At 54.7% G+C, this 70728-nt stretch overlaps 1 protein-coding gene across 2 annotated transcripts; it reads left to right on the top strand.

Annotated features, from left to right (window-relative positions):
• The first annotated feature begins 21145 nt into the window (after positions 1–21145).
• On the top strand, positions 21146–57738 carry Mxra5 (matrix remodeling associated 5). 2 transcript variants are annotated; one of them, XR_007106466.1, is made up of 8 exons: positions 21146–21346; positions 23490–23705; positions 35624–35753; positions 36632–37022; positions 40606–45417; positions 48043–48943; positions 54806–56778; positions 56937–57738. XR_007106466.1 is itself a non-coding variant. In XM_047536893.1 (7 exons), the coding sequence occupies exons 1-7, from the start codon at positions 21300–21302 to the stop codon at positions 56712–56714; spliced, it is 8406 nt and encodes a 2801-aa protein (XP_047392849.1). In that variant the 5' UTR covers positions 21146–21299; the 3' UTR covers positions 56715–57738. The 2 variants fall into 2 exon arrangements, 1 of the variants encoding a protein (XP_047392849.1); XM_047536893.1 differs by having other exon boundaries at positions 54806–57738.
• The last annotated feature ends 12990 nt before the right edge of the window (positions 57739–70728 follow it).

The following is a 70728-nucleotide window of genomic DNA, read 5'->3' as shown; positions in this document are numbered from 1 at the left end:
GGCCTCCAGATCCGGCCTCCAGACCCGGCTCCTCCACGTTCTGTACTCTGTCACCTACGGCCTTGGGGCACCTTCGCTGGGACGTCAGGAGGGAAAGAAAGAGTCGGGTGTGTGAGGAGCTCGACCTGAAAGGACTCGACCCTTCCCTGGTGAAGAACAGAAAGTGCAAGTGTGAGTGTGAGTGTGAGTGTGTGAGAATGTGTGTGTGATTGAGTGTGAGTGAGTTGAGTGTGAGTGTGTGAGATTGAGCGTGAGTGAGTGTGAGTGTGAGTGTGTGAGACTGTGTGTGTGATTGAGTGTGAGTGTGTGTGATTGTGTGTGATTGTGCATGTGTGTGTGATTGAGTGTGTGTGTGATTCAGTGTGTGAGTGTGTGTGATTGTGTGTGATTGTGATTGTGCGTGTGTGTGATTGAGTGTGTGTGTGAGTGTGTGTGATTGAGTGTGATTGTGCATGTGTGTGAGTGTGTGTGAGTGTGAGTGTGTGTGATTGAGTGTGATTGTGCATGTGTGTGAGTGTGTGTGAGTGTGAGTGTGTGTGACTGAGTGTGATTGTGCATGTGTGTGTGTGAGTGTGTGTGAGTGTGAGTGTGTGTGATTGAGTGGGTGTGTGATTCAGTGTGTGAGTGAGTGTGTGTGAGTGTGTGTGTGTGATTGTGATTTGCGTGTGTGTGTGATTGAGTGTGATTGTGCATGTGTGTGAGTGTGTGTGAGTGTGAGTGTGTGACTGAGTGTGATTGTGCATGTGAGTGTGTGAGTGTGTGTGTGTGTGAGTGTATGTGAGTGTGTGTGTGAGTGTGTGTGTGAGTGTGAGTGTGTGTGATTGTGATTGTGCATGTGTGTGTGAGTGTGTGTGTGAGTGTGTGTGTGAGTGTGTGTGTGTGATTGTGATTGTGCGTGTGTGTGTGATTGAGTGTGTGTGTGAGGGTGTGTGATTGAGTGTGATTGTGCATGTGTGTGTGATTGATTGTGTGAGTGTGTGAGTGTGTGTGATTGAGTGTGTTTTGTGTGTGTGTGTGATTGAGTGTGTGAGAGTGTGTGTGTGTGGAGTGTGTGTGATTGAGTGTGTGTTTGTGTGTGTGAGAGAGATAGTGTGTGTGTGAGAGAGTGTGTGTGAGTGTGATTGTGCATGTGTGTGTGATTTAGTGTGTGAGTGTGTGAGTGTGTGTGATTGTGTGAGTGTGTGTGTTGGTGGCACGTTCATCTCTGTAATGAGTCCTGGATGGGCTCTGTGTGCTGGGCCCCCAGCTAATTACTGTCACCCCAGAGTCAGAACCTTCGTCACCACCATCATCACCACGGGGCAGCGAGCGGCCCTGGAACCCGGGAATCCGGTTCTGGGCTCGGGTTCCTGAACCTCACCCTGCACAGCACTGCTTTCAGGCCGGGTGTGAGCATGGCATGTGGGCGGCTTTTATTGTCTTTTCTTCTTCTTCTTCTCCTGATTAGGATCCTGGAGTCCCTGTTAAGTGTGAAGGGATGCGGAGCTTTGTTTCTGGGACTGGGATCGACCCCAGAGTGCCCTCCCGCTGAGCTCACCCTCGCGCTGAGCTGCGCCCTCGCTCTCCCCGTTTATGCATTTAGAGGCCGGGTCTCTGAAGGCTGCCCGGCTTGGCTTCTCAGTTGGCGATCCTCCTTGCCCCCCCAGCCTCCCAAGCCTCAGGTGCGCAGGGCAAACGCAGGAAGGAAGATCGCGATCCCCCGATAGTCGTCGCCGTGGTGACAGACACTTCCCACTAGCGGAGAGCTTCCCTTTCGCCCTTTTATTCAGGGTCCCTTGCGGCTGAAGAACCTGAGTAATGGCAGCAGAGCGCCCTTTGCAAGTCTGAGGCCCTCCGGAGGCACAGGGGGGCCCAGTGCGGAAACGCACTCAGGAACCTGGCGACGTCCGGCCACATGAAAGACCGGGACCCGGGGACGGAGCAGTCACCTCCTCAGAGGGACCCTGAGCGCACGTGCTGCACAGGCAGGAGCGTCCAGCGGGGAAATGGCTGGGTCCCCAGGACTCTGACCAAGTCCAGCTGCCACCAGCAGCCGAGCTCCTGCACAGGCCCTCCCTCGTGACGTCCCCGTGGGGGGCCCCGGGCCTCCACTCGATTAGCTGGAGCCGCGAGTCAGGTGGAATCCATTCCCCGGCCAGCGATTCTCAGGAAGGTGGCTTGGGTCCTCGGCATGGGCCATGCCGGCCACACCTTCCATGGAGAACTAAATTCATCTTACTGCAGTGACACCATGCCCACCCGGGCCAATAGGCCCCATTCCCAATAACCAAACTAAGGGAACCAGGCTAGGTGTCCATCAATGCTGAACGGATACAGAAAATACGGTGTGGATGCACATGGAGTATTACTCAGCCATGAAGAGGAGCGAAGTTGTCATCGGCAAAAGGAAAGACAGAATTTAGGACCTCACCCCAGACCTGCTCAAACCAGAATCTGCATTTTAATAAGATTTCATATGCACATTCAAGTGTCCGGAACCCTGGTTTAGGGTGATTTTTTCTGATCTGTATACTATGCTTTTTAAATTAACTTTAATTTTGTCCAGTGAGTTGCCCTGACAGCAGAAGGCATGGATGCATTTTGACAGGTCAGACATAAATGGAGGGGTCATCTCTCATTTTTCTGACTGTCCAGGTTGCAGGATCACATGGGTCATGCAGTCACACATGCACATGAGTCATCACGTCTGTTCACATCTGACTGTCCTTCCTACCCCACACCCTTCCCTCCCTTCACTCCCTCTACCTAATCTAAGTACCTCTATTCTTCCCTATCCACCCTTATTGTGAATTAGCATCTGCTATAAGAGAAAACATTCAGCCTTTGGTTTTTTGAGATTGGCTTATTCACTGAGCACGATAGTCTCCAGCTCCATCCATTTACCAGCAAATGCCATCATCCATTCATCTTTAGGGCTGAGTAATATTCCATTGTGTAGATGTACCACATTTTCCTTATCCATCTCTCTGTTGAAGGGCACCTAGGTTGGTTCCATAGTTTAGCTATTGTGAGTGAGTTGCTATAAACATGGATGTGGCTGCATCACTGTAGGGTGCTGATTTTAAGTCCTTTGGGTATAAACCGAGGAGTGGGATAGCTGAGTCAGATGGTGGGTCCATTCCAAGTTTCCTGAGGAATCTCCACACTGCTTTCCAGAGTGGCTGCACCATCTTGCATTCCCACCAGTCACGTGTGGGTGGACTTTTGCTCTTGTTTTTAATTGAAGAGCACCGTCCATCCTGGCAGTGCACTGAATTTACCAAGCACCCCGTTTTGCCGCCGTTGGCCGCTCCCCAAACAGCCCGTCCCTGCCCCTGAGCTCAGCTCGCCCTTCTGCTGACTAAATATTCCATATGCACTTAAAAATTTTTTTTCTGGCTTAATGGGTACTTGCTTGTATAACCCTTTAATTTAAGGCTGGATCAATTTGGTCTCCCAAAGAAATCTCAAACCCCTTCAAAGGAAACGTTGTTGGGAAACAGTCCTTTGCCTGTTCATCATTTTTTGTTGTTGTTGGTTCCTAACCAAAGTGAGACCTCAAAAGAACATCGGCTCCAACCCGGCTCGTGTGGGATCCTAGAAATGATACGTTCGCCCTGTGCTGTCGCGAGTTCCCCTAGAGCCAAACTGGAAGAGTGGGCAGAGTATTCAAAGAATAATTTTTTTTTAAAAAAGGAGATGCTATTTCTGCAAATGCTTGACTTATTTTTTTTTTAAATGTGAAAACTGGCTTCTTTTTATTTGGCATCTGCTTTCCAAGAGGTGGAGCCGGGATCCCTGGCCTGGACTCCAAGTTCCCGGAAGCTCCTGGGATCTCCCTCTTTCTTTTCCGACTTGCCCTGCCTTTAATCTACCAGCTTCCCGACAGTTAAAATGCGCGCTGGTGATTTGCACGGCCGTGGCCAGAATCACAGACGCAGAGGCAACTGCTGTTCTTTGTCCAGACGCTTGAAAGCATCTGCCTTTAATGCGGGGTCTGCTGACAGGTCAGTTTGTTCTGCTTCCTGCCCTTAAAAGGACCACTGGTCATTTGCACAATCCGTGTATTCATTTTGCCTTTGCAGAAGGTTCCAGGAGAGTAAAACGCTGACTTTTAAAAAAATTTCCTGTGATATTCTCCAATTTCATCCATTTGCCTGCAAATGCCATGATTGTATTACTCTTTATGGCTGAGTAATATTCCATTGCATGGCGTGCCTTTACTTCATGTAGAAACTGAGAAACAACCCATATCCCATTTGTGTACAATAAAAAAATAATAAAAAAAAGTTTCCTGTGCTCTCCTGTCTTAAGATTCCTCCACACGAAAACCTCTAAAAATGCTCTTTGACGTTCCTTCTGGATAAGGCTGGAGGGTTTACAGATCATCACAGGGTCTGTGACTCCAAACAGAAAAGGAAGACGCTGGAATCTTTTGGACCGATGCTGTTTTCAGTTCCCACGTCAGACTTTGCAGGTGCAAAATAATAATAATAATAATAATATAATAACCGGTTTTAAGAGCACCGGCCAGCGTGTCCTAATGCGATCAAGAAGGAGAAGGTGGCTCCTTGCGCTTCCGGGCTGCGGATGAATTCTCTAGGACTCAGGTTCCGGCTGCACCTGCTCTTTCAAAGGCCAGCTCCATTTCCTGTGCATCCCTCTCTGCTTTTGAGCGTCGCTCCTGGGAGAAGACAGAAGCCGCGTCTGAGGATCGAGACCCTTTCCAGACCTGCTTTCCGTGTGCGGTAGGCAGATGCCTGGTCTGCAGTGATCGGGGACAAAGGGGACATGTCCCCCCCCAAATCAAACCAAAGCCAACCGCACCAAACAGCTTGAGCAGACCTCGCCTGAAAGCCCCAACCTCAAAACCCTCCAAGACGGGAAACTCTGAGCGGCCCACGATACCCCGGGTGGAAACATCTCCTCTAACTTTCGGGAAACTTCACCGGGCACCGTGAAATTCCTTAAGGTCTGGTAGAAAACAGTGCGTCGCAGCCGATGCATGATCGGCCAGCGGCCCCGCTGTTCAGAACTGCGAGGAGACGCCCGAGAAAATCCTCTGAAGGTGGAGAAGGTTCTTTCTGGCTCCGGGTGGGCTGACTGTGTGGCTCTGGGCCCTGGGGCGAGGCCGAGCATGGAGGCTGGAGGGAACGGTCAGGAGGACAGTGCTCAGGACGCGGCCGTCTGGAACAGAGAGGGCGAGAAAGGGACCTGGGGAACACAGGACAGGGTGCCCGAGGCCGAGCACACGCCCGCACACCTTCCCAGCTCAGCCGTTTCCAGAGTCCTGAGGGGACGCGTCGGGACAGGTCCCCGAAACGAGGCGCTTTTGCTGACCGTTGCTGATCTGAGCTGGCCTGCGTTCGCCATCCTGACCCGACACTACAAAGCCCCGGCACGGGGACACGAGCGTCAGTAGGTGCATAGTGCACCGTGTGTGCAGAGGTGCTAGGACATGACGTGCCAGCTAGCACGAGAGGCACGGTGACAGGTACCACCTGTGATCCACCCTGGGTGGCAGGTGGCACCTACATGACCGTGCAGCCGGGAAATAGCCCCGTAATGTCAGAACACTTCTTATGTAATAAGCATAAGTCCCAAATTACATGTAGCAAATATGTAGCAGAGAGCGTGCACTGTATCACATTCTCCAATGTGTGACTCATAACTGACGGGACAGCTTGCACATGCACATATGATACACCTTAATGTGGGACAGCTTGCACATGCACATATGATACACACAGCTTGCACATGCACATATGATACACACAGCTTGCACATGCACATATGATACACCTTAATGTGGGACAGCTTGCACATGCACATATTATACCACAGCTTGCACATGCACATATTATACACACAGCTTGCACATGCACATATTATACACACAGCTTGCACATGCACATATTATACACACAGCTTGCACATGCACATATTATATACACAGCTTGCACATGCACATATGATACACCTTAATGTGGGACAGCTTGCACATGCACATATGATACACACAGCTTGCACATGCCATATGATTACCCTTAATGTGTGGTCTGCACACACAGTATCTCACAGACACAAGAGAGGAGTTATCACGGATTATGGAGCATTCGGATGGAGAGAACTGCATTTAAGAGTCGTTGTACAGAGAAGACGTATCGCAGGTAGTAAATGATACAGCTGTGTCCCTCGCCCCGCCAATCACCCACGCTGGGCCATCAGACACACCTCTAAGACCCCTAGACAACAGACACCAGTTGGCAACCCTGACTCGGGACCCCTCCCCTTAGGGAGGGGACGCAAAGTGACTTTTATGTGCCAACCGGGCTGGGCCATCGAACTCAGATCTTGGGTCAAGTACCAGTCCCTTGAGGGAATAGAACATGGCGGCAGTAAATGGATGGCACCTCATGGGGAAGGGTCAGAAGTGGCTCCTCTCCAACCTGCTGGGTGGCCTGCGCTGATGGAAGGCAGATGCCATGGTGTCACGTGCCCGGTGGACTCTGACGCGGAGGCGTCACACCACCGCCAGTGAGGGACGCAGCCCGCCATCTTCCTGGGACTAATCTTGGGAGTAAACCCGCCCCCATGGAAGCCAAGGGAGGTCGCAGCCCCGGATGCAGCTGATGGATCCACGGGGCGGTCCTCAGCCACCAAGTCCAGGCGGGGCAGACTCGGGGCTGCTGAGGCTGCTTCCTGCTCACAGATGGCGCTGCTCCTGGTCCTCACAGGGTGGACGGGCAGGGGGCTCTCTGGTCTCTGTAGAAGGACCCTGGTCCCCTTCCTGGGCTGCACCCATGAGCTCAGCCCCTCCCAGAGCCCCACCTCCCACACCAGCACCTGGTGAGGACTCAGCACAGGAACCTGGGGACACACACTCAGGTCCCTGCCCTGCTCAGAGGGCTGGTGTGTCCCTGTGTGAGTCTCCTGGGCTGCTGTGACCAGACCCCCAGCCCGGGGCTGAGGGACCCCAGACCTGACCGCTCTCAGCTCCGCGGGCTGCAGCCCAGGTCCAGCGTCTTGCATGGCCCCTGACAGTTGCTCAGGGATAGATTTTTCTCTCAGGAAGGAAAACCCACCCCAGAGAGCTGGCTGAGGACCCAGCGTGCCTACCCCTGAAAGAACTGGGTGTCCTCGGCTGTCCCTGGGGCTGGGCAGGACTCGACTAGACGTGGGGTGAGCTTAGTGGTGCAGGAGGATCAAGCCAGGGGTACTTCCCTGCCTTTGGAGCCACATCACAGCTGTGGGCACCCTGTTCCTAAGCTTTGGTGACGTCCCTGGCCGTGGTCTCCAGCTCCTGGTGAGGGGGCTGGACACAGATGCAGCTCCCTGGGCACCTTCTGCCTTGGCTGCTGGTCCCTGTGCGGCCTCGGTCCTTTTCCTGCTACTACGTCTTCATTTGCAACGAAGCGAGCGTCTCATTTGTATACGCAGATGATTGTCTCCATTCGGGGAGAATTTGCAGAGTGCATCTGCCTGCCTTTCACAATAACAGGCAGATCTGTTCCAGGTGTTCCGTGGGTGCCGCCGCCCGGGAGGGCAGGTCTGCGGGAACTTGTCCTTGCACATCGCCGGCTGGCCTGCAGCTGATGGAATGTTCAGTCTCTCCTGGAAACTCTTACATAACAGCAGCGCGGACGCCGCTTAAAGAGACAGGGCTCGCTGTGAACAAAGAGCTATTCTCAGGCACCTCTGCACGGCCCTGGGCGGCTCTCGGAAAACCGCAGGGTCTCACTCTTGAACGTTGCGTGGAGATGCACGAGGCCCTTTCCCACCCCAGCCCCCCACCCAGGATGGCCAGGCACTGGGGTCTCAAGTTCTTGCATTTCTTCTCCTGCAGGTTAAATTCACGCCTGTCTTTGTTTTTTTTTTTTTTTTTTAAAATGGATCCAGTTCTGCAAGCTAATCTGCAAAGAGCGAGCTTCACAAAGCCCTTTTATGTGGTTGAACGTGCAATTGTCCCTTTTGTAAAGAAAAGAAGCCAAGTTCAGGATGGAGCGGAGGTCAGGAAACGACAGGTGGGAAGAGGTCCTTCCGCGAGGTAGGGGAATCACAAGAGCGGCGGCGGCAAGACAGAAGGACAGGCCTGCCTGAGACGCAGGTCCCACCAGAGAGAAGACAGATGCTTCAGAGGCTCCCAGTCTCCTGAGACGAGGAGTTCCAGCCCCCCCCCCAAATCCACAGGAAACAGGGTCCTTGTAGGTTTGCAGGGTCCTGAGAGGAGCTCCTCCTGGGCAGGGTGGCCCTGAGGCCATGGCCGTGTCCTCACAAGAGCAGAAGAGGAGACACAGACACAGAGGAGGAGCCACGTGGAGACGGAGGCAGAGGCTGGAGGGCTGGGGCCACCAGCCCAGGGCCGCCTGGAGCCCAGGAGCTGGAGAGGCAGGAAGGAGCCTCCCTGAGCCTGTGGAGGCAGCTGGACACCATGGGAAGAGGCTGGTCCTGTCCACATCTTGACCCAGAACCTGTGCAGGGGACCTGGTGTGGACACAGGGTCTCTGCAGAGGCAGTGAGTGCAGGACCCTGAGAGGAGCCCCTCCTGGTCAGGTGGCCCTGAGGCCATGGCCGTGTCCTCACAAGAGACAGAAGAGGAGACACAGACACAGAGGAGAGCCCCGTGGAGACGGAGGCAGAGGCTGGAGGGCTGGGGCCACCAGCCCAGGGCCGCCTGGAGCCCAGGAGCTGGAGAGGCAGGAAGGAGCCTCCTGGAGCCTGTGGAGGCAGCTGGACACCATGGGAAGAGGCTGGTCCTGTCCACATCTGGACCCAGAACCTGTGCAGGGGACCCTATGAGGACACGGGGTCCCTGCAGAGGCAGTGAGTGCAGGACCCTGAGAGGAGCTCCTCCTGGTCAGGTGGCCCTGAGGCCATGGCCGTGTCCTCACGAGACAGAAGAGGAGACACGGACACAGAGGAGGAGCCACGTGGAGACAGAGGCAGAGGCTGGAGGGCTGGAGGGCTGTTTGCCAGCAGAGCCCCGAATGCCGGGAGAGAGACATGAAGGATCTTCACTCGGATCCTGCGGAAGATTTGGATCCACTCACACCTTGATGCTGGGCCTCAAGCTCTCAGTATTGTTGCTCCCAGGCCCCTGGTGAGTTGGTGATTCGTTACGGCCTCCGTTGCAAACGTATCCACTGTGAGCTAGTGACAGGCACCTAGCCTGTGACCCAAGTCAATCAGGTCACACAACCATTGAGTCAGCCTGAACCCAGCCCTCTGGACCCGGCTCAGACCCTGGCGGGTGGAGCTGTGGTATAGACCGAGGCACTTTGGATTCTCTTTCTCTAAGCACTTCCGCAAGGTTGTGGCCAAGGTCCATCGGGTCCCCAGGAGACGGAGAGCTCTGATCCACCTGTGTCACCGCCGGCTCACACTTTGGGCCACCACACAGAGGCCACGCTGGCCAGCGGACATGAGCCAGATTTGGGGAAAACAGGGTCTAGGAGGTCAGATGGGATCCTCCCAAAGATGCCCCCCGGAATCTCAGGAGATGCAGATAGAGTGTCCCGCGACTTCAAAGATGAAGGCGGCGGATGGGACCTCGGTCGCTCCACCAACCGCCCTGCAGACGGAGAGAGTCCTGCGTTCTCCAGGCGGGTGGGGCTTGATCCCAGGGCTCCGTTCAGGAACCTGACCTCCTGATGCGAATCCTACCGGCACCCCGGAAGGCCAGGCAGTGCATTTTCCCGGGAATCCCGGGAACAGAACCTGTCCTGCCGACGTCGAGACTGGAGCCCCGGGAGCCGCACCTGATTCGCGGGCAGCGCGCTGTGTGAATCCCGGATCCGCGGAGAGGCCCCCGCGAGTCCCGAGTGGCGGAGGGACTTTCTCCCGCTCCTTCGTCCAGGCCAGCATTTGTCTCCCTGTTAAACACGGGGGGCCATCGTGACCCAGTGGCAGATTTGGGGGAAGAAGCAAGTCCTGGGACTGCTTCCTCCAGGGGAAATGCACCGACCGTGGCTCTTCTGGCTGCACAGGAAGCTGACCGCACCAGTCAGCATCTTGGCGGCGATGTGTGCGCAGGAGTCCGCGGGCTTCAGAGTGACCTCGGTGTAGGAGGACCGCCTGGAGCCCCAGCGGAGCCCGTGGGGTCCCTTCCCGTCCTCGCCCTCTCCTCTGCTCCTCTCCTGGTCCTTCCCGGAATCGCCTCTGCCCAGCACCCTGACCCCAAATCTCTGACTCTGCTTTCCTTCTCAGTCTAATTTCTCAGTCGAATTTCGACTCCTGAGAAAGCCGGCCAGGTGGTGCACGCCTGTCATGCCGGCAACTGGGAGGCCGAGGCAGGAGGATGGCAAGTTGGAGGCCAGCCTCAGCAACTTAGCGAGGCCCCAAGCAACTGAGTGCGACCCTGTCTCTAATAAAGTATTTTTAAAAGGCTGGGGATGTGGCTCAGTGGTTAAGCGCCCCTGGGTTCAATCTCAGTACCAAAAAATTAAAAAAGTCCAATTTAACTCATGCATATTTAAATGATCAGACTCTCTTTGATGGTCATATGCAAATATGGTAGGAAATACATTAATATTCATATCTGTATTTGCATGCATCTGTATTTAAATGTTCATTCGGCCCCGTGGATCCTTGTGTTCTGCATCTGTGGACTGAACTGACCGTGAGTGGGAAATATTTGGAGAAAACCAACCCTGCATTCGTACTGAGCTCATACTGACTATTTTTTCTTGCTGTTCTTTCCTAAATACAAAATAACAATGAACGGAAGGACTGTGTAGGTTCTATGCAAGCAGGTGGTATGTGGCACCTGAGCAGCCTCAGCTGGGGTCCCTGAACCGCAGAGACCAAGGGAAGATGTGCATGTGTATTTATATCACAAGAAATCTACTGTTACATACGGCGTTATTGATATTGTACATAAATATAGCACAATATAAATACAACACTTTATTTTTGTTACCAGGATTGAACTCAGGGGCTCTCCACCCCCTGAGCCCCCCCCAGCCCTATTTTGCATTTTATTTAGAGACGGGCTCTCACCAAGTTGCTTAGGGCCTCGCTTTTGCTGAGGCTGGCTTTGAACTCTCCATCCTCCTGTCTCAGCCTCCCAAGCTGCTGGGATGACAGGCATGAGCTACTACTCCCAGCTTAAATATTAAATTTATATGTATATTTTTATGTAACATAATATATAATCATATATGTATCTTTTATTATATTATATAAACATATGAATATATTTCTATATCCTATATATATAAATATATTTATACACTAATAAACGTATAGTCATATAAGATAATATGATGTAATACAATATATTTTATAATATAGTATACACATATTACAGTATAATTGACATAAGTATGATAATTACTATAATACATTCATGTTACTATATAATACATATATATTTTTGCATATAAACAATATAATGTGATGTGTTTTTATATATTAAATAAAATATATTTGCATGATATGATATATAGACATATAAATATATTATATAATATAAATACATATATTTTTATATGTTATTTTAAGTGACTCATAACTACAGACTCTTTTCCTAGACTCAAGTTTCCCCCATTGGTGGGAACACAGTTTGCTCAAATCATTATATCATTCAAGAATAAAAATGGCATATAACCACCAGTTGCGTGATATACGCCCATCCTCCAGCAGCTGGGGAGGCTGAGGCAGGAGGATCGTGAGTTCAAAGCCAGCCTCAGCCAAACCGAGGCCCTCAGCAACTCAGTGAGACCCTGTCTCTAAATAAAATACAAAATAGGACTGGGGAGGGGGCTCAGGTGGAGAGCCCCTGAGTTCAATCCCTGGTACCTTCCAAAAAAAAAAATAAAGATAAAAATGGCATATAACCTGCTTGGTGTTTGCATATGGCTCTGTGTTCTGGTTTACTTCAGAGCACTTGCAAAGCAAATCTATCATTGCTTCAGGAAAGAAAATGTTATCAAGCTTTTTTAGCCAAAAAGAAAATCTCTTAGGTCATGTGAAATGTTGAGGACAGATTTTTTCCATGTTATTTAGAATTTTTTTTAATTTTGACTTTCTTTTTGGTGCTTGGGATTGAACAAGAAAGAAGAAAAGAAAAAAAGAAGAGAGAAAGAAAAAAAGAAAGAAAAAAGAAAGAAGAAAAAGAAGAAAGAAAGAAAGAAGGAAGGAAGGAAGGAAGAAAGGAAGGTAGGTCACAGTGGGCCAAGTGAAGCTCACAGCCAAACGGTGACATGGGACTCGTCATTTCGAGCTGGACTCTGAAGAGGGCTATTTGTTACCAAGTTAATAATCAACACTGCTCTTCCCTGATCCCCCGTGTAGGTGGGTAGGTTCCCAAATAGCAGAGAGACAGACACTGCAGAGCTGATCGGCGGATGCACTAAGTAAGCAGCACCTAGGTACTAAGTAAACGGGTGATAGGTCGACGGTGGATGGATGGACATGACAGGCGGAGACAGACAGGAAGGAGGCAGAGCTAGAGATAGGGACAGAAAGAGGAGCAGCCACAGTTAACAACCGGACCTGGGTGGTCAAGGTTCACAGCTCTGCAGCCTCCTGAGGCGTATCTCTGACCAGAAACCCCAGCGGACATGGCTTGTCCACCTGTCCTTCCCCTCAGCAATTGCTCTACACGGTCACAGGATCCATGTATATTTTTTATGCCAAACCTGCAAAGCGAGCTTTTCTTAAATATGGTTCTTTTTCCATGCAAATAGCAAGTGCAGACAAACAACACCCGGCGAGGAAATTCCGCGTCCAGGGCCTCGCACCAGAATCCACCGAGCAGGGTGGACCCCACGCCGTGGCCACAGGTCGATGCTGCAGAACGATTTCATCGCAATTCTATCGCTCGAAGCTCTGCCTGGATCCCAGAGGCTTCTTAAAAATTTGATTTCCCTTTCCATGCACTTATTTCCTCCCCACGGAGAACAGACGGCTTGCAAACTGCTGACCCGTCGCTGGGAGAGTTGATTCCCGGTGGCAAAGGACCCGGGCCAATCAGGGAAGGGGAACGGATGGCTTCGTGCGTGTCCTGGGGTCTCCTTGGGGGAACCCGCCTGTCAAAGAAAATCCAAGCCTGTGGTTCCCAAGCCACAGACTCGTGGCCATTGGTCTCGGCGACCGAGGGAATTCACACCACTCACGTGGCGCCCGAAGGCTGATTAGAAATCACCACCCAGCCTCTCGGTGTCTAATTAGTTCTTTTTTATTTTTAACTCTTCTTTTTTTGTGACCCGGCCAAAGCAATGCAGTTCAGGTCCTCCGTTTTCTCATCTAGGCTTTGCAAACATGCTCCGTTGTTCCCGAGCGGCTTTATTTACATCTGGAGAGGTGACCGTCCGGCTTGTTTGGACAGTTCTGCGAAGCGCTTGGCCGAGCCCCGGAGTCTCCTTTGGGTTTTGCAGAATGTCTGACCTCATCTGCTTACGAACACGCACCTGTATTTACAACCAGGGGACCTCAGATGAGTCACTCGGGGGCAGGCGGAGTCACTAAAGGCCTCGAGGATCGATGTGTCCGTCTTCGCTTGGGGATGGATGTCAACTCGATCCCCAGGGCACCTTGCGCCTGCTCACCCAGGCGGCTGCTCCCAATTCCTACGAGAGACATCTTACCCAGGAGCATGACGTCACCACCTCCCTGGCGTCTCCTGAAGGCATCCGGGAGTCAGAAGAATCGAGCCTCAGGGTGAAGCTTGTCATGAAAGGGCAGGTGTCCAGCCCTTCTGAACACACGCTTACCTCAAGTCCTTCTGTGTGGAGTCCCCTGGACGGCTCTGTTCCAGGGTCAGCCGGGCTGCAGGAAGGAGAACGGACCCAAATGCATGGAGAGAGAGAGAAGAGAAAGACAGAGAGAGAGAGAGAGAGAGAGAGAGAGAGAAAGGAAGGAAAAAGAAAGAGTCTGAATACTGCAGTTGCATACTTGTGAACACTTTAACGCCGTTTTAGGCTCACAGCAAAGCTGAACACACATGCACAAATTTTCACATGGGTTTAGCCCTCGCTTTCCGTGGATTCCACCAACCACTGATTGAAATGCAAAAGTAAAAGTTGCATGTGTACGAAACAGAGTCTTTCTCCTTTTTTGTTCTTGGATAGTTACTTCCTCAAAAGCACAGTGTGCCAACATTTACCCTGCATGAAGTATGATCAGCCACCTAGAGGGGATTTGACGCACGTAGGAGGATGTGCATGTGAAAATTTTGCATCCATTTTGGGGATCCTGGGAGTTGAACTCAGTCGTGTTTGCTTTGGGTTTCCCCCAATTCCAGAGCCACATCTGAGCCCTTTTTTTTTTATTATTTATTTTTTTTTTAAATTTTGAGACAGGGTCTTGCTAAGTTCTTCAGGGCCTGGCTACATGGCTGAGGCTGGCCTCCAACTTCCTATCCTCTTGCCTCAGCCTCCGGAGCCGCTGGGCCCTGCTTTGCACCATTTTATATAAGGACTGGAACAGCTGCAGATTCTGGTGTCGGCGGGGGTCCTGGAACGAATGCCCTGCAGACTCCGAGGGGAGACCCCATCCCTTCCCTTTCCAAGGGCGCCCACGCCCCATCCATCATCCACTTTCACCCAGGGGAAATCTGCAGGTGAATCTGCGCGGACACCTCCCGACCCACCCGGGTCCGCACATGCGCGCAGGCTCCAGGTGCGGGTGGCGTCGCTAGAGAACTTCCAGCAGGCCCCCCCGGACGGGACCTCTCTCTGCGCTGACGGCGCGGGCGGGTGTGAGTTCGCAGGCGAGGCCGGTCTGAGCTTGCGTGGAGGTCTTCGCAGGGCCGCCTCCGTACTGGCTGGCTTCCCCTTCCCTGTCCCCGTCTGCAATTCCCCAGCTTGTGTGGCGCACAAAGGGAGGATCTGAGGGGAAGCAAAGTTCCATGACCTCACCCTCCCGAATCCTCTACCAAGACGGAGTCTGGAGACCCAGAGGGGAGGAGAAGCCCGTTCCAGGGCCGGACAAAGGGCCCGCGCCTCTGTCTCCCCCGCGAGCTGCCCGAACCAGCCGGGCACCCTCCCCTCCAAACTCCATGCCAAAGACAGGACGGCCTCCCGGGCCTCGGACACCTCGGCCGTTTCCCGGCAGGCGTCTCTTATTTATTCACAATCCCCTGGACTCGTTGAACAAAGGCCGTGGGCAGAAAAAAAAAAAGAATCTGGAAGCATTTCGGTAAAGGCAGCAGAAGAGGGTCGCTGCGTCCCCACACGGCCCAGGAAAGCCCTCTGCTCTGGCCAGCCGGCTGCATGGCTCCGTGTTGCTGTTCAAGTTTCACCCCAAGAGGCCGGGGCCAAGTTTCCCAGGGAAAATTCCTGAAAGTCTGTTTCTGCTCTTGGGACTTCCGAGCTCTGGAAGTCGGTGAACTCTGAACCACACGCTTCCTGGCAGACGTTTTATTTTAGTCTCTCTCTCTCTCTCTCACGCTGGTATCCTGGTGAACTCAGGGTGAGACGGATCCTGCGGGCTGGGAGGCCCCCCTGAGTGTCAAAGTGACTTTGAGGATCCCGGATAAGCAAACGACAGGGTGATCCCCAGAGTCTTCTAGAATATTAAACTCTCCAGCGGAGGTCAGGGCCCGTCTAGGGATTTTGCTCCGGCAGGAAGCAGCCAGCCAAGCTGCAGGAGACCCTGCCCGCCAGCAAAAGTTTGGTAGGAGGCGAAAAGATGTTACCACGCCGTAAAAAGGATGCGGCACCCTGAGTTCTTCAGCTGCAAGCAGACAGCATCTTCCTTTCCCCCGAGGGAAGCTGGTTCCGGAGAGAATGTAAACAGTGTGCGGTTCGAGCCCTGATCTCTGTCTGCCTGGCTTAGACTGGACCCAGTGGCTACGTCCCCAGACCCAATGGGTGCTCACCCTCACCTGGCACCAGACCCATACACACTGTGGATGTTGTCTCTGCCTGCTTACCTACGGTAGCCTCAGTGTGACTCGGGTACACGGAGAGATTGTTTTAGTCAGCATTTTGTTACTGTGATGAAAAGACCGGACAAGGAGAACTTATAGAGTCAGAGGCTCAGTCCATGGTGGGCGACTCCATGGCTCTGGCCCAAGGTGAGGCAGAACAAAATGGCGGAAGGGCCTGGAGGAGGAGAGCAGCTCAGGACGTGGCACCAGGAAGCAGAGAGAGCTCTGCTCACCAGGGACCAGATCTAAACCCCATGGAGCCAGGGACAGGATATAGTCCCCAAGGAGCCAGGGACAGGATATAGTCCCCAGGGAGCCAGGGACAGGATATAGTCCCCAAGGATCCAGGGACAGGATATAGTCCCCAAGGAGCCAGGGACAGGATATAGTCCCCAAGGAGCCAGGGACAGGATATAGTCCCCAAGGCATGTCCCCAGTGACCCACCTCCTCTAGCCACACCCCACCTGTCTTGAGTTACCACCTGTTTGATTGGATCATCGTTTCAGAGGTTCAGTCCATGGTTGGCCGACTCCATGGCTCTGGTCCAAGGTGAGGCAGAACAAAATGGCAGAAGGGCCTGGAGGAGGAGAGCAGCTCAGGACATGGTGCCAGGAAGCAGAGAGAGAGCTCTGCTCACCAGGAACCAGATATAAACCCATGGAGTCAAGGACAGGATATAGTCCCCAAGGAGCCAGGGACAGGATATAGCCCCCAAGACATGTCCCAGTGACCACCTCCTCCAGCCACACCCCACCTGCCTTAAGTGACCTACCAGTTAGTCCATTCAAGTGGATTAATCCACTGATTAGTTGACACCTCTCATAACCCAATCATTCCACCTCTGAACATTATTTTGGCTCATGGTATCAGAGGCTCAGTCCATGGTGGGCTGACTCCATGGCTCTGGCCCAAGATGAGGCAGAACAAAATGGCGGAAGGGCCTGGAGGAGGAGAGCAGCTCAGGACGTGGCACCAGGAAGCAGAGAGAGCTCTGCTCACCAGGAACCAGATGTAAACCCCATGGAGCCAGGGGACAGGATATAGTCCCCAAGGAGCCAGGGACAGGATATAGTCCCCAAGGAGCCAGGGACAGGATACAGTCCCAAGGAACCAGGGACAGGATATAGTCCCCAAGGAGCCAGGACAGGACATAGTCCCCAGGAGCCAGGGACAGGATATAGTCCCCAAGGAGCCAGGGACAGGACATAGTCCCCAAGGAGCCAGGGACAGGATATATTCCCCATGGAGCCAGGGACAGGATATAGTCCCCAAGGCATGTCCCCAGTGACCCAGCTCCTCCAGCCACACTCCACCTGCCTACAGTCACCACCCAGTGAGTCCATTCAAGTGGATTAATCCACTATTACGTTAAGGCTCTCATAACCCAACCATCCCGTGTCTGAACTTTCTTGCAGGCTCCACCACATGAGCTTTTGGGGGACACCTCTTATCTGAGTCACAACAGAGATGATAATTGTAGCCAATAAAGAAATTCAACAACTGCGAGGACATCCTGCGAGAAAACTGACGTGAATGTGGTCTCGGTTTCCTCTCTCCGTCTCTCAAAACATCTCACTGGACAGGAGCCGCCCTTCTTGTATGGGTGAGATGATACGGGGTAGGGGTGGTTTCCATCATCAAAACCAAAGCAACGAGTTTAATGTTTCTGCCACGAGGTATTTCTTCTTCCTTCCTCGCTGTTTCAGGACATAAGAGTCCACGCTCCAATTCAGCACCCAATCTTTCTCTTCAGTCAGGACCTTCCGCTGAAGGTATTTTCACCTCCTCTTGGGCGGTCTGCATCGCCCTGTTCTCATGCCTCCAGGTCGTTAGGAAGTAAATATCTGGAATCCAGGTGCTGTTGGATCCCAACCGTGGATCTGATAAGCTCCATGGCTGCGGGGTGACTCACGGGCAGGCGGTGTATACAGAGTGGATACTCTGGTCGCAGAGGTGATTCTGGTCCCGGGCAGGCTGGATCGAGGTGACGCCAGATTCCGTCATGGTCCTCAGCACGGGATGCAATTTTAAAACCCAGGAATTGTCTATTTGGGGATTTTTTTTCCCAACTTCATTGTTTCAAAACACGGATGATCACAGTCAATTAAAATCCTGACACCGGACCTCACGATAGGAGGGACTACTCTGCCTACTGTTCTGGTGAAGGGCAGCTGGGCTCCCCAGGCAGGAGGGCCGGTCAGGGACTTTTCAGTGGAGTCAGGGACTCCGCGTGGACTCCTGAGCTCTGCCGGGTCACTGGACCCAGATTCCTAAACCACGATTGACGGAGATCCAGGGTGGGAGCTGGGTGGATAGCTGCTGAGCGTCCCGTCTGGGGGGTTGCATTTACATAAGGGATGCTTTGCTTTTTCTCCCTTTTTTAGAAACTAAATTCTTGCTAGATTGACATCTTTCCCCCGCCTTGGATCAAATCCAAAAGAACCAAATGGAAAGACAATGCGGACTCCTCCCTCCGCCCTCCTGAACACCACTGTGCTCCTTCCCAAGCCCCTGAGAGCATCCGTTTCTTCTGAGCGCGCTGAGATATTTCACGGGTGCGCATTTCTGCTAATTCTGTAATCGCACGCTTTGCACCTTTTGGAACATTAATAACAGCACTTAAACACATGCTTGTGCTTCTTGGTTTTTTTTTTTTTTTTTTTTGGTACAAAAGTTACACAAACTTTTTAAAGTTAAAAGGAAGATCATTGTTTTGCAGAAAACAATTTTTTGTGATTTTCAAACCTATGTATCACGAGTACGCATAATAGCGGGATACTCCTCCGGGACGCTCTTCCATGCACGGGCTGTAAACGCTGCTTGCTCTCGCCTGCTCCCTGGACCGTCCAGCTCACAGGATTGCAAAAGTCAAGGATTCCACTGAGCTGGTGAAAAAAATAATTTTTTTTTTCTGTATTCACAGATGTTTTTGTAGATGGATGAAGGGCAACAGGCATCAATCGACCTTGAGTACCTAGTGTCAAAATTCTGGCACTCAAGGGAGGAGAGCGATGTGATGGCTGGGGCCCCTGCAGCTTGTGGAGATCATGAGGTCCCTGAGGTGGGCTCCACCCTCCCCGGCTCAGCCTCGGCAGCTCCTGGGGCTGCCTCTCCTTCCTCCCCTCACCCTCCTCGCCCTCCACCCTCCACCCACCTGTAAACAGACAGACAAATCCAATTTAACTGCCATGGACTTCAAGCCTTCATTTGCAGGACTTTATTGGAACATCAAGGGATCCCACAATTAATAAGGCATGGCTCCCACCATCCCAGGGAGAAAGGTCAAAAGGAAAAGAACAAAATACACAAAAACTCCGATTTAAAAAAAAAAGACTGAGTCATGGAACGTCAGTAATGCCCTCCGAGAGGCACTGTGACTTTTCCCTAGTCTACAAATTCCTCAGTAGGCGCTAATACCACTCATTCCTGTGTCCATTCTTGCATGCGTTCATTTGCTTCCTGAGCTGGTCAGCTGAATGTCTAGTGCGTGCCCAGTTTCCTGCTGCTTTTAGCCTTTGGAAAGGTGCTATGGCATTAAAAAATAAAAGTCTGGGCACGGTGGTGCACGCCTGTAATCTCAGTGAATCAGGAGGCTGAGGCAGGAGGACGCAAGTTGGAGGCCCTCAGCGACTTGGCAAGTCCCTGTTTAGAAATAAAGAATAAAACGAGCTGTGGATGCCGCTCTGTGATAGACGGCCTTTGGGTTCCTTCCCTGGCTTGGCGAAAATCAATGAATTAATAATTAAGGGAGTGGAACAAGGTCAGGGACCGTGGGTGATTCAGGAGCATGTCCGCACGTGGGCAGGAAGACAGAAGGGAACTTTCTTGCAGCAGAGGCCTTAAAACACTAGCGAGAAGGAGCAACCGGGAGGTGATGGGTCTTTGACAAGGCAGCAGAGGCGAGACCCAGGGGGGCCTGGCTCAGAAGCACGGAGCCCTCCGTCTGCCCAGGACTTCAGGCTGCGGTTTGCGCGATGACACCTACTCTCCAGGCCTCTCAGCTGGCAGAAGGGATTGGTGGCAGCGGCAGCTGGCAGGACCCTCGGACCTGAGCGTGCTTAACCTTCTGCAGGGAGGGAAACCAAGGAAAGGCGGCCGCTCACAGATTCCGAGGGTGCAGGATCCACCAGATGGGCAGGAGCTGGGCTGCCGAGAACACGGGCTGGTGTCCAGTGCAGGGCGATGCTCAAGGCTCAGCCCATTTAAAGGCACTCTAGGGTTTTTGGGGGGCCATGGTGCAGAAGAGGATTCCCGAAGGCATTACTGGACCCCTGGACACTTGTCTCCACGTGTGGCAGAGCCGTAGAAGAAGGGGTACCTGGGAACCTGTCCACTTACCCTGTGGACGTCACCCCCCCGGGTGTGGGGATTCCTCCGCCCCGCATTTCTAGCAGCCGAGAGGGCGACCCGCCCCTTCCCCCCGCGGGACTCATTTCTAGCCTCCTTCTCCAGCCTCCAGGGCCGAGCGCTAGGTCCAGGGCGGGAATCTTCGGGGACAGCCCAGGGCCACTTCGGTTCCTTGCACACCGCCAGCTGCTCTCTGGCGTCTGGGCTCCTTCCTCTCCCCCCAGGTGGTCTCTGCGCACTGCGAGTCGCGGCCGGACCGCCCCCCGCCTCTCTCTTTCTCAGGTGGCACCGCCTCGTCTGCGCCCCGGGCTCCGCGTCCCTTCCGCTCGCTCCAGAGTGGACGCCCCTCCCCGATGCTCCGCAGCCCGGCCCGGCCGCGCCCGGGTTTCTCTCGCGCTCGCTCGGGCACGCACCTCGGGTCCCCACGCGCCCTGCCCTGGTCTCCCCAGGCGGGAGCGGAGCCATTCCCGGGCTTTGGCAGGAGGGCTCCGGCATGGGGAGGGCGGCGGGCGGCCGGAGGGCGTGGCGGCGGGTCTCACGTTGCAGCCCGGCCTGCGGCCCGCGGGATGCCGGCGGGGGCTGCCGGCTGCTGCCAGCACGCGGGCCGGAGGCGCGGCCAGAGCGGACGGGTCTCGCCCGGAGAAGCGCTCGCTCGCTCGCTCGCGCGGATCCCTCTTTTTCCCCTTGAAAGGAGGGAACCCGCTTCCCGCTCCCCGCTCCGGCTCCGGGCTGCGCAGACGTCCCCGCGCTCCCCAAACCCGCGACGAGGACCGCGGCTCCCGGAGCCGTTCGCGGGTGGCCCGGCCGAGGGCGCGAGGCATGCCCACCCGGGACCTGGCGCCATGAAGAGGCCAGGCGAGGGCTGAGCGCGCAGCGGCGCGGCCAGGGTCCCTTGGCTCAGGCCGGCGCGCCGTCTCCCCGGGGTGGGGCAGGGTGGGGGTGGGCCGAGGCGTGGACTCGGGAAGCCTCGGCGTCGGGGATAAAAGGGCGCTGGCTGGCTCTGCCGCGCTGGGAAGCGGAGCAGCCTCGCCCCGGGCCCCGGGAAGGGCATGGCCCCGGCCGACTCGCGGCGGTGACTCGCGCGCCCCAGACCCGTGGATGCTCCCGGCGCACCGCTCCCGCGTACCTCGGCTTCCCAAGGGCAGGTGAGGACCCGGGGTGACCCGGCGCGCGGGGGACGCTGGCTCTGCCCGCCGAGGGTAACAGAGCTGGAGGGAGCCGGCGGAAAGACCCGGGCGCCAGGGTCAGAAGGCACAGCCAGCGGGTCCCTGGCCCTGTCCTAGGAGGGGTGTTGGGAACAGATCCGACCCACGCCGGCTCTCTGTCCCTCCCTCTCTCTGGCCAGCGCGACACCCGTCCCTCCCTCTCCCAAGCAGCCCCCCACGCCCGTCTCCGCCGGGCTGCCAAAGAGATTTCTCGGCGAGGTCGCCTCTGTTCCTGCGATCACCGGGAAACGGCCGTCAGGGGCCCCTTTCCAAGTTCCTCTGGCTCGGCTTCCCCTTCCCTCCCCCCTGCCCTCTCCCTCCTCCTCCTCCTCCTCTCTTCCTGCGCAGTCCTCCCCTCCCCCCTCCGGTCCTTCCTCGCGGTCCTCCTCCTCCTCTCCGCCCTCCTCCCTTCTCCTCTTCCTCTGCCCCCACTACCTTTCTCCTCCTCCTTTTTCTCGCCCCTTCTCTTCCTCCTCTCCTCCCTCCTCCTCCTCCTCTCCCTCCTTTTCCCCAGACTTTTTCGGGAAAGGGGGCCAGACGAACGTCCAGATGTGAACCGAGCTGTGCGGAAACCCAGCGAATCAGCGCCGCGGGGAGATGGGTTGGAGGCCCGCGCCCCGGGCGGCTGGGACGCGCGGGGGCAACCCGAGCCGCGTTCCAGGAAAGCTCATAATTCACCGCGCCGCCGGCTGGGCGAGACCGAGCGGGCCCTGGAAACCGGCCAGGGGCGCAGAGCCTCCCGCCCGGCCGCTCCAGGTTGCGGGCGCTGGACCAGGAGGACGCCGCCCCCAGCTTGCCTGGGATCCCCGGCTGCCCCGAGGCTTTGCCTAGCAGGGTAGCGGGCGACCCTAGGACTGGGGTTCCCGGGGGCGAGTCCCCCGGGGGTAGAAGGAGCGGGCGGAGGCAGGTCACACGCAGAGCAAAGAGGAGGGAGTCGCTTGAAGCGCTCGGGCCCGGTCCGCCCGCAGGCGCTGGGCGCGGGGCGCTGGCCGGGATGCGCTCAGAGGAAGCCAAACGCGAGGTCTGGCGCGCAGGCCGGCGGGCGGGGAAGCCCGGGCGCCGCGGCCAGGAAATCCCCCTCGGCAAAGCTGCAGGAGCCGGTGGCTCCCAGCACTCAGCCGCAGAGCGCGTCTGGCTGGCGGAAAGCGCCGGTTCTCTGCGCGCAGCCGAAAGGCTGCAGGGAGGACCGACTTCGAGGTGGCTCAGAGCCGGGGAAGCGCCGCCGGGCTCTGGATGCCGCTCCCCAGGGGAGCGAGGGGGCTGCAGGGCGGGCGCGGCTTTCCGTCCCGGGCCGCCCTGTACCGTCCACGGGCATCGCCTTTCTTAAGGAAACTGCATTCGGCCATTGGCAAAAATTCCTAGAAGGCCAAGGCACGAAGGGAAAACCGAATCGCCGGTGTCCGAACGAGGTGGCTGGGCGATCTCACCTTTGTGCGAGCGTTTTGCATTTTCTCTCTTTACTTTTTATTTATTTATTTTTTTCTGATCTCCTTGGACACGTCTGTTTGGTGGCACGTACTTCACCAGGCAGTCCCTTCTCTTTATTTCAGGGTCGATTTTCACAGAGGTTCGCCCCAAGCTACCTCCCTAGTAAACCCCGGTACCCCACCATTCATTATGACCCACGGGTTTTTCACAAGAGAAAGTAACGGGCTTTGTTCCTCACGCATGTCGTGACGGATCTCCCTCCCTTTTGTGCGTTTTAAGAAGGTGTTATTAAAACTTTGAGGACTGTCATTGAAGGAAGACGATCCTTCTATTCAAAAACAACTTTTCTGTTTTATTTTGTTTTTTTAATTCAAATACGTACCAGGCTCTGGGGACTCAGGAGGCAGGAATGAGACTCGCTCCTATTTAATTTTTGCAAAAGCACCAATGCGTCGCCCCTCGGTCCCTTCCTCTGTTTTTTTTCTTTTTTCTGTGCCCTCCACACCCTGCTTGCAGAGAACAACACCGTCAGGTTCCCCCAAACGACCCTCGAGGTCAAGAATGAAGGTTCTTTTCCACCGTCACGATTAAAGAGAAGGTCGAAAGGTCGCGCGGCCTGGAAGTAAGCGCCTCTCCCTGTCTTCTCGCTCCGCAGGTGTCCCAGGACCACGCACCCGGACAAGATGCTGACGCAGGCGCACTGGGGGGCACTCTCCGTGGTGCTGATCGTGGTCTGGGGCCATCCGCCGGCCGCGCGGGCCTGCCCTCACCCCTGCGCCTGCTACGTGCCCAGCGAGGTCCACTGCACCTTCCGGTCCTTGGCTTCGGTTCCCGCTGGGATCTCTAAGCACGTGGAAAGAATCAACTTGGGGTTCGTATCACACTCTTGGCGCACGTGCGTCTTTATCCGGGTCCGCCCAGACCTGCGCGTCTCCCGGTCACTTCCCGAGTGCAGTGTCTGTCTGTCTGTCTGTCTGTCTAGCGTGGCTTCTCTCCGCGTGCGTCGGGTAGAGGGGATCATTTCTGAGTCCTCTCAACGCGTGCGTTCCAGCGACGCCCTGACTCTCTCCAGCCTTTGGCTACAAGGTCCGCAAAGTTCACTCAGGACTTTGCACGCTTTGGTTGGTGGAGCCAATTCCTAGAGAGCAGTGTCCTTCATCCTCTGTCCCTGGCAATGTCCGGGGCCACAGTTAAGGTGCCCGTTTAAACAGAGAGACTTCGGAAACGAAGATGACGCAGAACAGGAGGGATTGGGTGCTCGGACTCTGGCTAGAGGATGCCAAAGAGGTGCTCTGTTTGCCTCTTGAAATTGCGCATGTCCTTTCAGTTTTAAGAAACAGGGTCGTCGGTTCCCATGGGGAAGTAAGTTTTTTTTCTTTTAAAAAAAGGAGACTCCTTCAAAGTTTGTCTCAGCAAATGCAAGGCACCAAGGAGAGCCAGAAAACACCAACTGTTGCCCTTCCTAGCCAGCGAGGTTGAGTTCTGCTCTTCTACCATGACAGATGGAATCCCTTCCAGACCTGTCCTCCTTCCACCAAGGCTTGGCTAAGAGACTGGCCTGGAATGGACCTGGCTCCTGGGTACCATTCAACCCAATGCCAGTTTCTATCTTTATTTTATTTGAGGGTGTACCAGGGATTGAACTCAGGGGCGCTCGACCCCTGAGCCCCCTCCACAGCCCTATTTTGCATGTTATTTAGAGACAGGGTCTCACTGAGTTGCTCAGGGCCTCGCTTTGGTTGAGGCTGACTTTGAACTTGCCATCCTTTTGCCTCAGTCTCCCGAGCTGCTGATATGCTGCTCCTGACTGCTTCTTTCTTTATCAGAACCCTGATGAAATTCCCCCAAGCAGAGTCAAGTTCTATAACTCTGATGCTCCTTCTAGCCCATGATTGACCCCCTCAGTGGCTTCCCCTGGCGGCAATTGCTAATAATAAACTGATTTGACTTATTCACCACCACCAAGAAGAACCCCAGATCCCTTGAACGGGTATTTTTAGGCTTGCACAGTTTTTAATTTTTATTTCATCGCCTGGACGTAGTTTACAGACCCAGATGTCAGTCATCATGAATCACATGCAATCTTGTGGATTTCTCCCACAAAACATATTAGCTCTTTTTTACTAGCCTGTGAATGACACATTGAATTCGTATCTGATCAATGTCCCCCAGGGGGCAAAAAGTCCCCAGGGGGGACTTTTTAGTAAAATGAACTGGCCAGAGTGACTTATTAAACATTGATAAATGGAGTTGGCATCTTGGTAGAGGGATATACATCTATTACCTATCCATCTGCATATTTGTGTGTATATATATATATATATATATTTAGTAAATATATTCATTCTATTCAATATATTTTATTATATATTCTGCATATTTTGTATATATCTCTCTATATTTCATATACATTCTCTCTCTATATCTATATATCTATGTATATACACGCGCACACACACACACACACACACACACGTACATATATTCCATTAAACAAAAAGCCTATGGCAGCAAAGGGCCCGGGAAATTGAGCTAATGGAATAAAAACTTCCCTAACCCATAGCGTCCGGTAATTTTCTCCACACAACCTTAGGAAATTGTCCCGTTGGACTGTCCGAAGATCCATGCCCAGTGCCGACCGCTCACAGTTTGGCTGGGCCAAAGGAGAGAAGGGTAACGCTGAAACGGGTTTCCGTTCTTACAGTCTCTCAAGGAACCAGCACCTCCTCCTCCGGCGCTCATGGGAGTAAAAGTTGCTCAAACCGCCAGGCCTGTCATCCCAACAGCTCAGGAGGCTGAGGCAGGAGGACCGCAAGGAGGAGGCCAGGCAGCCTCAGCAACTTAGTGAGGCTCTAAGCAACTCAGCCAGATCCTGTCTCAAAATAAAATATTAAAAAGGGGCTGGGGAGGTGGCTGAGTGGTTAGGCGTCCTTGGGTTCAATTCCTGGTACCTAAAAGAAAAGAAAAGAAAAACCATGTTGCTGGAACAGATTTGGAAATGGAAGACTGTGTCCTGTGGTGATTCCAGCTCATAAGACGGAGCTGAGGCACAGTGTCCCTTCTTTCTTTTTCCTCTCAGGGTGCTGGGTGCTCTCTTGAGGAAAGGACTGTTCTTTCATGAATGGCTTTAGCACCTGGTGGCCTTGGCCAGGATGAGCCACCTCGTCCGTCAAGCCTGGCTCACGTTTGGAAGCAACTTCGGGGGGGTCTTAATGGAACCCCGGGAAATGCCCGGGATGGGGACCATGTCCTAGATCCGATCCCTGCTGGACTGAGGTGCAGGAGACTCGTGGCTGTGTGGCGTGGCTGATGGGCACAGGGCTGATCAGAGAGGGCTGGGGAGGACAGACAGACCTCACGCCTGCTCCCCAAGGAGAAGGCTGATAACCGTGCACGTGCTTTCCAGCCACTTCATCGCCGTGTCGATACCTGTCCTGCTGTTGGCACCCAGTAGCGTCTGGGATGCTTTTCTAACTACCCATTTTAAACTGCACTATTTCATCAGCATGGAATGTAACCAGCCTCCAAATTAGAGCCCAGTTCCTGAAGGCTCTGTTTTAAGCATCCTGTAGTAAAGACCAGGAGTCACAGTGCAAGTAAGATCTAAAAATGCTCCTTTTCCTATTGATGCCGATGCTATCTTGAGATGGATTTGTGTCACATGTTAAAAAAAAAGTCAGGGAGGTGAGGAATCTGTCATCCCAGTGGCTCTGGAGGCTGAGGCAGGAGGACCGCAATTTGAAAACCAGCCTTGGCAACTTAGCAAGGCTCTGAGCAACATAGCGAGACCCTGTCTCTAAATAAAATGTTTTTAAAAAGGGCTGGGGAGGTGGCTTTGTAGTTGAGGAGCCCTGAGTTCAATCCTCAGTACCAAAAAAAGAAAAGAAAGAAAATCAAAATTCCGTCAGGCCTCAGTGCATTGCACCGGCATGTATGTTCATTCCCACTGGCTTGACTTTTAGTGTGGATGAAGAAGCTGCTTTTTAAAATCACTCATGATCTCCCCGCATGCTTCTGAAAATGGATTTCCAAGTAGACCACGAAACCAGCCTCCTGCATGTTTTTGCAAATTCTGAGACAGAGGGAGACACGGCGCGATGCCTCACGCTGATAAAACTTGGGATCTGATTTATCTCTTGGTGGTTTGGAGAGAGAGCCGGGCTCTCAAGCAGAGCAGGCTCCCTGCCAGAGTCTTCGTGAAACCTCTCCTTCCCCGCAGCTGTGTTTACTGTTTGCAGTTGCTGTTGTTGCTCCCTGCTCGGAGAGCCTCAGAGCTTTCCAGAAAAGGACTTTCCAAATATTTTTCTAAGAAACACACAGACCATCGTTCATCCAGGGCCGGGTCTGCATGCTCTTAAAGATGCATCCCCCCCACTGCCGCCCCGGCCCCCGGATCACAAGACCAGTTTGCATGACTTCTTTGTGGTCCTTCTCAATGGCCCATATTCGTCTTTCAAAAATAATTTTCCTACTGGGCACGGTGGCGTACGCCTGTCATCCCGGAGGCTGGGGAGGCTGGGGCGGAAGGATCGCAAGTTGGAGGCCAGCCTCAGCAACTCAGCGAGACCCTATCTCTAAATAAAAGATAAAAAGGGCTGAGGATGTATCTCAGTGGTTAAGCGCCCCTAGGTCCAATTACTAGTACCAAATAAATACATCATCGTTTTGCTTTTGATTCTTATCTGTGATACAATCTTGCATCTGGTGTCCAACCTTTTCTGAGCTCGCTTTGTATGCAGTCAGTGCCAATCAGTGGCTGATAAATATACTCCAGCACATTGACCGAGTGGCTTCTACGTTACAGAACTGGGTTCCAGCCAGGCTTATAGCAGCCTTCTGTCAGTTTCTCTCTAAGTGCCACCTGGAATTTCCTGCTCGCTATAAGGACGAGGCAAAGATGATCCACGTGCATCCTCCGGGGTCGAGCAGGAAGAAGACTCTTCGGCACTGATACTTGGTATCTGGCCACCTTCCTGTCCTCTGCACCTTGGCTGCCCCGAGAGACTCGATGTCCAGTTGCACCTGGCCGTCTTGCACGGCAGGAGCAGGACATGGTATTCCACCGATGTTCTCCAATGGGCTGAGCCTCTCGGCCCCAGTTGCTCTGAGAGAAACCTGATTCCCCCACCCCTGCGCTCCGTCTCGGTGCTGGATCCTACGCCTTCCGTTTCCAGTCCGGCCTCCTTCTCCTGCACTCTCCTCTCCTCTCTGGCTGCATGGTCTTGTCTACTACGCCCAGGGCTTTGCTCTGGTAGCCAAAGTCCCCTGGAGGTGCACCTGGGGTCTCCAAGATGCTTCTGCTCCTCCTTTGAGCACATGCAGGAACTTGCCACCAGCCGCTGTTGCTACTGCCCTCGCCCTGGGGGCAGGCACCAGCATCCCTCCGTCCACCTCAGCATCCACCGGGTCTCCTGCTTCTTCTCCTGCCTCCCTCTCATGCTTTCTGCACGGTGACCAACGGGACCACGCCTCCCTGAGAACCCTCCATTCGCTTCCATTTGCACTGGGAATGAAGAAAACACTCCTTCCCGTCACCTCTGAGCTCTTAGAGAGCGTGAGGTGATGCGTCCACCCCGCCGGCACCGCCTATGCCTCCTCCGTGGCTAACCGTTCTCGGACTCATCCAGTGGTCCAAGCAACGGAAAGAGCTCTGGACGTTGGCATGCCTTCTCCTGAGTGAGCTCCCCACCGGACAGGCTGGCGGTGAGGTCCTAGGTAATGATCAGCCAGGAGGCGGCCAGCACACAGGCCCGACCCGGAGACAGACCCACGCCTGTCCAGCTCAGCACCACTGACCTGAGGGACAGGTGTGCGGTGTGAGATAGGGTGGCTCTTAGCTGCCCAGGGCTGTCCTGTCATTTGTAGGGTTTCAGGAGCATCCCTGATGTGATACTTGAGGTGGATGCTAGTGGCGGACCCCTTCTGAGATTGGGACCGAACACAATGTGTTTCCAGAGATTTCCGTGTGTGCCCGAGGGGGCCAGGCTATTCCTATTTGAGAATCACTTTCATAGACAGTAGACGGTAGAAAGATAGGTTGATATGGAAATAGATGATGAATAGATACAGGATGGATGACAGATCAGAGGAATGGATGGGTGGGTGGATGGATTGATGGATGGGGTGGATGGATGGATGGGTGGATGGATGGATGGATGGATGGGTGGATGGGTGGATGGATGGGTGGGTGGATGGGTGGATGGATGGATGGATGGATGGATGGATGGATGATGGGTGGATGGATGGGTGGGTGGATGGGTGGATGGATGGATGGATGGATGGATGGGTGGATGGGTGGATGGATGGGTGGGTGGATGGGTGGATGGATGGATGGATGGATGGGTGGATGGGTGGATGGGTGGATGGGTGGATGGATGGATGGGTGGATGGATGGATGGATGGGTGGATGGGTGGATGGATGGGTGGGTGGATGGGTGGATGGATGGATGGATGGATGGATGGATGGGTGGATGGGTGGATGGATGGATGGGTGGATGGGTGGGTGGATGGGTGGGTGGATGGGTGGATGGATGGATGGATGGATGGATGGATGGATGGGTGGATGGATGGATGGATGGGTGGATGATGGGTGGATGGATGGGTGGGTGGATGGGTGGATGGATGGATGGGTGGATGGGTGGGTGGATAGATTGATGGATGGGTGGATGGGTGGATGGATGGATGGATGGATGGGTGGATGGGTGGATGGATGGATGGGTGGATGGGTGGGTGGATGGGTGGATGGATGGATGGATGGATGGATGGGTGGATGGATGGATGGGTGGATGGATGGATGGGTGGATGGATGGGTGGGTGGATGGACTGATGGATGGATGGATGAGTGGGTGGATGGATGGGTGGGTGGATGGATGGGTGGGTGGATGGATTGATGGATGGATGGATGGGTGGGTGGATGGATGGATGGGTGGATGGATGGGTGGGTGGATGGATGGGTGGGTGGATGGATGGGTGAGTGGATGGATTGATGGATGGATGGATGAATGGGTGGATGGATGGGTGGGTGGGTGGGTGGATGGATGGGTGGGTGGATGGATGGATGGATGGATGGTTAGATGATAGATTAAATGGATGGATGGGTGGAGACATGGATGGATGGAGGATGGGAGGAGGATGGATGGATGGATGGATGGATGGAAATATGGACAGATGGATGGATAATGGATGGATGGATGGAGGGATGGATGGATGGAAAGATGGACAGGTGGATAATGAATGGATGGATAATGGATGGGTGAATGGATGGACGGATGGAGGGATGGATGGGTGGATGGATGGATGGAAGGAGGGATGGATGGATGGGAAGATGGACAGATGGATGATAATGGAAGGATGGATAGATGGATGGGAGGAGGGATGGATGATGGAAAGAGAGACAGATGGATGGGTAATGGAAGGATGGATGGATGAATGGATGGATGGAGATAGATGCTTCTGTGCTAAGGCCACATTTCTAAGACCTTGTGATGCTATCGATGTTTGAGACGCTCGTCATCCACTCTACACGATCATGACAGCTAACAGCATCCAGGCACGTCCAGATGTGCCCTGGTGGGAATTGCCCAGTTACCACACCCTCGTTAGAGAACTCAGATTTGGACAATTCAAGTAAAAGTGTCAGAAACATGGAACCACCCTGGGCAAGTCCCCAGAACAGAGAGATGGCTGACAGCAGCTGAGTCGTAGGCGAGTGTCCCACAGGACGCTGGGCTGAAAATGTATGGCCAAGATCAAGTGGAGAAAGATTTCATATCCGTCAGTAAAAGTCGGCATCTGGACACATCGATCGAAGAAAGAGAATGAATTTCCCCCTGGTGAATCGTGTTCCTAGAGGTACAGGACTACGGGATGGGTCTTTAGAGTAGCACCCCACCAAAAATAAATAAATAAATAAAAGGTCTTGCAGAACCAAGAAACCTAGCTCTGGGTATTGAATAGAACGGAGGAGATCCCGGTGGCTCTCACCACTAGGCCTGCAGGGAAAACTTCAAGCAATAATTGAGGGAAATTTAAGCAACGTTTTCCTCCTTGGTTCCCATTTCTACAAGCCCTGCAGCTGGTTTGCAGAACCAACCAAAGCCTGACATCAGGTACAATGTGAATCTGTAAACTGCCTTTTTTTTTTTTTTTTTAAAGATCTAAGTCAAATAACATCAGACTCCGTCCTCCAGGTGTGCAGTTGAGTGACAGCTGGTACACTGGTACAGTTGTGGCTCCAGCCACCGAGTTCCCAATATTTCTGTCATCCCCCAAGAACTCGGTACCCATGAAGCCGGGTTCTCCCTTCCCCTCTCCTCAAAGCCCCCCAGTGCGTTTTCTGTCTCTCTGAGTTTAACAGGTTTGGGAGCCTCACCTGAATGAGGTCTTAGGACAGCTGACCTTTGCCTGGTTCTGAGGTTCAGGGGCCCTCCACCCCTGAGCCCCCTCCCCAGCCCTATTTTGTATTTTATTGAGAGACAGGGTCTCATGGATTTGCTTACGGCCTCGCTTTGGGCGAGGCTGGCTTTGAACTCGCCATCCTCCTGCCTTAGCCTCCCCATCCGCCAGGATGACGCACCGGCCAGTTGCTGGATGATCTCACGCTGCGAGCTCGTGTGGGCTCGCATCTACATGCAAAGAAAGAAAGAAAGTAAAAGATGTTTCCTTAACCAAGAAAAGGGCTACTGAGGACGGTCAGGCAGTCCTGCACTTGGCCCCTGAGGTGTTTCCGAGGAGAACCCGAGGGACGGAAGCGCGAACCCCTGTCATTTTTATTGCGTGACGTTAGGTTTCCGCTTTGACGAATCTGAAGCGCTTGGCTACGGAGGGTTTGCTCTGCTGCTTGTCTCGGGCGCGCACCACTCGGTGGCTATTTTACTGCTCCTGCTAACTCTAGTTTTGTGTCTCTTTTGGTGTAAAGTCTCCTCCCGTCTCCCGGGCTCTCCTAGGCCAGGAGGCAGAGTCCACTCCAGCCAGCGATCCGGGGCCTTCCGGACCCGTGGCCGCGCCTGCCAGACTACAGACGTTACGTCATCATCCCACACGGTCTCCTGCAGGGAGAAACATCAGGGCCATTCCTAGTGGGCAGCCGGGAGCCAGAGCAAAATGCAAGTTCTTTCCAGAGTGCTCTGTCTCCTCTGAGCCGGCACCGTGCAGACCTGGAACGTGGGACCCCAAATTCTTTCCCCATCTGCAGAAATTAGCTCCCATCTTGCAGTTTTTAATCCTACGTAAGAGGGTCCTTGCTATTCGGATGGAGAAAGGAGTTTTGCATCTATCTTTATCTTTGCATCATTATTATAATCGTAATATATTCTTATTCTGGTGCCAGGGATTGATCCCAGGGGTGCTTACCCGCTGAGCCACATCCCCAGCCCTTCTTATTTTTTAATTTTTATTTATTCATTTATTTGTTTGCAGTGCTGGGGATTGAACCCAGGGCCTTGTGCATTTGAGGAAAGCCCTCGACCAACTGAGCTTCCTCCCCAGTCCTATTTCTTTTATTTTGAGACACGGTCTTGTTAAGTCGCTGGGGGACTCACCAAGTTGTTGAGACTGGCCTTCATTTTGCCATCCTCCTGTCTCAGCCTCCTGAGTCGCTGGGATGCCAGGTGTGCACCCCCAAGCCTGGCTTGCAGCATTATCTTTGGGGAGTTCTGCACCGTGATGCGGCCTGTTTGAGCTCAGCACGTAAACAAAGGCATTGAATAGATGCTTTTTGCTTCTCCCAACTCGGTTAGTGAAGTCCGAGTGCACAGAGAAGCCTCCGTCCTGTGGGATCTTAATTTTACCCGTAGCAATGGTGCATTGCGGGTAACATTCCTAGGAAGTGTGAGTTTCCCCTTCTCTAAAATGGGGATGTTCGGGTTGGATTTTGGTGGGGTTTTTTTAGCAGGGTTTTTAAGTCCTGATTGAACAGGACCAGAGGCCACCTGCAACACGGGATGTAGACTTTGGAACTGGATGTCCTGTGACTATCCCCTTTCCTTGTCTCTGCGTCTGTGGTCTGTGTTGTGATCTTACAGGGTTCCCTGCGGCAGGTGGGAACCTGCTGAGCCTTTCTGCTCTGTAAGATTGGGGGCAGCCGGCCTTACTCAGGGATTACAGGACACAAGACAGAAAGCAACTCACGGAGAGACTCCTTCATGCTGCCCCAGAGCATAAGCATCGTGGACCAAAGAGCTCTGAGTGCTTGCTCAGCTCCGAGTGCTTGCTCAGCTCTGAGTGCATGCTCAGCTCCGAGTGCTTGCTCAGCTCAGAGTGTATGCTCAGCTCCAAGTGTGTGCTCAGCTCTGAGTGCATGCTCAGCTCAGAGTGCATGCTCAGCTCTGAGTGCATGCTCTGAGTGTGTGCTCAGCTCTGAGTGTGTGCTCAGCTCTGAGTGCATGCTCTGAGTGTGTGCTCAGCTCCGAGTGCGTGCTCAGCTCCAAGCGCATGCTCAGCTCAGAGTGCATGCTCAGCTCAGAGTGCATGCTCAGCTCCGAGTGCTTGCTCAGCTCAGAGTGTATGCTCAGCTCTGAGTGCGTGCTCAGCTCTGAGTGCGTGCTCAGCTCCGAGTGAGTGCTTGCTCAGCTCTGAGTGTGTGCTCAGCTCAGAGTGCATGCTGAGCTCTGAGTGCATGCTCTGAGTGCGTACTCAGCTCTGAGTGTTTGCTTAGCTCAGAGTGCGTGCTCAGCTCTGAGTGCATGCTCTGAGTGCATGCTCAGCTCTGAGTGCGTGCTCAGCTCCGAGTGCATGCTCAGCTCTGAGTGCATGCTCAGCTCTGAGTGCGTGCTCAGTTCTGAGTGTGTGCTCAGCTCCGAGTGCGTGCTCAGCTCTGAGTGCGTGCTCAGCTCTGAGTGCGTGCTCAGCTCTGAGTGCGTGCTCAGCTCCGAGTGCGTGCTCAGCTCTGAGTGCGTGCTCAGTTCTGAGTGCGTGCTCAGCTCCGAGTGCGTGCTCAGCTCCGAGTGCGTGCTCAGCTCTGAGTGCGTGCTCAGCTCTGAGTGTGTGCTCAGCTCCGAGTGCGTGCTCAGCTCTGAGTGTGTGCTCAGCTCAGAGTGTGTACTCAGCTCAGAGTGCGTGCTAAGCTCTGAGTGCGTGCTAAGCTCTGAGTGCATGCTCAGCTCTGAGTGCGTGCTCATCTCTGAGTGTGTGCTCAGCTCCGAGTGTGTACTCAGTTCAGAGTGCGTGCTAAGCTCTGAGTGCATGCTCAGCTCTGAGTGCGTGCTCAGCTCTGAGGGTGTGCTCAGCTCCGAGTGCATGCTCAGCTCTGAGTGCATGCTCAGCTCTGAGTGTGTGCTCAGCTCTGAGTGTGTGCTCAGCTCTGAGTGCGTGCTCAGCTCTGAGTGCGTGCTCAGCTCTGAGTGCATGCTCATAAACTTTTCCCCCCGTGTCTGTCAGAGAGAGCAGGGCTCAGTCAGCAGGAGCAGGGGCTGGGAGGGATCCTAACACTGGTCTGTGGACCACCCAGCTCGAAATGACAATCGGCAATGAAAGCATCTTGCACTATGTTGCTCCATGTCCCCTTTTGGCTCCGTGCAACATTACCCTGTTAAGTTGATTGGCGTTTCATTCCGCGGGTCGGGCAGGGCGTGACAGGGTCTTACTGAAAGCGAGCAATCGTCAAAGTCGGTGGTTGGTTTAGAGAGTTCGCAGCCATCGAGGGCATGCTGGGGAGGGTATTTCCTGCACTCGGGACCTGATAGCTTGAAGGTGTCACCTTAGAGAATAACACACCCAGCCGGGCGTTCCTATCGGCTTGGAAATTTGGGTCTGGATTGGGGCACCTTTGGAGTGGCAGGTGGCCGGCTCCTGTGTGGAGTGAGCTCTTCACCCGCCTGTCTTTGAGCCGTGTTCCCTTGGATTCCCGGGTCAACGGAAGCAGCCGAGGAGGTCAGACTCCATGTGTTCTGTCTCCGGGAAACACACCTGTTAGGATGTGGCCCGCCAATCAGACCCAGCCACTTCGTTACCGCTGCCCTGGGATCCAGCTGGGCGGTCGCTGTACGCTCTGGTTCTGGGGGACTTCTGAACTGGCCGAGGAGGCATCTGGGACCATATTTCTGCAGAAAACAACAAGGTGTCAAAATGCCCGACATTCACCCAACTCATCCGTCTGCAGTGGCCACTGGTCCTGGGGAAATCCACTGTCCAAGCTTTGAAGCCCATGTGCCAATCTGACCTGTCGACAGTGCAGAGCTGCTACTGGTTTCCCCAGCCCCTTTCTTTATTCTCTTTTTATTTTAGTTTTTGATACCAGGGATTGAACCAGGGGTGCTTAACCACTGAGCCACATCCCCAGCCCTTTTAATTTTTTTTATTTTTATTTTGAGACAAGGACTCTCTAAGGGACTAGCTCCTCACTAAGTTACTGAGGCTGGCCTCCAATTTGCCATCCTCCCGCCTCAGCCTCCCAAGCTGCCGGGATGACAGGTTTGGCCCTCCACAGACCCATTCTTGCTAGCTTTGTGCAGATCATTATTTTTAATTTTTTATTTCTTCTAATTAGTTGGGCACGGCAGTAGATCGCATTTCTGCAACCATTATTGTTACCAATTTAATGGAAGAGACTCATGGAAAACCCTGAGTCCCGCCAGCAACTACAGCTCCGCTGACCCCTCGGGCATGTTCCAGGCGACATTCCGGGTGCGGACTCTGCAGCGGAGCGATGATAAAAATGCTGGCGCGCCTTTTCACACCCGGGAGATGGACGGGACCAGACCTCGCTCTGCTCCCGAGGAGCCCGGGGAGCCCCGTCCCACCCGGGAAGCTGGCGCCGCCGCTCATTCTAACCACCGCCCTCCTGTTCGGCAGGTTCAACAGCATCCAAGCCCTGTCGGAATCGTCCTTCGCCGGCCTGACCAAGCTGGAACTGCTCATGATCCACGGTAACGACATCCCGAGCATCCCCGACGGGGCTTTGCGAGACCTCAGCTCCCTGCAGGTAAACCCGCCCTCCGCGTCCGCCTCTGAAGAAGGGAAACTGTAATTCTCCCCTAAGGATCGACAACGTCGCTAGTTGTTGACCTGAGATGCCAGCCTCGTCTCCTCAGGTTCCTGCCCTTTGAGCTGGTTTCTATTCTTGGCTGTTAAAAAAAAAAAAAAATTTTTTTTTGTTAAACTGGAAATTGAACCCAGAGGTGCTTAACCACTGAGCCACACTCCCAGCCCTTTTTAATTTTTATTGAGAGACAGGGTCTGGCTAAGTTGCATAAGATCTCGCTAAGTTGCTGAGGCTGGCCTCCAACTTGAGATCCTCCGGCCTCAGCCTCCCGACTTTTTAAATTGTAAACTAGATTCTTTCTTTTTTTTTTTTTTGTGGTACCAGGGAATGATCTCGGGGACACTTGACCACTGAGCCACCTCCCCAGCCCTATTTAGCTTTTATTTAAAGACAAGATCTTGCTGAATTGCCTTGCACCTTGGTAAGTTGCTGAGGCTGGCCTCCAGCTTGCCATCCTCCTCAGCCTCCCGAGTTGCTAGGATGACAGGTGTGTGCCACCAGGCTTTGGCTTTTTAAATTATAAACCAGATTTTTTTTTTTTTTTTTTTTTTGTGAAACTGGGGATTGAACCCAGGGATACTTGACCACTGAGCCACCTCCCCAGCCCTGTTTTGTATTTTATTTAGAGACGGGGTCTGGCTGAGTTGCTTAGGTCCTCGCTAAGTGGCTGAGGTCCTTGCTAAGTGGCTGAGGCTGGCCTCCAACTTTCCATCCTCCTGCCTCAGCCTCCGGAGCCCCGGGGACGGCCGGCCTGGCTGTAAAGCAGACTTCTTTTCTTCACCCGCCGTGCTCTCTCCGTCTCCGCCCTCTCCCGGCAGGTGTTCAAATTCAGCTACAACAAAGTGCGCGTGCTCACCAGGCAGACGCTGCAGGGCCTCTCGGCCTTGCTACGCCTGCACCTGGACCACAACGAGATCGAGTTCATCCACCCGCGGGCCTTCCAGGGGCTGCTGTCGCTGCGGCTGCTGCACCTGGAGGGCAACCTGCTGCACCAGCTGCACCCGGACACCTTCTCCACCTTCGTGCTGCTGGACCACTTCCGGCTGTCCACCGTCAGGCACCTCTACCTGGCCGAGAACGCCCTCCGCCGGCTGCCCGACGGCCTGCTGCAGGGGCTGCCCCTGCTGGAGAACCTGTACCTGCACGGGAACCCCTGGGCCTGCGACTGCAGAGCCGCCTGGCTCCGCGGCTGGGGCGCCGCCTCCAGAGGTGAGCGCGGGCGGACTCGGGAGAGGCCTCGGCCTCCGGACCTCGCGCTCTGGACCTCGCGCTCCTGGGCACGGGTGTCACCGGCGCTGAACCGGCCGGCGGGCAGCTCAGCGGGCGCCACGGAGCAGCTCGGGCATCTCCGACCCCACCCAGGGCTGCGGGGGAAGCCAGTGCGCTCACTCGGCCTCCAGGAAGAGAGGCCGAAACTCCTTCCCTGCTTCATCCACGGACAGCAAGTGGCTGGGGAAGCCCAGCGGGAAGGGGGCAGGGGCCCATCTGGGACCAGATATAAACCCCAAGGAGCTAGGGACAGGATATAGTCCCCAAGGAGCCAGGGACAGGATATAGTCCCCAAGGAGCCAGGGACAGGATATAGTCCCCATGGAACCAGGGACAGGATATAGTCCCCATGGAGCCGGGGACAGGATATAGTCCCCAAGGAGCCAGGGACACGGTATAGTCCCCAAGGAGCCAGGGACAGGATATAGTCCCCAAGTAGCCAGGGACAGGATATAGTCCCCATGGATCCAGGGACAGGATATAGTCCCCAAGGACCCAGGGACACGGTATAGTCCCCAAGGAGCTAGGGACAGGATATTGTCCCCAAGGAGCCAGGGACAGGATATAGTCCCCATGGAACCAGGGACAGGATATAGTCCCCAAGGAGCCAGGGACAGGATATAGTCCCCATGGAACCAGGGACAGGATATAGTCCCCATGGAGCCGGGGACAGGATATAGTCCCCAAGGAGCCAGGGACACGGTATAGTCCCCAAGGAGCCAGGGACAGGATATAGTCCCCAAGGAGCCAGGGACAGGATATAGTCCCCAAGGAGCCAGGGACAGGATATAGTCCCCATGGAGCAAGGGACAGGATATAGTCCCCAAGTAGCCAGGGACAGGATATAGTCCCCAAGGAGCCAGGGACAGGATATAGTCCCCAGGGAGCCAGGGACATGATATAGTCCCCAAGGAGCCAGGGACAGGATATAGTCCCCATGGAACCAGGGACAGGATATAGTCCCCAAGGCATGTCCCCAGTGACCCAGCTCCTCCAGCCACACCCCACCTGCCTACAGTCACCACCCAGTTAGTCCATTCAAGTGGATTAATCCAGTGAGATTAGGTCACAGCAGCCTGCACCGTGGTCAGTAAAACCGTGACGTTCCAATGGGCCAGAGTCATCTCTGCCATTATCGAGAGGTTCTGAGTGTGTGCACACGTTTGCACGTGTGTGCCTGTGTGTACACACGCATAGACACATACTGTGGTGTGTGCATGTGTGAATTTGCACGCGCACATGTGTGTTTCTGCATGAGCACAGTGGTTTTCCACGTGACGTTGAAACAGACTCATATAAAGGTGCTCATTGTGTGAAAGTCACACAGAAAACTGTCCTCGGGGGAAGCAAATGCAGACAGAGAGAGCTCAGTGGGGGGGTTTGGATACTGCACTGTGACTGGCTCATTCCCAATGGAGACAGACAGGAAGGAGCAGATTCCCAGGGAGCCATCAAAACATGCTGCCTCCCTTCTGGTCTCCCCAATTGCTGGCACCGATTACGGATGCAGAAAAGGCAGAAGCCTGAGTCTGTAGCTGGGAAGTGAGCAGATCTGCTCCATAGACCTCAGCTCAGGAGGCTTTGTAGTGTCTACACAGACGTGTCGAGGATGCAATTGGGTGTGGAGCTCGGAGAATGTGTTTGGACAGGGGACGGGCATATGGGAGTCATCTGTGGCCGGGGGCGGTAATGGAAGCCATGCACGGGGGCCGAGCCTCCTCCTCCCTGTGGCTCAGCCAGGAGGAAGAGGGTGGGGACCCTGGAGTGGATGCTACCGGGAAAGATTTGGGTGGGGAAAGAGGACCAGTGACAAAGCCCAAGGAGTGGCTGGGAAGGAAATGCAGAGAGATTTCAGAGGCCAGAATCCAAGAGGAGGACGGGAGCTCAAGGTGCACACTGTAAAAATGGAAATGAGACCCAGGTAGAGAGGGAGGAGAACATCAGGCCAGAGCCGGGAGCGGCTCCTCTGCAGAGCTGACCCTTCGCCTGGAAATACTCTCCTGGGCCTCCCTCCTTTACGGAGCTTCTTGTGGACTTTCACAGAAGGTCAACTGGAAAAAAGAATGTGTATTATTCACTAAGCAAAGTTTGTTCCTAAGCAGAAAGTGCACACTCTAAAAATCCAGGAAAATGTCATGTAAAAAATGCACTGTTTGCATCAGCTTTTCCAGGACTGTGGCCAAAAGACCTGACAAGAACAACTGTAGAGGAGGAAAAGTTTATGTGGGGCTCATGGTTTCAGAGGTTCAGTCCATGGTGCGCCAACTCCATGGCTCTGGCCCAAGGTGAGGCAGAACAAAATGGCAGAAGGGCCTGGAGGAGGAGAGAAGCTCAGGACGTGGCACCAGGAACAAAGGCAGGTGCCCAGTAACCTACTTCCTCCAGCTACACCCCACCTGCTTTGAGTTACCACCTGGTTTATTTTGGTTCATAGCTTCAAAGGTTCATCCATGGTTGGCCAACTCCATGGCTCTGGCTCAAGGTGAGGCAGAACAAAATGGCGGAAGGGCCTGGAGGAGGAGAGCAGCTCAGGATGTGGCACCAGGAAGCAGAGAGAGAGAGAAAGAGAGAGAGGAGGCAGGGACAGGATCTAGTCCCCAATGGCACACCCCAGTGACCCACCTCCTCCAGCCACACCCCACCTGCCTACGGTCACCACCCAGTCAGTACATTCAAGTGGATTAATCCACTTATTAGATTACAGCTCTCATAATCCAATCATTTCTCCTCTGAACCTTCTTACATGGTCTCACACATGAGCTTCTGGGGACACCTCACATCTAAACCACAGCACAAGTAAGCCAGTAACATCTGCACCATCACACAGTAGTCTGTACTGTGCACAGTGGTGCACACTGTCCTTTATACATCTGGTGGGTTTATGCACAACAGTGTCAACGCATGAATGATGTGTCTCTGTCAGATGTTCCCATGGTTACAGCATCACTAGGCATGGGGATTTCTTACCTCCATGATAATCTTTGGGGACCAACATCACGTATGTCCCTCGGGGGCCCAAACCTCATGATAGGTGGCATGACCACCATTAGAAGTCCCAGTGAGTGAGAACATGGTGTGCTAGAACTGAGTCTTGGAATGGAGGCAGCCACGGAAGCCAGCCTCCCGTGCCGATGGGAGTCCATCTTGGCTGGAAACTTTGTCTGATGAGAAGCGCTGTCTTTACTGTCCAGCTTCCATGCAGATCCCGACGCTCTGATGATAAGCGCTGTCTTTACTGTCCGGTTTCCGTGTAGACCCCGGCGCTCTGATGAGAAGCGCTGTCTTTACTGTCTGGCTTCCGTGCAGAACCCGGAGCTCTGATGAGAAGCGCTGTCTTTACTGTCCGGCTTCCGTGCAGAACCCGGAGCTCTGATGAGAAGCGCTGTCTTTACTGTCCGGCTTCCGTGCAGAACCCGGAGCTCTGATGAGAAGCGCTGTCTTTACTGTCCGGCTTCCGTGTAGAACCCGGATCTCTTGCTGTTCTCCTGCGCTTACTGGGTGTTCGCTTGCTTCTCTGTTGCAGGGGTTCTCAAGTGCAAGAAGGACAAAGCCTACGAAGGCGGTCAGCTGTGTGCCACCTGTTCCAGCCCCAGGAAGCTCCTGAAGCAGGAGATCCTCAAGCTGACCGACGTCGCCTGCCTCAAGCCCGCCATCGAGTCCCCTCTGAGACAGAACCGGAGCCACCTGGAGGAGGAGGTGGAGGAGGAGGAGCAGGAACCGGAGGAGGCTGGCGATTCCCAGAGAGCTCTGGAAGGCTCCCAGTCCCCACCGTGGAACATCTCTCTGAATATGACCGACGAGCATCGGAACATGGTGCTTCTGCTGTGTGACATCAAGAAGCCCAGGGGTCTGCACAGCCTGCAGCTGAACCAGACGGATCCCCCGGAGATCGACGTCAACGCCACGCTGGCCCTGGACCTGGAGTGTCCCATGACCAGAGAGAACTACGAGAAGCTGTGGAAGCTGATCGCCTACTACAGCGAGGTGCCCGTCAAGCTGCACCGCGAGCAGGCGCTCAGCGGGGACCCCGGCGTCGGTTACCAGTACCGGCAGGACTCCGACGCCGAGGCCCTGTACTACACTGGTGTCCGCGCCCAGATTCTGGCGGAACCAGAGTGGGTCATGCAGCCGTCCATCGAGATCCAGCTGAACCGACGGCAGAGTACGGCCAAGAAGGTCCTGCTCTCCTACTACGCCCAGTATTCGCAGACGGTGTCCCCCAAAGACACCAGGCAGGCCCGGAGCAGAGGCTGGGTCATGATCGAGCCGGACGAGGCCGTGCCGAGCGCCCAGACCGTCCTGGAAGGGGGCCAGTGTCAGCTGAGCTGCAACGTCAAGGCCTCCGAGAGTCCGTCCATCTTCTGGGTGCTTCCCGGCGGCTCCGTCCTGAAGGCGCCCACGGAGGACCAGGAGGGCAGGCTCTCCGTGCTCAGCGGTGGGCAGCTGAGGATGCGGTCCATGGAGCCGTCCGACTCGGGGCTGTACCAGTGCGTGGCTCGGGTGAGGGACGAAGTCGCCCGGATGGCCTACCGGGTGCTGGTGGTGGCCGCCGTCAATCAGCCCCTGGAGAGAGAGACGGTGAGCATTGACAAGGGTCCCGGGGACTCGGTCATGCTACCGTGCAGTACGCTGGCCGTCCCCGAAGCCCACGTTACTTGGATCCTTCCAAACAGAAGAATGGTCAGCGCTACGGCCAACGCCTCCCACGCCTACGTGCTGGCCAACGGCTCGCTCTCCGTCCCCAAGCTCCAGGTGGGTGACGGTGGCTACTACAGATGCGTGGCCGCCAACCAGCAAGGGGCGGACCAGTACACGGTGGGCGTCACGGTGAGTAGGAATGGGCCCGGCAGGTCCTCCAAGAGGGGCAGACGTCCGGCCGCCAAAGCTCTCTCCAGAGTCAGGGGAGATGTCGTGGAGGACGAAGGAGGATCGGGGACGGGAGAGGAAGGACAGCCCTCAAGGGGAGGTCCCCACCCAGAGGACCCAGAGGCGGCCATGAAGACCAGGGACGAGGCTTCCCTGGGAGACAAGAAGGTCAAGAAGGGACGCCGGAAACTCAAGCTCTGGAAGCACCCGGAGAAGGAGCCCGAGGCCAACATGGCGGAGGGCCGCCGGGTGTTCGAATCCCGACGCCGGGTCAACGTGGAGAACAAGCAGATCAACCCCAAGCGCTGGGCGGACATCTTGGCCAGAGTGCGGGGCAAGAATCTCCCGAGAGTCACAGAAGGACCCCGGGTCCTGGACCCCAGCACGTCCGCACCCCTGAGTCCAGAAGGGACGTCTCCTCCCCCCGCCGTCTCTCCCCCGTCTGCGTCCCCCGTGCAGACGGCCGCCGGCGAGGAGGGATCCGCGGAAGACGCGGCTCCGTTGGTTGAAGGAGAGCAGGGATCCAGTGCCGTCTCCCCAGCCCGGACGGGACCGGGGCCGACCCCCGGTGGCGTCGCTCTTGCAGGACCCCAGGTCACCGGGGTCCGTCTGGAAGAAGAAGTGGTCGAGGAGGACTCGGCGGGGAGGACTGAGGACCTGGCTCCCACCCCGGTGGACATGGGGTGGGTGGCGGCTACCACCCCGCAGCCTGAGCCTCCCGAGTCGCCTCCTGCTCCGCGGACCTCAGACTCGGTCTCCGGAGAGCCCGCGGAGGAAGAGGCCGTGACGGAGCCGTGGTCGGCCGCAGAAGAGGCTGTGTCCCTGCCGGAGGGCACAGCAGGGGAGGACGAGCCTCCCCTGGACACAGCCTCCCTGGCGGAGTCTGAGATCCTGCGAGTCCTCCATCGGGATCCGGAGACGAGTTCAGACCCTGGGGAGTGGAGGACCACTCCCCGCGTCCCTCCCACGCCCACCCGGTGGGTGGCCGACCCCGGTCCATCCGAGTCGCTCGGAGAGCCAGGTGACCCGGCCCGGTCACCTCCGCGGGGGCCCAGCGACAGTTCCCACCTGGAGAAGAGCCGTCTGAAGGCCCCGCGTCCTCCACCGACCCAGCAGGACACGGAGGAGACATCTCAGAGCGCTCCAGACCCCCGACCCTCCGTTCTGCCCGACCCCACGCCGGCAGCCGCGAGCCGCCGCTCTCCGGCCACGCAGCCCGGGGAGTCCACACCCGGCGCTCGGCTGGACCAGGGCACCACCGTGGTGGCCGCGACCACACCAAGTCACCAGAGCACTTCGCCATGGGGGACGGCCACTCCTCGAAGGAGGCCCGGAGGGAGGAGGAGATCCCGTCCTCACAAGCTCCGCCATCGGCACAGGCAGACCTCAGCCTCCACCCCGGCCTCCACGGAGAGCCCAGTGGAGGCACCGGCTGGCACCCCCGAGACGAAGGCGCCCAAGCCAGAGGAGGGCACCCCGGTCCCCACCTCCTGGGCCGGCGACACGGTCGGCACCCCCAAGCCGTGGGACCTGGAGAAGGATCCGGAGCCGGTCTCCAAGGGAACCCCGCGGAGGAAAAACGGGAAGAGGCTGAACAAGCATCGGTCCTCCACTTCCACACCGCGCTCCCCGGCGCCTGCGTCCACGCCCAGCCCCGCTCCGGACAGCGGCCGGGAACGTGTCACCAGGCCCAGTCGGGAAACCGCGTCCTCGCCTGGAACGGTTCCGCTGAAAACCGGGGACCCCTACCAGGTCCCCAGAGAGGAAGAGGATCCGACAACCACCTCAAAATCAGCTTCGCCTGGTGACGGAGGCCAGGAGACCATTCCCGCCACACACACGCCGGCCTCGGACGCAAGAGAAGCGGCAGATCACGGTGTCACCGAGGTGGACGGCCATGCAACTGACCCCTCGGTCCCCGGCGCACCTCCCACCGGCGTCTCGCCGACGTCTGCTTCCCGGGTTTCCACACTGCGGGGTTTCACGGAAGGGTCTCCTCCCCCGAGCCTCCCCGGAGCCTCCAGCTGGAGTCCCCCGGGGACGCTGCAGACGGACGCGATGGTCACTGATCTGGGGGGAGACGGCACAGACCCGCCCTGGGCCAAAGAGCCGGGAGACGTGGACTCCGCTCTTGCATCTCCGGCTTCTTCTCGGGTCTCCACGCCTTCCCAGCTGGAGGAGGCCGCTGGAGCCTCGACCACCGTCTCAGACGGCCAGGTGGACTGGCCTTCCAGTCGGGCAGAAGCCACCCTCGGGGGTCAGGGCCGGGGTGACACCACGCTGGGCCAGGGGCCTTCGCAGACGGAACCCCGGGAGCCCACCTCGAGCCCTGCCCGCCGGCAGGAGGGGACATCTCCGTCCCCGACCACCACGGCCGCACTGTGGGGACCGGCCACCGCCAAGCCCACGCTCCTCAGCCCGGGGACATCTCCAGCACCCACGGAGGACGAGGACGAGGTTCTCCTGAACTCTGTGGGGCGTCCCGGAACCCAAGCAGCCCGGGTGGACAATGAGGGGACGCGGCTGCAGTGGACACCCCCCGAACTGTCCACCCCCTCTTCCCACCAGGACGGGGGGAAGGACCTGGGGACGGACGCGTCCGGCAGCAGGAACAGGGGCAGCCCCTCCCCTGCCCCAGAGCGTCCTGCTTGGCGTGGGACGGTCCACCTTCCTCAGCCCCCGGCCGCCGTCCCCACCCGACCTACCGCACCGGCCGTGACCACGCAGAGCAGCTTACGCTCGGCCACCATCCAGCCGTCTGGCCACTCCGCCCACAAGCTGGGAGCAACCGCATTTCCTTCCAGGGTCCGGCCGGAGGACGGACGCTTCCCGGCCCCAGGACTGCCCGGCAGCCGGCTTCCCATCCCGTCCCACCCGCCTGGCACGCCGGTCAACCAGGGAACCGGGGACTCCAGACTGTCCGGAAGTAACAGCGTCCCCGAGCCCCGGAGTCCCGTGGCCGAGCGTCCGAAATGGCCGGTGCCTCCTTACCCGCTGGGCAGGTCCCCTTTCTTCACCGACTGGACGCTCTCTTCCCCACAGCTGAGGGTCACCGTCAAGCCTCAGACGTCCACCTTCCCCGCCCCAGTGACCAGAGAGAGGCACGTGGACCCCGGGCCCTACCACAGGGGGCGCCCGCAGGGCACCGTCCAGCTGGACTTGGGTCCACCCGCACCGCCTGTGCCGCGCCCTCCCCGGACCACGGCCGCGCCCCCCGTCCTCTCCACCCGCGGCTCCGTCCCCTGGGTGACCTCGTCCGCTCAGGCTTCCGGAAGCTTCCCCCAGAGCAGCTCCAAGCTCTTGGCCGGGGGACCAGCGACTTCCAAATTCTGGACGCTGGGGGAGAAGCCCCAAATCGTCACCAAGTCTCCACAGACCGCGTCCGTCACGGCCGAGACGGACGTCGCGTTCCCGTGTGAGGCCACCGGGAAACCCAAGCCCTTCATCACCTGGACGAAGGTCTCCACAGGTAAGGGAGGCCCCCAGGACCTGGCCTCCCCAGGACCTGGCCTTAGCCCGTCCACGGGGCAGGGGAGCCGGGAGGAGACTCGGGTGGCGTTCGGGGCGGCGTGGAAGCTCGGACTCGGGTCCTCTACACAGGGACCATCGAGCTCTGAGATAGTCTGAGGGGCGCCCTGGCCCTCGGCAGGAGGGTCCAGCAGAGCCCCCGGGGGTGGGAGCAGGGTGGAGGATGCACCCGAGAAGCCCTTGGTCCGTCCACCAGCTCGCAGGGCGCACAGGCCACGCTGCGGCTGAGCTGAGCGGCCACTGTCTGCACCTAGAGTCGGGGTGTGGACGCTTCGCTCCAAGACCCAGAGCCTGGAGGCTTAAATAGCGGATTGATCCCCTACAGTCCTGGAGGCTGGAGGCCCGAGGTCCAGGCGTGGGCAGGGCTGGCTCCTCCCCAGGCCTGGCTCCTGGGCTGGCAGACGCCACCTTCTCCCTGGGTCCTCACAGGGTCGTCCCTCTGTGTGCATCTGTGTCCTCACCTCCTCTTCTACCAGGACCCCAGTCCTGTGGGGTCAGGGCCACCCTGGGGACCTCACTGCACCTCAGTCACCTCTGTAAAGACCCCTCTCCACACACAGGCACGTCCCAAGGTCCTGGGGTCAGGGCCACCCTGGGGACCTCACTGCCCCTCAGTCACCTCTGTAAAGACCCATCTCCACACACAGTCATGTCCCAAGGTCCTGGGGTCAGGGCCACACTGGGGACCTCGCTGCACCTCAGTCACCTCTGTAAAGACCCCTCTCCCCACACAGGCATGTCCCAAGGTCCTGGGGTCAGGGCCACCCTGGGGACCTCACTGCCCCTCAGTCACCTCTGTAAAGACCCCTCTCCACACACAGGCATGTCCCAAGGTCCTGGGGTCAGGGCCACCCTGGGGACCTCACTGCCCCTCAGTCACCTCTGTAAAGACCCATCTCCACACACAGTCATGTCCCAAGGTCCTGGGGTCAGGGCCACACTGGGGACCTCGCTGCACCTCAGTCACCTCTGTAAAGACCCCTCTCCACACACAGTCACGTCCCAAGGTCTTGGGGTCAGGGCCACCCTGGGGACCTCACTGCACCTCAGTCACCTCTGTAAAGACCCATCTGCACACACAGGCATGTCCCAAGGACCTGGGGTCAGGGTCACCCTGGGGACCTCACTGCACCTCAGTCACCTCTGTAAAGACCCCTCTCCACACACAGGCATGTCCCAAGGTCCTGGGGTCAGGGCCACCCTGGGGACCTCACTGCACCTCAGTCACCTCAGTAAAGACCCATCTCCACACACAGGCATGTCCCAAGGTCCTGGGGTCAGGGTCACCCTGGGGACCTCACTGCCCCTCAGTCACCTCTATAAAGACCCATCTCCACACACAGGCATGTCCCAAGGTCCTGGGGTCAGGGTCACCCTGGGGACCTCACTGCCCCTCAGTCACCTCTATAAAGACCCATCTCCACACACAGGCATGTCCCAAGGTCCTGGGGTCAGGGCCACCCTGCGGTCCTCATTGTACCTTGATTGCTTCTTAGGTCTTGGGGATCAGAACTGCAAGATGTGAATTGGGGGGGACCCAATTCATTCCATGACGATGGCCGACACTTGGCATCCTGCGGTAGCCCCAGAGCGTCCTGCTTCATGACCGGACCTTTGCTTTGTCTAACAGACACAACCATTTCCAGGTCCCCAGAGAAAACAAGAGCCGAGAATGACCATCCGGCCGTCCCCTCCTCTCCTTCCTCCTTCCTTCTCTCTAGCACAGCCGGGTCCTTCTCCCGGGGTGCAGGTCAGAGGGCTGCTTCCACGTCAAGGAGCTGGATTTGCAGGACTCAATCCTTTCTCCCCAGACCTGGAAGTGTCCCCGAGGTTCACAGAGGCTGTGCGCTAAGGGGGGTCACTCCTTGAGAGCTCAGCGTCTGAAGCCCCACGTTTTCCTGAGCATTTAATATTTGCAGGAAGCAGTAAACATAGACACCCTGCTTCCCTTGGGAGACCCCATTCATTCTAATTCTTAGGACCTACCATACGTCAGGCCATTTCAGAGCGTCCCTGGATCCCTTGCCTGACCTTCAGGAGCCCACCTCCAGGAGTCCATTCCTGATAGCAGCTGATCCTCGGTCTGCTGATTCTAAGCCAGTTGCCGTGGTGCAAACCAGTCACCCTAGTGACTCAGGAGGCTGAGGCAGGAGGATGGCGAGTGGGAGGCCAGCCTCACCAACTCAGCCAGACCCTGTCTCTGAAAATAAAAAAAATATATATAAAGAGCTGGGAAATGTGGCTCAATGGTCCCACATCTCCGGATTCCATCCCCAACACTTCAAGGAAAAAAAAAAAAGAAGAAGAAGAAATGCTGTTACATTGTTGAGGCAGCTCTGTGGGGTTTTGCAGGCTGGTTGTGGGAACTCAGATCCGCAGCCACGGGCCAGGGCTCTTCCTCGGCTCCATCTGCGCTTCCTCCCTGCGTGGCCCGCAGCCTCTCCCCTGCCTCCCCTTTGCAGGTTGAGGCTCGCAGAGGCTGACGGACGCGCTGACCCCGCGCATGCGCGGCCTCTCTGCGCGCGGCGCGGTCCGGGACGCTCACTGCGTGCTTCTTCTCCGCCAGGAGCGCTCATGACGCCCAACAGCAGGATCCAAAGGTTCGAGGTCCTCGCCAACGGCACCCTGGTCATCCGGAGGGTCCAGACGCAGGACCGGGGTCAGTACATGTGCACGGCCAGCAACCCGCATGGCGTGGACAAGATGGTGGTGGTGGTCTCGGTCACCGTGCAGCAGCCGCAGATCCTGGCCTCTCGCTACCAGGACGTCACTGTCTACCTGGGAGACACGATCGCCATGGAGTGCCTGGCCCAGGGCACCCCGGCCCCCCAGATCTCCTGGATCTTCCCCGACCGCAGGGTGTGGCAGACCGTGTCCGCCGTGGAGGGCCGCATCACGCTGCACGAGAACCGGACCCTGTCCATCAAAGATGCGTCCTTCTCGGACAGAGGCGTCTACAAGTGCGTGGCCAGCAACGCGGCGGGCGCGGACAGCCTGGCCATCCGCCTGCACGTGGCGGCGCTGCCCCCGGTCATCCAGCAGGAGAAGGCGGAGAACATCTCGCTGCCGCCGGGGCTGAGCGTCCACATCCACTGCTCGGCCAAGGCGGCGCCCCCGCCCAGCGTGCGCTGGGTGCTCTGGGGCGGCACGCAGATCCGCCCCTCGCAGTTCCTCCGCGGGAACTTGTTCGTCTTCCCCAACGGCACGCTGTACATCCGCAACCTGGCGCCCAAGGACAGCGGGCGCTACGAGTGCGTGGCCGCCAACCCCGTGGGCACCGCGCGCAGGACGGTACAGCTGAGCGTGCAGCGCTCGGCCGCCAACGCGCGCATCACCGGCACCTCCCCGCGGCGGACGGACGTCAGGTACGGAGGGACCCTGCGGCTGGACTGCAGCGCCGCGGGGGACCCCTGGCCGCGCATCCTCTGGAGGCTGCCGTCCAAGCGCATGATCGACGCGCTCTTCAGGTAGGGGCTCCGCCGGGCTCCCGGTTCATCCCTGGGTCCCCCATTCGTGTTGGGGACAGACTTGGTGGCACAAAGGGGTGTGAATCTCTGTCCTGGATAAGTACGCGTAGGAACTGCGCTCTGTGCGCCCTTCTTCACACAGAGAGGTCTGTGGTCTCCACGGCCTGCAGTACACAGCACAGACAACCGCAGGGGACCTGCCCACACTGCAGAGAAAACCTGCAGGGCCGTCTCTATCACCTGTCTATCCTCCTACCGACCTACCTGCCTATCTATGCATCACCTGCAGTTCTGTCTGTCTAGGTGATTGTCACACCCTGGGTGGGTGGTGTGTGGAGCCCAGAGATGCTGCTCCACAGCCTGTAGTGCACAGCACAGCCCAGCACAGAGAACCCCCAGCTCCAGATGCCACAGCGCAGAGAAAACCTGCAGGACAGAGTCTCCATCACCTATCAATCATGTATCATCCATCTATCTATCCATCTATCTATCCATCATCTATCAGTTCTGTCTGCCTAGGTGGCTGTCACACCCTGGGTGGGGCTGCTCCTGGCACCTGGTGTGTGGAGCCCAGAGAGGCTGCTCCACAGCCTGCAGTGCACAGCACAGCCCAGCACAGAGAACCTCCAGTCCCTGATGCCCACAGTGCAGAGGAAACCTGCAGGACAGAGTCTCCATCTACCTATCATCGATCCATCCAGCTGTCATCCATCTGTCTATCTATTATCTACCTATCACCTGTCTATCATCCATCAGTCAGCTATCTTTCATTCCCCTGAGCTCCTTTTCTACCTACCTGCCTCTTCTCTCCTTTCTGTGCACCCTCTTCCATCCAGAGGTCTATCATCCATCATTCACGCATCTTCTGTCTGTTTATATGTTCCTCTCCTCTCAGCTGTCCATCACCTGTGCCTCAACCGTCATCTGTCAGTTAATCTGACATCTGTCTTCTACACACTGGGGATCGCTCACCTCTCAGTTTGATATCTCATATCATTTATTCAAGGCCACAGTTCTCACTGGGACATTGTCCCCCCTCCCCCTCCCCCAGGGGACACTCAGGAGGGTGCAGACAAGTCTGGTGTCACACTGGGGGGATGTGTGCCCCTGGCTGCCCCGTGGGTGGAGCCCAGGGCTGCTGCTGTCCATTCCGGGTGCCCTGAGTGTCCCCCACGGCAGAGAGCCACCCGCCCGTCATGCCAGGGGTGCTGCAGACACCTGAGCTGGTCTGGGAAAGCCAAGGCTCACGTCTCTCTCAGGAGACTCTCAAGAAACAGCAGAGGAACGGGGAAATGGGGTGAGGCTGGTGTGTGTGTGTCTCTGTGCATGTGTGTGTGCGTGTGTGTGCATGTGCATGTCCGTGTGTGTGCATGTGCGTGTCCGTGTGTGTGCATGTGTGTGTGCATGCGTGTGTGCATGTGCATGTGTGTGCGTGTCTGTGTGTGTGCATGTGCGTGTGCATGCGTGTGCGTGTGTGCATGTGTGTGTGCGTGTATGTGCATGTGCTTGTGTGTGCTTGTGTGTGCTTGTGTGTGCGTGTGTGTGCGTGTGTGCATGTGCGTGTATGTGCATGTGCTTGTGTGTGCGTGTGTGTGCATGTGTGTGCATGTGCGTGTGTGTGCGTGTGTGCATGTGCGTGTGCATGTGTGTGCATGTGTGTGTGCGTGTGCGTGTGCGTGTGTGTGCATGTGCATGTGTGCATGTGCATGTGCGTGTGTGTGTGCGCGTGTGCGTGTGTGTGCGCGCATGTGTGTGCGTGTGCGTGTGTGTGTGCACATGTGCTTGGCCAGCATCTGCAGAGGCTCAGGCGGGGACGCCCCCCAGGACAGAGCCCAGTCGGGGTCCCTGGCACCCTGGGCCCCTGCCGGACTCCTCCGATGCAGGAGAAAAGGCTCGGCTCCCCTCCCGCCCTGCCATTTAAACTTGACAAAGCCAGGGCTGCACAGCCCGCACCAGATACCACGCAGCGGGCTTTCCGCGGACGCCGGCCTGGCCCTGGCCCTGTGGAAACAAGGTCCGCGGAGGGACGCGGCGCCCTCCCCCAGGGCGGCCCCGTGCACCCAGGTCATGCAAAGTCCCCACTAATTACAGTCCGAGACCTGGGTCAGCAAACAGCTCAGGCTGCCTCTTTAAAGTGCGCTGGTCTCTTTAAAGGGGCCTCTGTGCCGGCCTGGCCCGCCTGGCAGCGTTCCTCACGGACGCAGGGGCCCTGCCAGGACAGACCTCAGACCCCCACCCCCGCCACGCCCGCGGGAAAGCCAGATCCCCGCCCGATGGTCACCCCGCGCCCTGGCTGGGGATCCTCGGGGAGAAGCTGCACCGCGCTTAGAAACACAGGCGGCCGCACCGGGTCTGGGGTCCCGCTCGTCCCAATGCGGGTGAAAAGGCGTCCCGCCTGCTACTCTCAGAGGGCGTAGGGATCCGAGGCTTGATTGACGGAGACCACGACCCAGTTTCTCTGGCCAATGCCAGGGCTCGCTTTTATTAACCATGATCAGTAAGTCTGTGTGCATCACTCAGCTGTCTTCACATACAGAATATATGTGTAGATACATGTTCTATGTCTGTTCTGTATAGATACACATATATTTTGCACTCTGCTTATATATCATATATATATTCTGCAGGCAGAATATATACAGATGATACATGCATCTCTCACTAGATATATATGTTATATATATTGCATTCTGCTTACATATATATATTCTGTAAGCAGAATATATGCAGATGATACATGCATCTCTATATGTTCTGTATAAACTACATATATATTTTGCATTCTGCTTATATTATATATAATTATATTCTGTGAGCAGAATATATACAAATATATACATGCATCCCTCTATATGTATATGTTCTGTATATAGTACCTATATATCTTGCATTCTGCTTATGTTATATATAAGTATATTCTGTAAGCAGAATACATACAGATGATACATGCATCTCTCTATATATGTTCTGTATATACTACATATATACTTTGCATTCTGTTTATATTATATATAAGTATATTCTGTAAGCAGAATACATACAGATGAGACATGCATCTCTCTATATATGTTCTGCATATACTACATATATACTTTGCATTCTATTTATATTATATATAAGTATATTCTGTAAGCAGAATACATACAGATGAGACATGCATCTCTCTATATTTGTTCTATATATACTACATATATATTTTGCATTCTATTTATATTATATATAAGTATATTCTGTAAGCAGAATACATACAGATGAGACATGCATCTCTCTATATTTGTTCTGTATATACTACATATATATTTTGCATTCTGTTTATATTATATATAAGTATATTCTGTAAGCAGAATACATGCAGATGAGACATGCATCTCTCTATATATGTTCTGTATATACTACATATATATTTTGCATTCTGCTTGCATATATATCCCTATCACATCCTCTGCGTGTGTGTGTGTTTTAAAGTCAGTGACACAATCCTAGACGTGCCATTAGTGCAAAGCCGTGTTTGGACATATTCGGGGAGCAGAATTCAAGTGTGTCTCTATGCTGCTGTCACAGAGTGTGAGGATGGAGATTCCTCCGTGGGCCACTCTGAAGACAAAGCGTCCCAAAGGCTGTCACCGGATGGTCCGAAGCATGGTTCTGAACGGCTCCGGGCGCCCCAGGTGTTTACTGCTGTCCCTCGTTGCTTCCGTGATGCCCCCTGTTACACTGGACTTCCTGAGCGCAGGCTCGGAGGCCCTTGGTCTTCCGGTGCAGGACAGAGGCCTGCGTTTGGACTTTACCTGGTGGCTGTCAACTGGCCTCAGGTACAGACCCTGGGGAGCTCGGTCAGCTGTCAGGACCCCAGGGTCTGTACTGCAGCAGCCCTTTGCTCTGCACGTGGTGGAAGATGCGTGGACGGCGGAAAGAGCCCGGGGCGCCTTCTTCAGGAAGAGCTCCGCCTCCTCGCGGGTCGAGGCGGGCTGATTCTCCCGGGCCACTGCAATTCCTGAATCTGGGATCACAGGGAACTTCAGGCCTCGGCGCAGAGAGTTGCTCTCACACACGCAGGCGCGCACAAAAACCCAGAGCCGAAACCAGGAGGGCGTTCCCATCCTTAATCCACGGCCAGGGCAGCCCGAGGTCAGACATTCAGGAATTCCAATGTGGGGCAAATCGTTCCCACCTTTGGACGCCGTCCCCTGGAAGCTGCAGGAATCCGTGGGCCTTCAGCACAGGCGACTGCACAAGCTGATCCCTCCCTGCACCAAACGTTCCCAGGAATCTGCGCATTGCAAGCTCCAAACGAGCTTGTGAGGATCCTGCGGATTCTCTGAGCCTCCTTCCCATGTCTCCTTTTTGATCTTTGATTTTATTTATTTGAACTTTCTTGCTGACAAGCATCTACCAATATATCTTGGTCTACCTAAGTTCTGTTAATTTTGTTCCCCTTTTTGAAAAAAAAATCTTCCTTTTGTTGGGTCTTTGCATTTTTTTTTTTTTAAGCAAGGACAGATTGGCAGGGGAGAAGATAAGGAGAATATGATTTATGTGTTAGAGTTGCAATTGGATAAGAAAAAATTCTGGTCCTATTGCATACGAGGGTGACTATATATGTTGACAGTGTGCTATGTATTGCAAAAACAAATGAGAAGAAAAGATTTTGAATGTTGTCAGCACAAAAAAAATACAGCAATCATTATTTAAAAAGATAGAAATGCCCACCCTAACTAGGTTAGTATACATTGCGTACATGTAGTGAAGCATCATGTGGTACCTCATAGAGATGCACAATTTTTATAGACCAAATAAAAGTTTAAAAGAACCAGTTTTTGTGCAGCCAAGAGAAACAAATTCAAAGAACCTACATTTAAAGTTTTACCTTTTTTTTTCCTGGTTCCAGGGGTTGAACCCAGGGATGCTTAGCCACAGAGCCACATCCCCAGCCATTTTTGTTTCTTATTTGGAGACAGGGTCTTGATACATCACTCAGGGCCTTGCTAAGTTGCTGAGGCTGGCCTCCAACTTGCTATCCTCCTGCCTCAGCCTCCCAAGCCACTGGAATTACAGACATAAGCCACCACACTGGCTTCAAGTTTTGTTTTTTAATGGACACACAATAACTGTACATGTTTGTGGGCTACCCTGTGACAAATGGATACATGTTCAAGATGCCTAATGATCAATTTGGGGTAAATCAGCATCTTCAACACCTGAGACCATATCTCTGTCTTGGAAAGATGCAACATCTTCCCTTTCAGTTTTTTTTTTTTTAATTTCTTCCAGTGAGTTGCACCTGACAGCAGAAGGCATGGATGCATTTTGACAGATCAGACATAAATGGAGGGTCATCTCTCATTTTTCTGACTGTCCATGTTGCAGGATCACATGGTCATGCAGTCACACATGCACATGAGTCATCATGTCTGTTCACTCTACTGTCCTTCCTGCCCCACACCCTTCCCTCCCTTCACTCCCTCTACCTAATCTAAAGTACCTCTATTCTTCCCTAGCTCCCTTCTTATTGTGAATCAGCATCTGCATATCAGAGAAAACATTGGACCTTTGGCTTTTGGGGATTGGCTTATTTCACTTACTGATCTTCTCCAACTCCATTCATTTACCAGCAAACGCCATCATTCCATTCTTCTTTAGGGCTGAGTAATATTCCACCCTATATAGACACTCACGTATGCCCCATTTTCAGCAGCTCAACTCACATCTTCCCTTTCAGCTTTTCTGAAATACATAATAATGATGGTGAACTTGATTCCCCCTCCTGGAATCCCTCCCATTTTTCTTTTATTCCCCGCACCTACAGCCCGGTGGAGCGCTTGCGAGACTGACCCCCGACTGCTTTCTCTTCTTCTCCGTCAGCTTGGATGCCCGGGCGAAGGTGTTCAGCAACGGGACCCTGGTGGTGAAGTCGGTGACCGACAAGGACGCGGGGGATTACCTGTGCGTGGCCCGCAACAAGGTCGGGGACGACTACGTGGTGCTGAAGGTGAACGTGGAGATGAAGCCAGCCAAGATCCAGCACAAGGAGGAGAACGACCACCGCGTCTTCTCGGGGGGCGACCTCAAGGTGGACTGCGTGGCCACCGGGCTGCCCAACCCGGAGATCTCCTGGAGCCTGCCGGACGGTAGCCTGGTCAACCCCCTGATGCAGGCGGACGACAGCGGGGCGCGCACCAAGCGCTACGTGGTCTTCCACAACGGCACGCTCTACTTCAACGAGGTGGGCCCGCGCCAGGCGGGCGACTACACCTGCGTGGCCGAGAACCAGGTGGGCAAGGACGAGATGCGCGTGCACGTCAAGGTGGTGCCCGAGCCCGCCGCCATCCGCAGCAAGGGCCCCGCCGTGGTGCAGGTGGCCTACGGCGAGGTGGCCACCCTGACCTGCGCGGCCAAGGGGGAGCCGGTGCCCCGGGTGACCTGGCTGTCGCCCACGCACCGGCTGATCCCCGCCTCCTCCGACAAGTACCGGGTCTTCGACGACGGGACGCTGCTCATCCAGAAGGCGCAGCGCGCGGACAGCGGCAACTACACCTGCCTGGTGCGCAACCGCGCGGGCGAGGACCGCAAGACCGTGTGGCTGCAGGTGCAGGTCCAGCCGCCGCGCATCAACGGGCACCCGGGCGCCGTGGCCGCCGTGCACGAGGTGGCGGCCGCCGGCAGCCGCAGGCTGATCGACTGCGCGGCGCGGGGCATCCCGGCGCCGCGGGTGCTCTGGGCCTTCCCCGAGGGGGTGGTGCTGCCCGCGCCCTACCGCGGAAACCGCGTCACCGTGCACCGCAACGGCACGCTGGACCTGCGGGGCCTGCGCACCAGCGACTCGGCGCGGCTGGCCTGCATCGCCCGCAACGAGGGCGGCGAGGCGCGGCTGGAGGTGCGGCTGACCGTGCTGGAGCCGGCGGAGGGGCCCGCCTTCCACGACCCGCCCCGCGAGGAGATCACGGCCTCGGCCGGCCACACCATCAGCCTCAACTGCTCGGCCGCGGGCAGCCCGCCGCCCAGCCTGCTCTGGCTGCTGCCCAACGGCACGGAGCTGGCCAGCGGGCAGCGGCTGCAGCGCTTCTTCCACAAGCGCGACGGGATGCTGCACGTCAGTCATCTGTCTCCCGGCGACGCGGGCGCCTACCGCTGCCTGGCGCGCAACGCGGCCGGCCAGGCGGAGAGGCGGGTCTCGCTCCGGGTGGGGCCCAGCCCCGCGCCCAGCCCGCGGCACCACAGCCTGGTCAGCATCGTCAACGGGGAGGACCTGCGGCTGCACTGCGCCGCCCCCGGGGGCCGGCCGGGCCGCTTCTCCTGGACCCTGCCCAGCGGGCTGAGCCTGGAGGGGCCCCAGGCCCGGGGCCGCTTCTCCCTGCTGGACAACGGCACGCTGACCGTGCGCGCGGCCTCGGTCTTCGACAGGGGCACCTACGCGTGCAGGACGGAGACCGAGGCCGGCGCCGTGGTGCTCAGCACCCCGGTCATCGTGATCGCCTACCCGCCCCGCATCACCAGCGAGCCGCGGCCGGTCATCTACGCCCGGCCCGGCGGCGCCGTGGAGCTTCCCTGCCTGGCCATGGGGCTTCCCAAGGCCGAGATCACGTGGGAGCTGCCTGACAGGTCGCTGCTGACCGCCGCCCCGCAGGCCCGGCTCTACGGGAACCGGTACCTCCACCCGCAGGGATCGCTGACCATCCAGCAGGCCACGCAGAGGGACTCCGGCTTCTACAAGTGCACGGCCAGGAACGTCCTGGGCTCGGACTCCAAAACCACCTACGTCCACGTCTACTGAAAGCCCCTCGGGACGCGAGCCGGGCGGCTGCCCCTCGGGAGGCGAGGGTCTGCAGGGGTCATCGGTAAGGAAACCCCAAGCAGCGACCGCAGGTCTGAAAGGGCACCTGGGTCCCTGCCGGGTTCCAGTGGAGGCTGGCCTCGACCTAGCCTCCTTGGAGGACCTGGCTTCCCTCCTGGGGAGCTGAGAGCCCACCGGACACTCTCATCTCTCATTTCCCAGGGGGACCTGGATGGCTGCAGAGTCTGGTTTGCAAATGTCCCTCAAGACCATCCCTAAGACCCTGAAGAAACGTCTCTGAACACACACGGTGCTGATCCGGTGTCTTGCCACCCCCGTGACAGGTCATCCCCTGGTGAATTCTCTGCACTTTTCCCCTGATGCAACAAACATTCCAGAATTTTCCGGTTCTTTCCTCTGTTGCTTCACTATTCCCTGGTGTCCCTTAAAAACCATGAATGCATTCTGTTTGGTTTTGTTTTTTCAATCTCCCGTTTCCTACGCATACAGTTGCCCTCTCAGATGTAAAGACTCTTCTGCTGAAAGCCACTTTTTATATACTGTTATAAATATATATATATAAATGGTTTTTTTCTTCCTAATCAGACGATGAGAATAGAAAGAGAGAGACTTTCTAGCTCATTAAAAATAATAAGTTATTGGTCTTTACAAGACTCGGGTACATTCCCGCAGACATGGAAACGCAATGAACAGGAGCGGCAGCCGCCGGGCGGGGGAGGCTGGGAGATGGGATGTCCTGCTGTGGGAAACGAATCGGGAAAGCCGAGGTCGGGGGATAGAAAAAGAGCGGAAGGGAGACGAGAATCCCGGAGCCCATGGAACCGAGTCCAGGGTCTTCCAAAAACTCAAATGAAATGAAAGAGCAAGCCAGGGGACTTCTCCGTGACCTGTCCACCGCGTCCTCTCAGCTGCTGCCGGAGAGCTGCTGCTTCCCTGACTGCTTTACTGTATTTTCAAGGTCAATTGACTGTACATTTGACAATAAACTAATATTTTCCAAAGAGCAAAAGGATCTGGGCTAGCTCGGCGCTTTGGGGAAACTGCCGTGAGCCACGCATTTTACTGATTCCGTTCTCCATACCTTTCTGGACAGGGAGGGAACTGGGACTTCTCTTTTTTCTGTTTTCTTGGGATGAAGATTCCCCTGCAGGTCCCGGCAGGCCTTGCAGAGGAAAATCTCTCTTCCTTTGCTTCTCCTGAGAGACCCTCACTCTCTCGCTTCCCCCAGGCAGGGAGGAAAACGGCCCCTTAAGATAAGCCCTCGCAGAGGAGCCAGGCTGTCGCCCTTTTGGCAAACACGCTTCTGCCTATTGATAAAAACCCCGCTCCTGACACGCAAGTGGGCTCTCCGGGAAGCACCGAGTATCTCTCCTTCATGCACTAGAGGGTCGCTTTGCTTACAGACTTGATGAGTGGCGTGGACCAGGAGAGGCCCCGGAAATGCAGAGATGGGAGGAAACGGTGACTGGAAGCACTGAGGAGCCACAGAGGGACCTCCCACCAGAGCAGGCTGCTCTGCCTCCACACCGTGGGCCTCGGAGCTGGGGGTCTCTGTGCTGGGCTGTGCTGTGCACTGCAGGCTGTGGAGCAGCCTCTCTGGGCTCCACACACCAGGAGCCAGGAGCAGCCCCACCCTGGTTGTGACAGCCACCTAGACAGACAGAAGTGGTAGATGACAGATAGATAGATAGATGACAGCTGGATGGATGGATGATAGATGGAGACTCTGTCCTTCAGGTTTCCTCTGCACTGTGGCATCTGGGCTGGGGGTTCTCTGTGCTGGGCTGTGCTGTGCACTGCAGGCTGTGGAGCAGCCTCTCTGGGCTCCACACACCAGGAGCCAGAAGCAGCCCCACCCTGGTTGTGACAGCCACCTAGACAGACAGAAGTGGTAGATGACAGATAGATAGATAGATAGACAGATACACAGACAGATGATAGATGACAGATTGATGGATAGGTGGATGATAGATAGGTAGATAGATAGATAGATAGATAGATGATAGCTGGAGGGATGGAGGGTAGATAGCTGGCATCCTCTGAAGGTCTCTTGCTTTAAGCTGGTGTGGGGCACGGAGCTCAGCGGTCCTGGAAAACAAACACAGATAATTAACGGTTTCGGGTGGAGATGGTCACGTGAGAGGCCTGGAAGTTTGTGACCTAGCTCAGCGGGAAGCCCGTAAACCAGTGTCCCCAGAGCAGGGAGGTGGGTGATTTCAGCTGCCCGTGCGATGCATTCACTGAAGGCTGCACCATGTTTTAAAAGAATATCCGAACGGAAGCAAGCCTGCTCTTCCCTCCCCGGAAGGGCTGCCTCCTGCCGGTTGGGCTGTGAACCGGGACTCTGGGCGCCCAGCAGAGTCCTCCGCCCCGTTCCCACCACGCAGGGCTGCCCGGTCCCTCCTCTCTGTAAAGCAAACCCGCAGCTCTTGCTCAGGGACGCCGGCTGTTTGCCAGGCTCCGTGAGGGAGGCCGCCACCCTGCCACCAAGCTCGAGGTGAGGGACGCTGAAGCCACGGGAGGCTCTTCCGCACTGTGTCCAGGACCTGAGGTGGAGGGTGACGCTGGCAAGTTGGTGTCCCGACTTCCTGGAGGGCCACCAGGACCTCACGCCACGTGGGCAAACCTAGAGGTCGAGGTCTCTCGGCCGAGAAGCTGGCTCTTCAGCTGCCCCTGTCAGAGGGTCTCTCCGCTGGAGTGTTGAGGGGGCTCCCTGGGCCTTCGCCTTGTGCTGGCTGCAGGGACCCAAGATGCTCACGGCAGGACGTTTGAGATCCAGCTGTCCCAGGGCTGAGCCGCCCACGGGCTCCAGGAGGCTCCTTCCCGCCTCTCCAGCTCCTGGGCTCCAGCCTCTGCCCTCCAGCCTCTGCCTCCGTCTCCACGTGGCTCCTCCTCTGTGTCTGTGTCTCCTCTTCTGTCTCTTGTGAGGACACGGCCATGGCCTCAGGGTCACCCTGACCAGGAGGAGCTCCTCTCAGGGTCCTGCACTCACTGCCTCTGCAGAGACCCTGTGTCCACACCAGGTCCCCTGCACAGGTTCTGGGTCCAGATGTGGACAGGACCAGCCTCTTCCCATGGTGTCCAGCTGCCTCCACAGGCTCAGGGAGGCTCCTTCCTGCCTCTCCAGCTCCTGGGCTCCAGGCGGCCCTGGGCTGGTGGCCCCAGCCCTCCAGCCTCTGCCTCCGTCCGTCTCCACAGGGCTCCTCCTCTGTGTCTGTGTCTCCTCTTCTGTCTCTTGTGAGGACACGGCCATGGCCTCAGGGCCACCCTGACCAGGAGGGGCTCCTCTCAGGGTCCTGCACTCACTGCCTCTGCAGAGACCCCGTGTCCACACCAGGTCCCCTGCACAGGTTCTGGGTCAAGATGTGGACAGGACCAGCCTCTTCCCATGGAGTCCAGCTGCCTCCACAGGCTCAGGGAGGCTCCTTCCTGCCTCTCCAGCTCCTGGGCTCCAGGCGGCCCTGGGCGGGTGGCCCCAGCCCTCCAGCCTCTGCCTCCGTCTCCACGTGCCTCCTCCTCCGTGTCTGTGCCTCCCCGTCTGCCTCTCATTAAAAGGAAAATCCTGTAGACCAATTAAATTCAGTAGCTTATTTGAGCAAACAAAAGGAAAATATTCCAAACATGAATTGCCAGTTGGGGCAGCTCCCGGAACCACAGAATGTTCCAAGAGCTGCCAGCAGGGCCGGGAAGGGGCAGCGTGGTGGAAAACCCGGGGGAGGCCTGGAGGCAACTGAACTCATTGTTGGCTGGCTTGCAGGACGCTCTGGGCGTCACCAAATCTCAGCCTCCGTCGTTGATGGTTTGGGCCCTGGCGTCTGGCCACATCCATGGCCCCCGACGCGTGCACGCTGTCCTTCGAGGACGCTCGCGCTTGGATCTGTGGTTCCCCCAGTGCCCAGCGATCTCCTCTTGAGACTCGCCCCTCCATCCCGGCTCATCCAGGGGTTCTGGGGACGAGACACAGACACATTCGGGGGGAATCCCATTCCCCCGGGGACTCCAGCTGTGTCTCTGACGGACAGATAAGAGGGTCTGCAGAAAGCGGTAAACGGTGATCCTCCGCAGCCAGGCTGAGAGGACGTAGCGCCATCTTGGGGGTGGCCTTCCCCATCCCTGAGGGATCTGGCAAATGCAGACCATGCTTCACTGAGGATTTCTCTACGGTGCAGACGGTGGATTCCAGGGAAATTCAAGGGGTGGGGGACCGAGCCTCTCCCCACACAGAAGGCCCAGGCCTGGTGCGCGCTGCATCTCCGAGCTCTGCTTCCGACCGGTAGGAAGACGCGCTCACGCACAGGTCCACGCGATGTATGGGGTCATACACCCTTGGGAGGGTCACCTCCTGGAGAAGGCGTCTCCGGAGGGCTCTGGCTTGCCCGTCTTACGCCGTGTGGCAGGACCAGGACCAGACGCCAAGGCAAAGAGCCGTCCCTGGGCCCAGCCATGCCAGCTTTGGAGGACAGGGTGGAGCAACAAGCCGTTGAGTCGGCAAAACACGGCGACGTCCACACGAGCTTCCACTCCTCCTGTCAAGTGGTGTTGAGGCCTCTGTCCTGGCAGGATTGTTGGAGAAGCCGCTGGAGTGGCGGGACCAGTTATGTCCCAGGATGATGGTTCAGTCAACCACCGTATGCCCCATGGTGATGGTTCAGTCAACCACCGTATGCCCCATGGTGATGGTTCAGTCAATGACCATATGCCCCACAGTGAAGGTTCAGTCAACCACCATATGCCCAGGGTGATGGTTCAGTCAACCACCGTATGCCCCATGGTGATGGTTCAGTCAACCACTGTATGCCCCATGGTGATGGTTCAGTCAACCACTGTATGCCCCATGGTGATGGTTCAGTCAACCACTGTATACCCCAGGGTGATGGTTCAGTCAACCACCGTATGCCTCATGGTGATGGTTCAGTCAACCACCATATGCCCAGGGTGATGGTTCAGTCAATGACCATATGCCCAGGGTGATGGTTCAGTCAACCACCGTATGCCCAGGGTGATGGTTCAGTCAACCACCGTATGCCCAGGGTGATGGTTCAGTCAACCACCGTATGCCCAGGGTGATGGTTCAGTCAACCACCATATGCCCCACAATAATGGTTCAGTCAACGACCATATGCCCAGGGTGATGGTTCAGCCAACCACTGTATGCCCCAGGGTGATGGTTCAGTCAACAACCGTATGCCCCACGGTGATGGTTCAGCCAACCACCGTATGCCCAGGGTGATGGTTCAGTCAATGACCATATGCCCAGGGTGATGGTTCAGTCAACCACCGTATGCCCAGGGTGATGGTTCAGTCAACCACCATATGCCCCACAATAATGGTTCAGTCAACGACCATATGCCCAGGGTGATGGTTCAGCCAACCACTGTATGCCCCAGGGTGATGGTTCAGTCAACAACCGTATGCCCCACGGTGATGGTTCAGCCAACCACCGTATGCCCAGGGTGATGGTTCAGTCAATGACCATATGCCCAGGGTGATGGTTCAGTCAACTACCGTATGCCCCACAGTGATGGTTCAGCCAACTACCGTATGCCCAGGGTGATGGTTCAGTCAACCACCATATGCCCCACAATCATGGTTCAGTCAACGACCATATGCCCCACAATCATGGTTCAGTCAACAACCATATGCCCCATGGTGGTGGTTCAGTCAACCACCGTATGCCCCACGGTGATGGTTCAGCCAACCACCATATGCCCCACAGTGATGGTTCAGTCAACCACCATATGCCCAGGGTGATGGTCCAGTCAATGACCATATGCTTCACAGTGAAGGTTCAGTCAGCCATCGTAAGCCCCACAATAATGGTTCAGTCAACAACCATATGCCCCACGGTGATGGTTCAGTCAACCACCATATGCCCAGGATGATGGTTCAGTCAACCACCGTATGCCTCACAGTGATGGTTCAGTCAACCACCATATGCCCCACGATAATGGTTCAGTCAACGACCATATGCCCAGGGTGATGGTTCAGCCAACCACTGTATACCCCAGGGTGATGGTTCAGTCAACAACCGTATGCCCCACGGTGATGGTTCAGCCAACCACCGTATGCCCAGGGTGATGGTTCAGTCAATGACCATATGCCCAGGGTGATGGTTCAGTCAACTACCGTATGCCCCACAATGATGGTTCAGTCAACGACCATATGCCCAGGGTGATGGTTCAGTCAACCACTATATGCCCCACGATAATGGTTCAGTCAACGACCATATGCCCAGGGTGATGGTTCAGTCAACAACCATATGCCCCACATTGATGGTTCAGTCAATGACCGTATGCCCAGGGTGATGGTTCAGTCAATGACCATATGCCCATGGTGGTGGTTCAGCCAACCACCGTATGCCCATGGTGATGGTTCAGTCAACTACCATATGCCCCATGGTGATGGTTCAGTCAACGAGCATATGCTCCACGGTGATGGTTCAGTCAACGACCGTATGCCCAGGGTGATGGTTCAGTCAACGACCATATGCCCCACGGTGATGGTTCAGTCAACGACCGTATGCCCAGGGTGATGGTTCAGTCAACGACCGTATGCCCAGGGTGATGGTTCAGTCAACAACCATATGCCCACGGTGGTGGTTCAGCCAACCACCATATGCCCCACGGTGATGGTTCAGTCAACAACCAATGCCGTAGAAGGAGCATGCACCCTACGGTCCAGGGCTGCCGTGAGACCTACGAAGTGTGTTTGTGTCCATGCACCCTGGAATTTTCACACAACCACACTCACGGCTAAGATGGCTCTCGAAGGTAGGACAAAGCTCATTGGTTGCTTTTAGGAAAGGAAGGGAAGGAGAAGAGAGGGGAGGAGAGGAGAGAATAAGCTACGCTCTCCATCTAGCAGGGTCACCTCTGTGAAGGGAGGGAGAAGCTGACCTCTCTGTTTGAGAAGAACTCTCTGGGGCTCTTGGGTTAAGTGAAAGCAAGGAGATCCAAGGCTGAGCAGCACAGGGGTCTCCAGGGGAAGGGGGTTTCTGGAGGGGTGATGGTTCAGTCAACCACCACCATATGCAAAGACCTGAGGTGGCCACCGGTGCACGGTCACCAGTAAGTGGGCTGCAAGGTGCTGGTGTCTCAGCCCAAGTTCAGGAGCTGCAGCTCAAGGTGAAGCCAAGGAGAACCCCACGTCCCTTCTGCCACATCTCCTCCACGTTCCTGCTCAGCGTCCCATGGCTGAGCCCCGCCGGAGGTCGCTAAGCCATTAAGTCCCTTCCTCCCAGCGGTGGACCACCCGAGATCACCTAACCCGATCCACAAACAGACCACCACGGGTAACTTGTGAACTCCACATTATGTTCATAGACGTCGATTCTTTGGGAAAAACATAATCAATAAATGATAAAAGCATCTGAAAAAAGATATATATGAAAGATCCCTAAGCTCTCGATTGAGATTCCCAGCCTGTGTGAATGCGCCAGTGTCCATCTTGTGGAAAGAGTCACGGAATTGGAAACTTGGGACCTCCTGGTAAGAGGGGGACATCCTCCTCTCCAATCTCCTGCTCCTGGAAAAAAATAATACACTCCATCTACTCTACCACCAAGGCTCAACCCAGGAGGCGTCTGTTCCTGCAACTGGAAGATCTGATCCCAACTCCAACTCTGTCCTGAGTTCCATACAGTGACAATAATGGGCACAGACATGGATGTGTGTTATGTCTCCACTGAAAACTGAATTTAATTGAGATTTTTTCCACGTTAAGAATTGGTGACCATGTGCTGAGTCTTAATCACCACCGATCCATGTGTTTGATCCTCACAAGGACCTGGAGCAAGACCAGAGTCCCCCTGGACAATTAGGAATTGGAGGCTCAGGAAGTCTAAGCAGATAATGGGAGGTAACTACTAACCCACAGGCGGGGAGGAGAGACCAGCGCTACGTCGAACCTCGTCTTGAGTCCCAGAGAATCTACACTCTGGTTCTCACCACCGGCTGCACCTCCCATTGAAGGTCTCTGAGGAAGGAAAGCCCCATGTCTAGGTGCCTCTCTCCCGCACACACCCGGGGACTCACCGCCTTCTTTGCAAAATCACTGACATCTTGGGTTCCCCCCCAAAATGAAGAGCTTTCTTCCTAAAAGGAATTCTTTGGCACATTAGCACAGCAGTTTAAATTGTATTATTCTCCAATAAAAAAAAAAAAAGAAAAAGAACCTCAGAATATAAATGGTATTGGAAGAACAGTTTTGTGATTATTAGTCTTGGACCAGAGAGAAGACAGATGATAGGAAACAGATGGTAGATAGAAAGATGTTCATAGATGGTGGACAGATGAGTGGGTGGATCGATAAATGATGGGCAGATACAGATGTATAAATATCTATAAAATAAATCAATGTAAAACCATATAAGTGCTATGGCACTACACAAGTATATAAATCAATATAAAATAGCAAACATACCATGTGTTATACAATATACATGCTCACGTACAGTATACAGGTATACAGTATATACCTCTACTACTATATTCAGTTTGAGCATTCCTAATCAAAATCTAACTTCCAAGGAACTCCAAAATCCAAAATTTTCTTTATTGATTTTTTTATCTGTTCCAATGAGTTGCCCCTGACACTAGAAGGCATGGATGCATTTTGACAGATCATAGACAAGTGAAGCAGCAGCTCTCATTTTTCCGACTCTACATATTGTAACGTCATCTTGGAGTTAATGAGTTTGCAGCTCTTCACCTGCCTTGGCATGATGGGTTATGGTCAAAACCGAAGCACACGAAAATCAGCGTATGAGGTGACCATTGGGCTCTGTGGATAAGGTGTGTCTGGCACGTGGAGGAATCTCAGGGTCAGAGTGGACCCCATCCCCAGGAGATCTCATTACGTAGGTGCAAACCTTCCAAAATCTGGAGAAGTCCAAAGTCCAAGCCACTTCTGGTCCCAACCGCCCTGAAGAAGGGATGCTCAGCCTGTGTGTGCGTGTGTGTGTGTGTGTGTGTGTGTGCACGCGCACGTGTGTGAATTCAAGGTAATTCACAGACTCATTTTTGAGCCTACATTAGTTTTTATTTTTCTTAGTTTAAACATCTTTTTATATCCTTTGGAGATCATGTCATAACCACTTGGTGACATTCCAAGTACAGGCAGGGACAACCCAGAAGGACAGAAAACATAACTGGGGAGAAAATTCAACCATCCCCAGATATGAATTTTTTAAAAAATCTTGGGAACACTTGATTTTGTTTTCTGGAATAAGAAATATGATTGCAAAAAATAAAAATTAAAAAAAAAAACACAAAAACAGGTCTTGGTTATTCTTTCTTCATCTGACACCTCATTTACATTTAGATGCACGAGCAACATATTTTAAAGGATCCATCCTACCCACAAAGCAGCTGGGATTGAAATCCTGCTCTCGGTCACCGAGTGGCTCAATTTCATGGTCTGCTAACACGTTGGCAGGGAGGTCACTGCCCTGAGACAGATGCAGCCAGCCGTCTAATGAACCCCATGTGCCTCCGCCATAGTGCAGAATGTTGAAAAGACTACATTTCCCAGGATCCCTTGCATCAAGAATGGGTCACATGATGAATTTCTACCAATGGGAAGCAACTCATAACTTATTACAGGCTAGCCATTGTTCCATTTCTCTTTCAGTTATTATTATTAATCTCTCGCTGTGCCTAATTCGTAAGTCAAACTATCAGAGGGATACGCATGTAGGAAAAGACATACAGGGTTCAGTCCGGTGCAAGGTGTCAGGCATCCACTGGGGACTCTTCCAAGGGGACCCCAACATTCAGGAGAGAAAATTCCACAGCTATTCTTCTTGTTGAAATCATTCTTACTTTCCTGACGTGATGAAGCTATCATTCAATTTTATACAATGGGCTGGGGCTTTTTAAAGCCCTTGAAGGAAACTCCTTTTCCAACTCTATGACAGCATCTTTCTTGGCAAAGGGTCTTTGTTATAAAGGAGAGTCCAGAGCTCATGGGATTACGTGGCCAAGCCAGCTGTCCCCAGCAGCGGTCAGAGAGAAAGACCGTCTGCTGTCCTGGCAACCGGCCCTGGCATATTTATGCTGGATAATTCATCATAGCAAACATTACAATTTTCTACAAAGCCCCAGTCAAAGTCTGCAAACTTATAGGTCCTTGTTGTCATTTAAGAGAGAATTTTTGTTTTTTTTTTTTTAAAGTCTCAGTTTTACAAAAAAAAAAGCCCCAACCCCCTCAAGCATTCTGGGGATCCCCGGGCGTTGTTATGGGAAACTTGATTCAACTTTCTGGCGTGGGAAACACATCTGGACCCGAGGCTTGGGGAAGAGAAACACAGGGTTATTTTTCATTCACATCCAGAAACGTGAATTTTCAGACCATCGTGAAAGCAAGGAACTGAAACCCCAGGAGATTCCCAGTCGACCGCGAAGGCTCTCGCTGTTCCCATTTTATTATCTTCTGTTCTGGGAGCTTTCGTGAAATCCACTCCTATAACGCAGTCATTTCGTTTTCTGGAACTCGCGCTCCGGGGCGGGAGTTGGTAGATCCCTTCAGGCCGGGGCTCACAAGGATGTGCAGAGAGCACGCGGTTCTGACCCTTTTCTGTGTGTTTCTTTTTGCATCATGACAGGAGGTTGAGGTCTCTTTTAAACCAGGTGAAAGGCAGAGAAATAAAACAGCTTTCCGAGGGCCAGAGAAGAAGCCGCTGGTGCCTTTTGTGATTGTTGATATTGGGAATGGAGATTTTCGTTCGGCCCAGATTTAAAGTCATGGGAAGAAAAGAAATAGAAGAATCACCACGGGTATTTATTTTCCTACGGAAGATACGGCATCCAGCGAATTTCCATCTTTCTTGATGTCGTTGCTGCTCGAATCCAGATGGGACCCGAGGCCACCCATCAGGAGACCAGGTGGCCTCCGGGAGGCAGATCAGCCTCCACTCGGAAAGCAAGACCCATCTCCAGCCTCTTCGCCCACGTAGCTGGAACCCCACCAGGGTTTCGTAACAAGCCTTGACTTCCTGTTAAAACTCACATAAATATCAAGATGAAGAGATAGAGGGGGGAAAAAATTCAGAAACTGCTTTACAATCCCATGGCTGAAACTCCAGCGCTGGGGTTGCACGCAGAGTCTGGCACGTGATGTGAGTTCAGTTTGCTTCATCCGTCAGATCCTGGGCTCCGCGTCCTCCCCCGCCCCACCGTCTGCATATTCCACCCTGAGTTTGCCAGCCCCGCTGGCTGGGTGGGTGGGTGCCCAGGAATCTAACCCTGCAACTCTTCACCCGCTCCAGCGAAGCATCTCCCGCCCGTCTCCGAAGCTCCCGAGACGTCCAAGGACTTCAGTGCAGCCTGCGACTCGATGGGGTGCGCTTGCAAAACATTTCCAAAGCCCTGCCCCCCGAAATCATAATTTTTGATTGACAGGGTGGTTTAGAAAAGCTGACACAACACCCTCCCCCCGAAATTATAAGCAGTGAACGGAATCCCAAGTTGAAATGCACACAGCAGATTCCTCTTCATCTTTCTGTTTGAATTTTTATTTGTACACATGAGAGTAGAAGGCATGGATGCATTTTGACAGATCAGACATAAATGGAGGGCCATCTCTCATCTTTCTGACTGTCCATGTTGCAGGATCACATGGTCATGGAGTCACACAGGCACATGAGTCATCACGTCTGTTCACTCTACTGTCCTTCCTGCCCCACACCCTTCCCTCCCTTCACTCCCCTCTACCTAATCTAAAGTACCTCTGTTCTTCCCTATCCACCCCTTATTGTGAATTAGCATCCGCATATCAGAGAGAACATTCAGCCTTTGGTTTTTTAGGTTTGACTTATTTCACTCAGCATGATAGTCTCCAGCTCCATCCATTTACCAGCAAATGCCATCATTTCATTCTTCTTTAGGGCTGAGTAATATTCCACTGTATATATATATATACCACAGTTTCTTTATCCATTCATCTTTTGAAAGGCACCTAGGTTGGTTCCATAGTTTAGCTATTGTGAGTTGAGCTGCTATAAACACTGATGTGACTGTGTCACTGTAGGGTGCTGATTTTAAGTCCTTTGGGTAAAAACCGAGGAGTGGGATAGCTGGGTCATATGGTGGGTCCATTCCAAGTTTCCTGAGGAATCTCCACACTGCTTTCCAGAGTGGTTGCACCAATTTACAGTCCCACCAGCCACGTGTGAGTGGACCTTTTCCCCACATCTTCGCCAACACTTATTGTTGCCCGTATTCTTGATCATGGCCCTTCTGACTGGGTGAGATGGAATCTCAGAGTAGTTCTGATTTGCATTTCTCTAGTTACTAGAGATGCTGAATATTTTTTCATATATTTGTCGATGGATTGTATTTCTTCTGTGATGTTTCTGTTCAGTTCCTTAACCCATTGATTGATAGGGTTATGTGTTTTAAGTTTTTTTAATTCTTTATAGAGTCTAGAGATTGGGAGAAAATCTTTACCACATGCTCCTCAGATAAAGCATCAATCATTCCTCTTCTTCTAATTTAAGAGTCAACTACATACTTTGCTTAACCGGTGGAGGAACTTAATTTCCGATGTTATCTCTGCATTGCTCTTGAGCTTCTGAGCCTTCCGCATTGGAGAGGGAAGAATAATTCACTAGGAAGACATTAACAGGTCTTCAAGGAGCAAATGCATGAGAGACTTGGACACTTGGTCTGAAGAGAGCAAATTCACTCTGTTTTTTTGGAAGGATGGAAGTTTTTGACTGTTTGTGGCTGGATCCCCCTGCTCTTTTTTAAAAATTAATTCTGTGGGGTTTTTTTTTTTCACCTTTTCTGAATTTCTAGAAAGTTCTTTTTGTTTTGAGGTTCGATCTCTATCTGACCTCACGCCTTTAGAATGGTTTTATCGTTTCTGCCTGCTAAGACTCGGACGGTTTGGAGCTCTCTGGATTGCAGCCTGTGAGGTAAAGAGGCAATCGGTTCAACCCGCATAGGAATTGACTTTCCTGACAAATGTCATTTATCATTTCCCTGGAGGTTGGAAATCCCACTCGCCTGAAGTCTCTGGGTGAGTTTCTCTTCTCTATTAGGACGTTGGGTATTGTACCCTTGACTTTCATAGGACAATGCATATTTCTTAATATTTCCCATGGCGTCATAGGTATATTCTGAATTGCTTTTGCCCTTTGATGAATTTCACTGAGTAAGCTTTTATAGCCAAATCCATTGAGCGCTCAATGGAATGTGTGCAGTTAAAAACCATAGGAATTAATTACTGGGTACTCATCCTTTATAATATCGTATCTTCCAAGGCAAGGAGATGATAGGTGCTTTCATGTTTCAAACATCTGCGTGGAAGTCTTCCATGAATTTGCTAAATATTAAACTGATGAATATCTCATGGGAACTTGTCAATCTACCACATTTTAGTTCAGCTACTTAATGGATCATCAGGCATGTGAGCAATTACAAGTTTCTCTCCCCGAATTATTACCTTTCTCTCTCTTTACCCTCATTTTCTTCTTACTTTGTTTCAAAACAATTGTTGGCAATATTTCTGATTCTCAGAGAATGAAAACGTACCTGGAAAGGTGTTTGGTAGGTATTGCTCAGCAGGCTGGTGCTGATGTGGACAGAGGATCCAGAAAGATACAAGTCCTTCTCTGCTCAACAGAATCTGCGGTCAGTAGCCTCGTGGAAATAGCCGTTGGTCGCATTTAAGAAGGAATCTGCCTACCTTCCTCCGCATGTTCTTTTGGTGAGAGGGGGTATTTAGGTTTGTCAAGGACTTCTTTTCAAACTTCACGCCACTGGATGGGGCTCAGCCTGGTTCTTGGGATCACAGGAACACTGTGAGCCATCTGGTCAACCAGGAGTAGACTGGACTCAACTATCGCACAAGTATTTACACCACAGGAAGTGGCAAACATGATATTCCCAGCTCCATCCACGTACCAACAAATGCCAGCATTTCATTCTTCTTTAAAGCTGAGTAATCTTCCATCATATATATATAAATGCATTGTGCAACAAATTAGAAC

The sequence above is a fragment of the Sciurus carolinensis genome, chromosome X (genome assembly GCF_902686445.1).
Source record: "Sciurus carolinensis chromosome X, mSciCar1.2, whole genome shotgun sequence".
Lineage (NCBI taxonomy): Eukaryota > Metazoa > Chordata > Mammalia > Rodentia > Sciuridae > Sciurus > Sciurus carolinensis.
This window is presented reverse-complemented; position numbering and strand designations above follow the sequence as displayed.

What these genes read in the sequence shown, in the direction of transcription:
- Mxra5 (XM_047536893.1), top strand. Translation starts at nt 21,300, where the DNA reads ATGCTCCCGGCGCACCGCTCCCGCGTACCTCGGCTTCCCAAGGGCAG. An exon ending in CCTCGGCTTCCCAAGGGCAG is followed by an intron (nt 21,347 to 23,489) that starts GTGAGGACCCGG and finishes CTCGCTCCGCAG; the next exon opens with GTGTCCCAGGACCACGCACC. An exon ending in CTGGACGAAGGTCTCCACAG is followed by an intron (nt 45,418 to 48,042) that starts GTAAGGGAGGCC and finishes CTTCTCCGCCAG; the next exon opens with GAGCGCTCATGACGCCCAAC.